General features: G+C 35.4%; 2 protein-coding genes across 2 annotated transcripts; both read left to right on the top strand.

Annotated features, from left to right (window-relative positions):
• Window positions 1-33,262: 33,262 nt before the first annotated feature.
• LOC132641307 (probable WRKY transcription factor 75) lies at window positions 33,263-35,617 on the top strand. The gene is made up of 2 exons (XM_060358246.1): window positions 33,263-33,771; window positions 35,306-35,617. Exons 1-2 carry the CDS (start codon window positions 33,410-33,412, stop codon window positions 35,481-35,483), a joined length of 540 nt encoding a protein of 179 aa, XP_060214229.1. The 5' UTR covers window positions 33,263-33,409; the 3' UTR covers window positions 35,484-35,617.
• Window positions 35,618-57,042: 21,425 nt separating this feature from the next.
• LOC132641306 (uncharacterized) lies at window positions 57,043-69,145 on the top strand. Its single transcript, XM_060358245.1, has 14 exons — window positions 57,043-57,278; window positions 59,233-59,306; window positions 59,424-59,501; window positions 64,873-64,948; window positions 65,282-65,346; window positions 66,188-66,289; window positions 66,919-67,008; window positions 67,090-67,164; window positions 67,295-67,327; window positions 67,417-67,497; window positions 67,574-67,636; window positions 68,016-68,084; window positions 68,521-68,559; window positions 68,648-69,145. The coding sequence occupies exons 1-14, from the start codon at window positions 57,236-57,238 to the stop codon at window positions 68,837-68,839; spliced, it is 1,080 nt and encodes a 359-aa protein (XP_060214228.1). The 5' UTR covers window positions 57,043-57,235; the 3' UTR covers window positions 68,840-69,145.
• The last annotated feature ends 2,944 nt before the right edge of the window (window positions 69,146-72,089 follow it).

Below are 72,089 nucleotides of genomic sequence, written 5' to 3'. Positions count from 1 at the left end.
TCTCGGATTAGCTCATTTTACTTGTCATGTTGTCTTTTGTATGGTTTTTTAAGGAAACGTGAATTAGAATTATAATTTGACTAATTTACCTTATTCATTATTTGATCTCCATTTGATATTAATCTCTTTTCACATTTATTAGAGTAAGAATAAAAATGAAAAAGTAATTAAATTCTATCTTATTTTAAAATATAAATATTTTAAGTATATTTATTTTAGTAAACATAACAAATAAATGACATGGCGGAATAGCAAATACAGCAATTAAATATTTAGATTAGATCTCAGGCTAATATAAAAAAAGAAACGAAATTGTATGTATTTGCCTACTTAACCTTTTGAAGAAAAGCAATAATATGGGGTCCATGTTTTTTGTTGTGCGATAATTTCATTTGCTCCCACTAATGGGTTGATACGCATATGACAATGAATCCACTATTATTGACTTGATGAGGATACTTTGGGAATTACATGAATATTGTTTGATTTTTTAATATATGGGGTGCACGTTTTTTTTTTTTGACATTGCTTGTTTTTTTAATATGGGGTCCACTTTTTTTTCATGAGTTTGGAGAGGGTGGGATCCATTTTTTTTCTTTTTTTTTTAATATTGCTTGGCGTTTTTAGTATGGGTCCACCTTATTTTTTTTTAAGAGTGACTGACGACGAAGCATGAGTAAACCGATGCTTCTATATAGTAGAAAAATAAAAAATATAATAAAGTATTTCTATCTACTTTTTAGAAGAGTTGGTAATATAAAGTATAAAATGTCATTTTTTTTCCCTTAAATAAAAAAGTGGGTGGGACCACAAAGGATTTTTTTGCCCTTAAATAAAAAAGTGGGACCAAAGGACGGACGACGATCTTGCTTATAAACCGGATCTTCTATATAGTAGTAAAGTAATATATATATATATATATATATATATATATATATATATATATATATATATTCAAAACACGATTAATATAACATTGTAGTTTGTGCTCCGTATCCAAAACTTTATTATATTAGTATTTGCTACGAATACAAAGTTGGCAAAAATTTATTAATACTTTTTAAAAGAGAAGATTTATTTAAAAGGAAACTATTTTCCTCTTTTTGAGATAAAACAATAGCAATATTTAAGCATCAGTTGATACTTTAAATTTTAATTCGATTAATTTAAAGGTTTAAAATATTATATTGTTAATGTATGTAGATTGGGCCTAAAAAATACCTATTATTTTTTTATCAAATTTTGATTTGGATAATTTGTTACACCCCTTATCTTCGAAGAAGCACTTATCAAATTTGAAACATAAGTACGTTGAGTTATGGTTAAGTAAAACCACTTTGGAATGTAAGGAGCAAGCATTATTAAGTATATTTAATGAGTGAAGGATGTATATAAGGTATACCGGAAGGTTTTATAAGGAAATGAATGGAAGTAATGGAGTAGTACGACTTTGGAGAACGGATGGGTGAAGTTTGTGTATGAAAATTTTGGTCCAACTTGGGGGACGAATATCTCTTATCATATGAAGTGTTTTTAAGTGAAACAAAAGCCTAAAATGAATTTCGTCGAGTCTAGTTTCCAACGCAACAAACCGCTCATTGATAGGACATCGGAGTAGAGAATTATGGACGTTACAAGTTCAGATGATAGAGTAGAAACGCGTCCTACAGTACTGCTACAGTACCGACCTGCTACAGTGACCCGACCCGAATTTGAACCATATAAAAGGGGCAAAACCCCATTTTTTTCACCAAAAACAATCAGTTTGGGAGCTCAGCACATATAGGGGTATTATGGTCATAAACAGTTGAGAGAATTGAGTGATTTTAGCTAATCAAGGCTCGGATAGCGCGTGGTTGTGATCACGGTATTAACTTGCGTTGGATTTAGCTTGTATTCAAGGTGGAATCTTGAAGATATTATCGTTTTGACAAGAAAAATGTATGAATGTTTCTCTTTTGGTATTATTTAAGGCTTATTTACGGAGATAAAGTCGTTAAATAATTGTATAGTAAGTGGGTTAGTTACGGAAGTTGGAAAACAGCATGTGGGCTGTTTTATGGTATATATTAGTGCTGGAAATGATGTTATTGATGTTGGTATTGTTGTTGTTGTTGGCTGGTTGCTGAATTGAGGTTTCGGGCTAGGCATATAAACAGGGGAGATGCTGCCCGATTTTCGGCAGAATATAAAATAGTTTGATTTGAAAACTTAGGACAAGTGTGCGATGATGGGTCTAACGTTAGTGTAAATCCTCTTAAATGTAGATTTATGAGCTCGGACGGATAAGCGTAACTAGTAGGAAGTCGAACAGGTATGTTAAGGCTCATCCCTTTCTTTCAAAGACATGATTCCTATGGTATGATTCCATAAGCATTTCCATAACCTCCTTGATTTCAAAAGCTAGAGGGTTATGACTCTTAAAGCTTCTTTTGATGTTAAAAATGAGAATGTTTTTCTTTAGGATTACGTTGGGGATGATTTTACGCTTAAAGGTCTCAAGTATGATTTCAACGATGATATGAAAATGTTAAGCTATTTCATGATTTTCTCGATTTATTTCATTGTTGTTGATCTCACCTTATAAATTGTTCCTCCAAGGTGGGATAGAACGATAGTTTTCATTTGAACTCCTATGCATGCCATGAGTATAATATATGTATATGGCTATTTTGTGACATTACAGAGAGCTCTATTATTTCAATTTGATTATGCACTGCACTCATTTTCATTCTTCATGTATATATAAGGCACAGTTAACAGGGGGTGACGCTGTAACCTTTGTTGTGTATTACAAGGCCCAGTTGACAGGGGTGATGTTGTGGCCCTTGTTGTGATGTGTATGTATATATGGCACAGTTGACAGGGGGTGACGCTATGGCCTTGTTGTGATGTATATATGGCACAGTTGACAAGGGGTGACGTTGTGGCCTTGTTATGATGTGTATATGTATATGGCACAGTTGATAGAGGGTGACGTTGTGGCCTTGTTGTGATGTATATATGGCACAGTTGACAGTGGGTGACGCTGTGGCCTTTATTGTGATATTTCTATAGATATGTGTTTCTTGGATATAGCTGCACTGATGCATTTATTTTGCCCATTCATTGACATGTCCCAAATGTCGTCCAGGATTTTATGTATATATTGATTTCATGCCTTACATACTCAGTACACTATTCGTACTGACCCCCTTTCTTCAGGGGCTGCGTTTCATGCCCGCAGGTACAGACGCTCAGCTTGGTTATCCTCCGGCTTAGGACTTCTGTCCAGCTGCTTGGAGAGCTCCATTGTTCCGGGGCTTGAGCTATTTTGGTACTGACCCTTTTGATATAGACTTTGTTATACTCTTAGAGGTCTGTAGACATATGTGGGTTGTGTATATACGATTTGGTCAGCTATATCGATGTAGTTCATCTTGGATGTTCCCGTGTATAGTGGCAGCCTTGTCGGCTTGCATATTTGTTATGTTTTGGTTAGTTGTGGCTTCTCATGAGACAGGTTCTTTTTTTATGTATGACATGATGAGTTCGTAGCATGCTTTTACAGAGTGCCATATTATTTTCAGTTTTAGTCTGATTATATCTAGCAGGTCATATACGGGTGCCCAGCTCGGGCACTAGTCATGGCCCATTGGTTTGGGTCGTGACATAATTCTAATTCAAATTATTATATTAATTTTATATGTTTAAAATGAAACAAAGTAGAAATTTGATTTTAACATGGCGGCATAGCAAATACAACAGTTCAATATCTAGATTACGTCTCAGGCTAATATAAAAAAGGCCAAACCCATCGGGACACACCTGTGGTTGACAACATCTTTCACTTAGACACCTCAACTAAACCTTGTTCCATTTAGACATCTAGGGTAGGGATCGACCGTGCCATTTGGACACTTTTCGCTGACTTGACAAATTGTGTGATTTTCACACAAAAAAAGCGCGTGAAAAGGCTAAAAAAAATAGATTTTTTTATTCTTTTTATTTCCTCCTCCTTCTTCTTCTTCTTCTTCTCCTCCTTCTTTAATCCTTTTCTCTTTCTTCTCCACTTAATATTCTTCCATTAATAAACCTTCCTCCATTATTATCTTGCTTACCAAAAAAATGAATAACACCCCCATTTTCTAAGAACATGCGGCAATTTTTATAAAAAATCAAAAATGCATTTTGAGTTTAATATTAAAGAATTTCAACCAAAAAGAATAAAATTAGCCCACCCCGTGTTCTCTTCTTCTCCGGCCACCCTTCCGGAATATTTTCAGTGGTTGACTTTGACAAAATTTCAGTGGTTGACTTTGATAAATAAATAATTATCTTAGAAGTAATACAAAATTTCAGCCTACAAAAGAAAATAGATCTGAAACTTTCTTAAAAAAAAAAAGTTCACTGAAAAAAAAAATCGACAAAAACTATTCATTTTCCGGCCAGAAGTATGTGGAATTTTTTTAGAAAGGGGAAGAAGAGGCTGGGTAGGTGGGTTGGGGGGTTTTTCACTTTTAGTTTTTGGATAATTCATTTTTAAATATTATTTCGGACCCAAAATGCCACATGTAATCAGTTAATTGGTTATTTTGTCACGTCATCGGCAAGTGTGTTACACACTCTTTACAAATTTGGCTGAGTCAGCGATAAGTGTCTAAATGGAGCAGTCGGACCCTACCTCAGGTATCTAAATGAAATAAATTTTAGTTGAGGTGTTCAAGTGAAAGAATCGGACGACCACAGGTGTCTATGGTTTGGCTACTTAACCTTTTGAAGAAAAACAATAATATGAGGTCCATGTTTTTTGCTGTATAATAATTTCATTTGCTCCCACTAATGGGTTGATACGCATGTGGCAATGAATCCATCATTATTGATTTAATGAGATACTTTGGAAATTATATGAATATTGTTTGATTTTTTAATATGAGATGCATTTATTTTTTTTGACATTGTTTGTTTTTTTAATATAAGATTCACTTTTTTTTATATATTGCTTGATTTTGTTAATATGGGGTCTACTTTTTTTTTCCGTGAGTTTGGAGATGGTGGGTTCCACTTTTTCTTCTTCTTCTTCTTCTTCTAAAAAAAATATTGGTCGGTGTTTAGTATGAGGCCCACTTTTTTTTTTTTAATGTAGGACGGACGACGAAGCATGCGTCTAAACCCATGCTTCTATATAGTTAAAATAAGATAACGCTTCTTTTTTATGTCGCAAAGAATTAGAAATTTAAATTGTGAAATTGAGTCCAAATGAAGAGCTCTCTTTTGATATTTAGCGAAACATATAATAAAACAGTCTTATCCTTAATTAATTATATTTAACTTTTGGGTAGCCATGAGGGGTTGGCTTTCATACTAGTATTCACATTTTAGAGTCTACAGAGTAGAGATTCGAATGTTTGTAATTGCAGGACTTATTTAGAAAAGTTGTAAAGGCTACTAAGAAAGTTCACAACTTCACCTAGCTTCTTGTTGCAGTCATCTATAGTGGACAGTATGATCTTGTACAAGCTTGTCAAAACATTGTTCGGAAGGTGAAGCATGACATTATCGACCTCAGAGTAGGATTTACAAACAAACTATCCTAAGGTTAGACATTTAATAGAGAAGAAATGAGTAATTAAGACTTCTATTGATAGCATTCACAAATATTTTGGGAGGAATCGACATAATAAAAAGGTGGGGTTAAAAATCTTTTTACTGTGTTTATATTTACGGTGTTTTGCCAAAAGGCAAGCCTAATGATCTTTTCTAGTGGCGACCATAATCCCCTTTTGGCTTTTTGACATCTTTTCTTATACAGATTTCCACACCCAAAAGTGTAAATTTTGGGTGATTCCACTTTTATGTGTGTCTGGTGGGAACTGAAATGCATTAAACATGTGCTTTTTAATTACGACCAAAAATGTTTTTCAAAAAAAAAAAAAAATGAAAAATAAGTGATTTTCTAGCTTATTTTATGTGTTTGGTACATAAGTTGAAAAATATCATAATAATACCTTTTGTTTATTCCAAAAATAACATATTCTAAGATTATTTACAGTTAATGGAGGATTACTAGTTAAGGGATTAATTTACATCCTAATTAATACATATCCCTTTCTCTTTCATCAAAAAACATAAGTTGTTTTATGTGTCAATAAATGGTCTCTTAACTATGAGAGTAGGTTCAAAATAGTTCCTTAACTATGCACTTAACGGTTTTGGTCCTTTAAGCTTGCCATAAGTTAACAAAAATGGTCCCTCAACTATGAGGGTTGGTTAAAAATAGTCTCTTAAGTATGCACTTAACAGTTTTGGTCTTTTAAGTTCGCCAAATGTTAACACTTTTAGTCTCCGACAAAATATTCATCGAACTCTGTTTGTTAGATTTGACGAGAACTATGAAAAAATTAGCGAGAACTCACATTTGGGTGTACACATTACTAAAGAAAAGGCCAAATACCTCAGGATAAAACCGACGGACATCAGTCGGTTATAGGAAAAACCTACAGACTTGATAATGTCAGAAAATAGTGTCTCGGAACACAAAGACCGACGGACTCTGTCGATTAAAACCGAAGTAGTCTATCAGCTAAGTAAAATAAACCAGACCTTAGAAATAAATTAGAAATAGCAGAAACTATAAAAATTATCACTACTAAAAACAAGCGAAAAAAAACGATGGACGGAAACCGATGGATAAAATCGAGGGACACTATTTTTTAATTTTTTTTAGCTTTTATTATTTTTTACGAAAACCAACGAACGTCCGTCGATTATTTTCAAGGAAAATGCGCAGAAACTATTTTTTTTTTTTTAAATAATCACTATGATGGAAGATTTTTTTTTCGGGTTTTCAGTAAAAATGAGTGTAGTGTATTTTACTTAGCCGATGGAGTTCGTCGGTTTTTGTGTTCCGAGACACTATTTTCTGACATTATCAAGTCTGTAGGTTTTTCCTATAACCGACTGATGTCCGTCGGTTTTATCCTGAGGAATATAGCCTTTTCTTTAGTAATGCGTACACCCAAATGTGAGTTCTCGCTAATTTTTTCATAGTTCTCATCAAATCTAACAAACAGAGTTCGATGAATATTTTGTCGAAGACTAAACGTGTTAACATTTGGCGAACTTAAAGGACTAAAACTGTTAAGTGCATACTTAAGGGACTATTTTTAACCAACCCTCATAGTTGAGGTACCATTTTTGTTAACTTGTGACAAACTTAAAGGACCAAAACCGTTAAGTGCATAGTTAAGAGACTATTTTGAACCTACTCTCATAGTTAAGGGACCATTTATGTCCATTTCTCTTTAGTTGTCATAGAGTGATAACTAGCTAATGTTGCTACTGGTATGCAAATATTTTTTAAGTACTGCCTAGTAAAGAAAATTCCCTTTAATTCACACCTTTAGATCTGAAGTTGTAGTATTAAATATAGTTTGAATTCATATCCTTGGCCAAAAGTTAGGCTATGCAGGAGGCCAACTTCAAATCCAAAAAATCTGAAATTTTTAATTTTGATTTGGCAAAATACATCAAATCCCACTTAAACTATACCTAAAATGTCGATATCACACCTAAATTATACGGACGACCTATTACACACCTGACATATAAAAAAGTGATATTATTTACCCCCGATGGACATTTAACCAGTCTCATGTGTGGAGGTGTTCCACACGTCAGCGACACGTCAACGACACGTTATTTACTTTTTTCTCTTACTTATTTATTTGTGGGCCCCACGTTTTTAAAAACTTTTTCCCTTTTCACTGTGCCTTCCCCGTGTTTGTTTCTTCACTTCATCTCCCATGGAGATGAAATTTTTTAAAAACTTTTTCCCTTTTCACTTCATCTCCATTAGCACAGCCCCCCCCCCCCCCCCCCCCCTTCTTTTTCATCTTCATTTCTTCCACCCCCATTCCACCACCACCACCACGCCCTCTTCTCCTCCAACGCCACCCCCAAAATCCTTCGTCTTCTTTTTCTCCATTTCACCAGAATTGAACAAACCCAGAAGTATTTTCGTCCCACTTACACTCAAATTTGTCCAAGATTAAGAAACAATACGTAACTCCAATGAAGAAATTGCACGAATTGCCCTTCAAATGAACTTTTAACAACAATGAAGATATTGCACGAACTGCCCTTCAAATGGGAAATTTTCATTGCACGCACTGCCCTTCAAATGGGAAATTTTCATTGCACGCACTGCCCTTCAAATGGGAAATTTTCTTCATTGTTTAACAACAATGAAGAAATTGCACGAACTACCCTTCAAATGGACTGAAGAAGGGTTGCACGAACTGCCCTTCAAAGAATTTCAAAAAACAAAAAACACCACGACGGGGCGGCGGCATGGTGGCGTGAAGGGAGGAGAGAGAATAAAAATAAAAAATAAAAAATCAAGGGATGAAGAGAAGGGGGAGGGGGCATGAAGATGGAGTGGGGGCTGGCGGGTTGGGTTGGGGGATGAAGAAGAAGAGGGTGGCGTGGGTTGGGGATGAAGAAGAAGAATAGGGTGGGGATAGGGTGGATGCGGATTATAAAAATATGTATTTTGTAATTAAAAAAAGAAAATAATAAATAAATTTTAATTAAAACGCGCTTATTTTTCAATTATTTTTATAATTTGTGCCACATCAGCCTGTCGGGTGGTATTAATTTCAGTTTTTAGATGTTCAGGTGTGTAATAGATCGCCCGTATAATTTAGGTGTGATATCGAGATCTTAAATATAGTTTAAGTGGGATTTGATCGTATTTTGCTTTTTGATTTTAGAGTTTCATGAAGGTCTGAAGTAGACATCTGTCGTTGCCTAACTTTAGACCTCAATAGTCTAAAGTTTTCCCTGTTAAAATTTTACTTATTAACTTATCTAATATATATAAGCGGCTAAGGGGTACGAACACTGCTCCAATTTGTATCAGCAGCTTTACAAATTGCACATAATGAATGTTTGTACCATAAGCTATATAATTTGTACATTTTATCTAACTATTTTTTTAGCCCACGTGGATATATGTCATAGTACTGAATATTCATTCTCTTCTCATGTATACACGTGTGCACTTGAATTTTAATTTTCCGACACATATTTATTTCCTCCGTGCACTTTTAATTGTTCACTTTTGACTTTTAACGTTCTTGCTGAATATTTATTTTCTTCTCATGTATACATGTATGCACTTCAATTTTAATTATCTGACACATATTTATTTCCTAGCGTGCACTTTTACTTGTTCACTTTTGACTTTTCACGTTCTTGCTGAATATTTATTTTCTTCTCATTTATATATGTATGCACTTCAATTTTAATTATCCGACACATATTTATTTCCTACCGTGCACTTTTACTTGTTCACTTTTGACTTTTCACGTTATTTAAAAATTAATAAATGAAGTACTCTCTCCGTCCCATATTTCTTTGTCACATTACTTGACTTTTCAGGTTATTTAAGAATTAATAAATGAAGTACTCTCTTCGTCCCATATTACTTGGCCACATTACTATACTCAACTTTTCACATTCTTTAAGAATTAATAAAAATAAAGTACTGCCTTCGTCCAATATTACTTGGCCACATTACTAAAAATATATGTCTATTTTTCTTTTTTCTTCTTCTTCTTCTTCTTCTTCTTCTTATATATAAACGTCCAAGGTGGACGAACACAACAACAATAAGTTGTACAAAAAACAACTGAAATTGTACTCTAAGCAAGGACTAACATGTGTACATTTCAGAAGTTGAACATTAATTCTACATCTTGTGTGTTTACTTTTTAAGTCCTCGCAGGTCCACGGTATCTTAATTATCCTTTCATTTCCTTCATTTGGCATGTACTCCCTCTGTCTCAATTTAAGTGTCTACGTTTGACTAGACATGGAGTTCAAGAAATAAAGATAGACTTTCAAATCTTGCGGTTCTAAATTAAAAATGTGTATAATATAATAAAATATCCTTTAAATCTTGTGATTATAAATTTGACATGTAGGATATTTGAATTGTCAACTTACTAAATATAAAAAGAGGCGGACATAACCAAAATAAGACAATTTAAAAAAAAAAACATTTAACAACAAACGCCCAAGTGGACGAACACAGCAACAATAAGTTGTACAAAAAGCAACTGAAATAGTATTCTAAGCCAGGACTAACATGTGTACATTTCAGAAGTTTAACATTAATACTGCCTCTTGTGTGTTTACTTTTTAAGTTCCCATGTGTCCGCAGTGTCTCAATTGTCCTGTCATTTCCTTCCTTTGGCATATACTCCCTCTGTCTCAATTTAAGTGTCTATGTTTGACTAAACACGGAGTTTAAGAAATAAAGATAGACTATCTTGTGGTCCTAAATTAAAAATATGTATAATATAATAAAATATCCTTTGAATCTTGTGATTATAAACTTGACATGTAGGATGTTTAAATTGTCAATTTACTAAATATAAAAAGAGGCGGAACATAATTAAAATAAGATAAATTTTAACAACAATTGAGAAATTAAGGGGAAAAATAAGACGAAAAGAAAAAAAAATAGAGACTCACTAAGGAGAATCGCGGTATCCTTTGCATATAAAGACTAACTAAATTGAGTAACTAAATTAATCATGTTGGGCTCCGTACATCGCACCGGCATAGTTTGCTAGTTAATATTAAAAACAGCTATATATAAAACGACATCATTACAAATGGCAATGTGGTGCTTTTTTATTGTATACTTTTCTATTATATATAAGTGTCATACGGGACTAACACAGAAATAAAAAGTTGTACCATAAGCATTACAAATTGTACACTTTAATACAACAGTGAATACTTGTACCAAAAGTTATAAAAATTGTACACTTTAATCAATTACTTCTTTATCCCACGTGGACATATGTCATAGTACTGAATATGTATTCTCTTCTCATGTATACAAGTATGCACTTCAATTTTAATTCTCTGACACATTTATTTCATTTGTGCACTTTTACTTGTTCACTTTTGACTTTTCACGTTCTTGCTGAATATTTATTCTCTTCTCATGTATAGAGGTATGCAGTTCAATTTTAATTCTCCTACACAAATTTATTTCCTCCGTGCATTTTTACTTGTTCACTTTCGACTTTTCACGTTCTTTAAGAATTAATAAATCCCACGTGGATATATGTCATAGTATTGAATATTTATTCTCTTCTCATATATACACGTATGCACTTCAATTTTAATTATCCGACACATTTATTTCCTCTGTGCACTTTTAGTTGTTCACTTTTGACTTTTCACGTTCTTTAAGAATTAATAAATCCCACTTGGATATATGTCATAGTACTGAATACTTATTCTCTTTTCATGTATAGACGTATGCACTTCAATTTTAATTCTCCGACACATATTTATTTCCTCCATGCACTTTTAACTTTTCACATTCTTGCTAAATATTTATTCTCTTCTCATATATGCATGTATGTACTTCAATTTTAATTCCCCGACACATATTTATTTCCTCCGTGCACTTTTACTTGTTCACTTTTGACTTTTCACGTTATTTAAGAATTAATAAATGAAGAACTCCCTTCGTCCCATATTACTCGGCCACATTACTATACTTGACTTTTCACGTTCTTTAAGAATTAATAAAAATGAAGTACTCCCATCGTCTCATATTACTTGGCCACATTACTAAAAATATATGTCTATTTTTCTATTCTATATTTTTCTTCTTCTTATATATAAACGCCCAAACTGGACGAACACAACAACAATAAGTTGTACAAAAAGCAATTGAAATTGTACTCTAAGCAGGGACTAACATGTGTACATTTCAGAAGTTGAACATTAATTCTACCTCTGGTGTGTTTACTTTTTAAGTCCCCACAGGTCCGCAGTGTCTTAATTGTCCTTTCATTTTCTTCATTTGGCATATACTCCCTCTGTCTCAATTTAAATGTCTACGTTTGACTAAACATGGAGTTTAAGAAATAAAGATAGACTTTCAAATCTTGTGGTTCTAAATTAAAAATGTGTATAACATAATAAAATATTCTTTGAATCTTGTGATTATAAACTTGACATGTAGGATATTTGAATTGTCAACTTACTAAATATAAAAAGAGGCGGACATAACCAAAATAAAATAAATTTTTTTAACAACAAACGCCCAAGTGGACGAACACAACAACAATAAGTTGTACAAAAAGCAACTAAAATTGTACTCTAAGCTAGGACTAGCATGTGTACATTTCAGAAGTCTAACATTAATACTACCTCTTATGTGTTTACTTTTTATGTCCCAACGTGTCCGCAGTTCTCAACTATCCTTTCATTTTCTTCATTTGGTATATACTCCCTCTGTCTCAATTTAAGTGTCTACGTTTGACTATACACGGAGTTTAAGAAATAAAGATAGACTTTCAAATCTTGTGGTTCTAAATTAAAAATGTGTATAATATAATAAAATATCATTTGAAACTTGTGATTATAAACTTGACATGTAGGATACTTGAATTGTCAACTTATTAAATACAAAAAGAGGCAGACATAACCAAAATAAGACAAATTTTAACAACAATTGAGAAATTAAGGGGAAAAATAAGACGAAAAGAAAAAAATCTGGAGACTCACTAAGAAGAATCGCGGTATCCTTTGCAAAATATACAAACCATAAAGACTAACTAAATTTAGTAACCAAATTAATCATGTTGGCCCCGTGCATCACACGGGCATAGTTTGCTAGTTTATGTCTAATCCGTGTACTTAATTATAATATAGTTGTTGGCACGGATATCATAGATAAAAAAAAAAAAAAAAAAAAAAAACTACAGTATAACATGAATGTTATCACATGTATACTCTGAACATGCTAACAAAAACGCTCGTCTAACAAAATTATTTTAAAAAAAAAATCAGCACAAATTACATATATGAGTGGTTTCAACTTATAATTATATCCAATCACCTACCACCAAAGGATGTGATAGAGCGGATGGAGCTCCTCATCCCTTAACCAAGGTCTCGGGTTCGAGCCTTGGGTATGGAAAAATCCTAGGTAGGGAGCGCTTCCTCCCAAATGGGGCCCTACGCGGCGCGAATCCGGATATAGCCGGATTCCAATAAAAATACCGAACATCGAGTGGGAAATAAAAAAAAAAATCCAATCACCTCAGTTCTATGGTGTCATTATCATACGATGTCAATAATTCTTCGATGGGCCATTATTCTATGGGCTTTAGCCACACGCAACATTTCAACGGAAATACTATGTAGCGTACAAGGTCATGAAATATGGGCTCAAACTTGTCAGATGAAGCAACCACCATGATGAAGAAAATAATTACGAATTGAAGAAATTGCACGATTTTCCCTTCAAATGGCTTGGTCTTTAATTTTTGGCCTTCAATTGGGTTGGTCTTTAATTTTTATCTTTTAGCAATCAAACTCGTGAAAATTCCATGGGCGTCCTATTTTGTTTTGCACGATACCCACTTATTAGATAACTTCAGATAAAAGTGACTGCTTCTTCTCGTTTCTTTTTGTTGAGACGCATATGTTTGAAATTTCAGCCTACTTTTACATATAGTTCAGTGATGTATGCATGACTAAAGTGCAAGCATACTTGAAAAATTAAAAGGGTGTTAACTGAGCTGTTAGATTTGTTGTTGTTTTAACGAATTGATTATTGGGTTTGTTCTTTATGATATAGGGAACTTATTTTTCAAATTTGAGCTTATTTAGAATAGATTTGGGTGTTGAATCGTGTGTTGGATTATTAAAATTCAAAGAATAATTTATTTATTTTTATTCAAACCCACATGTTTGAAATTTCTGCCAATTTTACATGTATTTCAATCATGTATGACTGAGGTGCAGACATACATTAAAATAAAATAAAAAATTGACAAGAAAGATTCAGATACACATTACTGAAAGTTTAGCCTATTTTTACATGTACTGCAGTCATGTACGACTGAAATTCATGCATACATGAAAAATTCAAACATACATGACTGAAATTTTAATCAATTTTACACGTACCTCAGTAAAGAATGTCTGAACTTTGCCTTGACAAGCCATATCAAACATCAGGCGAAAACGTCTGATGTTTGGACTTCGCAATGCCACACTTTCAAGGGAGAATGTCTGAAGTTGTCAAGCTTCAGAGGTGACTGTGGCTGAAGCAGGTAAACTTGAAAAGCGGGCACAAGTTAAATAGCGACTACAAAAGCGGGTATTTGTGCACTTCGACCATCGAACTCATGCCTAGCATGACAAAAGTGCAAATGACCCTTACCTACTCTGGTGTATGTTTTCTAATTTTTTCATATTTAGAGGAAATAACTTTTTTGGTGAGAGTACAAAAATAAGTTGTATAAATAACATTTCACTCTAAATGTCTCATCTTGACCCCCCAAACACCTTCACCACCGCAACCCCTCACCCCCCATCGGCCCTACCTCCCACTGCACTGCCCCTATCCCCCATCATTCATATGATTTTCTTTGGTTATATATAACATTTTCTTTTGGGACAATATTTTTTATTTGATTGTCAAACATCAAAAAATAAGTAAGAAAATCATTCTTTAAAAAAAAATATATATATATATAGGAGGAGGGTTGCCGAGGGTCAATCGGAAACAGCCTCCCTACCCAGGTAGGGGTAAGGCTGCGTACATCTTACCCTCCCCAGACCCCACTATTGTGGGATTACACTGGGTAGTGACCATATATATATATATATATGTTCTTCACGTCGAACACATCCTTTAGAAGCACCCAAAGTTTTTCTTCTTATGCCAAAAAAATTGTCAAGAAGTTTAATTTTTGGTGGCGTCATTAACTCTATCTAGCTTCTTTATCTATTACTGTAAATTTCTTCTACCGGTCACTTACTATAATATGAGTAAACTCAATCGACTGAAACTTGTTGGTCCAAACAAACCCTCCATGTATACTTATAAGGAGATATGCACTTGCAATGCCGTTCTTGTTTGAGAAGTATACTACTTGTTTCGATTTATATGGCGGAGTTTGACAAGATATAGGATTTAAGATTTTTTTGAAACTTGTGATCTTAAACATGATATAAAATTTGTGTAGAATAATAGCATGTTATTAATTAAGGATAAAGTGATAAAGTTTAAAGTTAAAATATTTCAAATAGAAAGAGATGCTAGTATTTTTGTTAAATGGATTACTAAAAAATAGTGGCACATAAGATGAAAAAAGAGGGAGAAATACATATTTGTCTTTGATACGTCAAAGTGCTTTTTGTTTTGATGATTTGTCAAACTGATTCAGAACCAGATAGAGACTTGGTCTGTGACCTGCTCTTTGTGCACCTTGCAAGGTAAGCAGAGACAGATTTAAAGCCGAGCTACTCACTGCACACAAGTACAGCAGTTGAGCTGGCTCATGCTTTAGGTCAAATATTGAATGAGTGGTCTCTATCCATCCCACATGCTTCCCACTATATATACAACATGTTGCAACATATTGTGTATCACTTGGAAAACCTAAAAATCACTCAAAAGGTGCAGCCGTCACAAGACACTTCAATTTTCAACAAAGCTAATCACAAACTGAAGGATCTGATTCCACACTGAAGATGTTTTATTCTCTTAGTTTGTTTTATATGCTTTAACTTGTAAACCGACTCTTCTCTTTTAAAAAACTGTTGTAAGCATTTCAAATTCTTAGTATTTGTTAGGCAATTTACCTTTCAATCTATTAAGTGGTACCCTTGGCTAGTGTTTAGTCTAAGGTGTATTAGTTGGGTTTGGCTAGAGGTAGTCAGCCTTAGGTCTTTGGCTAGAGTTAGTAAGTGGAGGTGCTTGCAATCGGAGCATCGCAAGTGTGGAGGGACTACAGGGTTAGTTCCTTGGTTGCATAAGCGTTATTGTAAGAGTGAGGGATTATGAGAGTTAATTCCTAGCTTATGATAGAGTTGTAACCTAAAGTTGCTCAGTGTAGTGGAGTTGAAATCCTATTGGGGTAGGTCGTGGTTTTTAATCCCTTGAGCAAGGAATGTTTCACGGTAACATCCTGTGTCGTTTACATACTGCATTGCATAAGGAAACTGGTACACAACCAGATCCCTCATACATTATTTGGTGAGCGCACAGCCTTCAACAATTAGTATTAGAGCAGGTGCTTTCTAAAAGGTTAACACCTAGAAAGAATCTATAAAATGGCAGCCCCACCAAATATGGAAGAAGGACAGACTTTCACTAGGCCACCCAGATTTAACGAAAAATATTATGGGTGGTGGAAGACAAGAATGCATGACTTCATTATGGCAGAGGACTCAGAACTGCGGGGCATTATTTGTGATGGTCCTCATGTTCCTGTAACAAAGATGAATCTGGCATGGCAACCACTCCAAAAACGAGGCAAGAATATAATAAGGCAGACAAGAAGGCTGTGGAGAAGAACTACAAAGCAAAGAAGATTCTTGTCTGTGGAATAGGAGCTAATGAGTACAATCAAATTTCAGCATGTACAACCGCTAAAGAGATCTGGAAAGCTCTCCAAACTGCCCATGAAGGAACAACTCAAGTAAAAAACTCCAAGATTGACAGGCTCACAAGAGAGTATGAGTTGTTCAAAATGAAAGAGGATGAATTTATCCATGACATGCACACTAGATTCACCTCTATAATTAATGAACTCTGCTCTCCAGGAGAGGTCATCACATCTATCAAGCTGGTAAGAAAGCTACTCGGAGTTTTACCTGATTCTTGGGACAACAAAGTAAATGCCATCTATGAAGCCAAAGATCTCGCTAAGTAGGCCGTTGATGAACTAATAGGAAATCTCAAGACATATGGGATAAAGATGACTTTGAAAGGGGCAGAAAAGAATGAAGTAAAGAAAGAGAGAAATCTCGTTCTTAAGGTTGCAAGAGGGGATTCAAGTGACGATGAATCTAAAATGGTCTATCTTACTCGTAGATTTCATAAGATAATCAAGAAGAATAGTGGATTCACCAAGACAGCAAGCTCTAGCCGAAACTTCAGAGGAAACGACAACTACTGTCACAAATGTGGGAAACCTGGCCACTTCATGAAGGATTGTCCTCAAAACAAGCAGGACAATTATGACAGGACAGTCAGGAGGAACCAGATCCCCGACAGAAGATTCAGAAAAAGAGAAGTTGCTGACAAGCTGGTAAAGCAAGCGCTTGCTCCATGGGGAAATTCCTCTAGTGAATCTGAAGATAAAAATGACCAAGGGGACACATCAATGATGGCCATTGAAGATGAAGCAACTGAAAATGGGTCAATAAGTGTGCTCATGACTAAGTCTGACACAGTTGATAAGGATGAGGAGAGAAACTTTCTTGGCATTAAGAAAAACTTGAAAGTTTACTCTCAAAAGAAAATGATATCTCTATCAAGCGTGTTAATTGATGCGTATCACGTTTTGGTTGCTGAGAAGAATGAGCTAAATCAAGTAATTGGTGAGATAGAGCAAAAAAGGGACGATCTGCGTATATCCTCTGGAGAAATGAAGAAATAAATCCATGAGGCAAACCAACAAAACATTTTGTTGGAAAGCTAAGTGAGAGAAGGGGTGAAAATGTATTTCAAGGGAAAAGATGAAGCAAATGAAACCTTTCTAGTGCTTGAAAAAAGGTTAAAGATAGCAAAAATAAGACTCATTTCTAAGATTGAGAAGAATGAGTTACTAGAAAAGGATTTGAATAAGGTCAAGTTTGATCTTGACAAAGCTCTCAATTGAACCTGTTCCTCTGATGTGATTGCCTCCATGTGCAGGAATAAAGGAGATGAAAAGGAAGGGATTGGTTTTAATAGAGAGAAAATGCCCTATAATCTACACAACAAGTATGTCTCCACAACTGAAAACTAGTTGTGCACTCAGTGTGGGAAACCAGGACATTACAAGGAGGGATGTAAAGCAAGGATTGAGGTTCTTCAAAGGAACAAAGACTTTGTTAAAAAGGAAGTCAGAATAGGAAGAACTGGTCGTCAGAAATAGGTCCTCAAAAGAAATAATCTCGAGAAGGGAGAAAAGAAGTGCTACCCGCATGGGATAAAAGGAGCCTGATTCATCCCTTCTATAACTACAAGGGACCTAAGCTGGTTTGGGTTCCCAAATCCAATCACTGATATCGTGTGCAGGCTGAGGAGAGAGAGAAGAAAGAAAGCTGTCAATTATATTGACAAACAAGGACAGCAAAAATCTCACGGGTTAGTCAAAGAGGTCTCTCCTCAAGGCTTTCACGGCAGGATGTAGGCCCTTGGTATCTAAAGGAAAGGACACATCTCAATGTCAGATACTGTTGTTCAGAATTTAAAGTTACTCCAGGCAGAAGTAAAATAAAGCAGAAAATGCAACTGCTGGGTTAAAATGTGGATGTGACAAGAGAAGGGGTATACACACATGGGAGGTATAGGACAACATGTGAACAAGTTTTCAGAATTGTTACTCGACACTGTCAAAATTGTCCGGAGACCGGTTTCTCTGTGACTCAGGTTAGTAGTCCTTTCAGTATTTTCATATGTTCTGAACTACATACATACATACATATATATATATATATATATATATATATATATACAAGTCGGTCAAGCGTCTCCTAATTCAAAATTCAAACCTTAAACCTTCTAATCGACGTTTCACCTCAGAACCAATTTGTCCCTCCTGTTACACCTGTCCTAAAACGCCATCTCGGATACCGTAAAAGGTTATCTGAACCAACTCAAGTACAAACATCACAAAACCCTATTCAAACCAAATCAAAATGGTCTCCAAACCATCATCCTCGGAGCACTCAATCTCCTCTAACCAAAGTACCTCTGAACCAATTCCAAAATCCCCCATACTCATCCCTCTAGAAACTAGTAGATGAAGAGTTTCGAGAAAATCTACATCTTTATATGGTTTCCTTGACCAAAGAAAACTTTTTGACCTCATGGGAAGTGATGCAAATGTATACCTGCTATCGTCAGACTTTTCATCGAGAGAATCATACGACAGAAGTGGAGGGGTTAAAATGGAAAGAGCTAACATCAACAACTCTACAGGACATCAGATCGGAAATTGTAATAGGGAAGAAAATCCTGCTGATGTCTTACCCATCTTCCACCCCAAGAAGAAAACCTGGTGCCCCGTCTGTGCTGAAGCACCAGGTGCCTCAAAAGAAAACAAGAAAAAGAAATCAAGGGGAAAGACATGAGAAGAGGAGGAGCTAGGAGGAGAGTCTGCTTCTCAAAAGAAGAGGAGGATAAGCACAAGTAAATAACCAAGTACCTCTATGAGACATGGAAATGGACTGAGAGAGGTCCATCTCCAAACACAGAAGATTCTCTTTGGAATGATGATTGATGTAAACCTGGGAGAGGAGAATGGGATGAAAGAACTGTTGGAAATGGTGGAATTTCAAGATTGGACTCATCTTCTTACTCTGCCGGCTCCGTACGTGTATGAAGTTGAAGTGATTGAACTGTTTACAAATCTACGTTATCTGGATGACGGTACTCTGATTCTAACTGTGAACGTGACATAGTTTGTTTTGACTGAATCAGTGTTATCCGAAATCTTGGGAGTAAAAGCTGAAGGGCTGAGGGATGTGACTGGAAGGGTGTCCACCTCCTTTAAAAAATGCAATCGTCACGGAAGGAATGTCAGCCTTCCCAAGAAAACTCTCTAAAAAGGAGCTTGCGCCGACCTTCCAACTGAATTTTTGAATTTGTAGACAAGGTACTCATACAGAGAGTTGGAGGGAATGACAGTGTCACTATGGTACATTTGGTACTCATGAAACCCCTATCAACCCTTGAACCAATCAATCTGCCAGCTATCATGATAAAAAATATGATCAATGCAGTGAATACGGTGGTAGATGAGCCTGGTATTCCTTATGGCTTTCTCTTGACAAAGGTGCTTAAGCATTTCAATGTAAGAACCGGAAAAGCTACGTTAGGAATAGAAGAAAATTTTCTCTCCAGAGGTACTCTGAAAAACTGTAAGTGTGTGGCTGAAGGAGCAGATTCCACCATTCCTATCCTAACTGAAACACTAAAGGCAGCCAATGCAGAAATTCAGCAGCTGAAGGCTGAGAACACTCTTCTGAAGGATCAGTTGAAAGCTACGGTGGAAGATCTTTGGAACCAACTGCTCTAGGATAAAGGTGCACACATTAATCCCCTCTCATGTCTGACTTTTCTCTTTCTGACTGGCACAAAAGTAGTTTATTTAACATATTTTTGCACTATTTGAACTACTATCTATTTTTGGGCTATTATTTTTTTTCTTGTGCGCTGTTGCTCGTGCCTCGTATTGGTTGTGGTCTATTTTCTTTTTGATGATGCCAAAAAGAGAAAGATATTTGTTGATGTTGATGTGATGTTGTGATTCTAAGAGGGAAGATATGCTAAAATCAAGGGGGAAAGATTGATAGGTGTTGTTTATAATTGAAGCACCTTTAGTGGGCAACAACCTGGTTTTCCAGTAGAGGAAATGGTATTATGCTGCTAACATATTGCAGGTACCTTGACAATAATGGCCTGCTTTGTAGGGGGAATAAGTGGGAATCTGGTTCTCAGGAGGAACATTATCTATGAGTTTGTCATCATCAAAAAGGGAGAAATTGATACGTACAAGTGGCTTTTGTTTTGATGATTGTCAAACTGATTCAGAACCAGATAGAGACCTGGTTTGTGACATGCTCTTATGCAATTTGCACGGTAAGTAAAGACAGATGTAATGCCGAGCTACGCACTGCACACAAGTACAACAGTTGAGCTGGCTCATGCTTTAGGTCAAATATTGAATGAGTGGTCTCTATTCATCCCACACGCTTCCCACTATATATACAACATATTGCAACATATTGTGTATCACTTGGAAAACCTAAAAATCACTCAAAAGGTGCAGCCGTCACAAGACACTCCAAGTGTTCAACAAAACTAATCACAAACTGAAGGATCTATTTCTACACTGAAGATGCTTTATTCTCTTAGTTTGTTTTAAGCTTTGTTTTATGTGCTTTAACATGTAAACCTACTCTTCTTTTATAAGAAGTTGTTGTAGGTATTTCAAATTCTTAGTAGTTGTTAGGCAGTTTACCTTTCAATCTATTAAGTGGTACCCTTGGCTAGTGTTTAGTCTAAGGTGTATTAGTTGGGTTTAGCTAGAGGTAGTCAACCTTAGGTCCTAGGCTAGAGTTAGTCAAGTGGAGGTTCTTGCAATCGGAGTATCGCAAGTGTGGAGGGACTATGAGGGTTAGTTCCTAGATTGCATAAGTGTTATTGTAAGGGTGAGGGATTATGAGAGTTAATTCCTAGCTTACGATAGAGTTGTAACCTAAAGTTGCTCGGTGTAGTGGAGTTGGAATCCTACTGGGGTAGCTCGTGATTTTTAATTCCTTGAGCAAGGAATTTTTCACGATAACATCCTTCGTCCTTTACATACTGCACTGCATAAGGAACTGGTACACAACCAGATCCCTTATAGATTATTTGGTGAGCACACTGCTTTCAACAGTCTTGATCATAAATAGTAACCTTGTTAGGATTGTGTTTTTCTTTTGGTTTTATAGACCTTGGTCCCTCGGTTACTGATATATAATCCTTCAATTCATTGAATACTTTTGATCCCTTTATTCAAGAATGTTAACAAATTTATCATAAGTATTAACCGTTTCACTACTTAATTAATCATTTCTTATGTTAAGTTGTATTGTTACTTCATATTTAACTGTAAGACATTTATACAAATAGTAAAATATAACATATTTTCTACATGCAGGGATCAACAATACACATTTTAATTAATTGAAGGTTAAATATGTTGGGTTGTATATGACAAGGACCAAAAGCAAGAATATATTAATAATTTAAGAACCAAAATGGTTTATCCCTTTTCTTTTTCAATTTACTATTTTTATTTTATTTCTTTGACTTTCCTCGCCCCTCCATATACAGTCAAAACTCTCTATAATTATCATTCGTTACAACAACATTTCACTATAACGACCTAATTTTCTTCGGAATTGATTTTTAATGTTATATTTTACTTCTCTATAAAAACATTCTACCTATAACAGCAGTGACATTCATTATAGCGGTACATCCTTTGTAAATTTACATCTCTATAACATCAATACTCAAATATTGTGTAATAATATTTTGTAAGAAATATATAATGTATAAAAATAAAATATTAATATTTATGTTAATCATCATTACTACTATATATATAAGCACCAACCCACAAGTTTTGTTGTCCTCACATTTGATGTGTGATCCAATAAAGCTGCTCCACGTGGAACTTGCTTTTTTCCTTTGAATTCTCATTGTTTTTGTCATCATTTTCTTAAAGACAATCCACCTGGGCCATTGTATAATTGGTGTGATTTGTTGTGAATTTTTTCTTATCTCTTAGTTTATCCGTCTCAATTTATGTAACACTCAATCTTTCAGTGTGACTCAAAAAGAATATTATATTTTTATAATTTGAAACAACTTAACTTTAAAATTTCATTTTGCCCTTAATGAAATGATTTATAGCTACACAAGTGTTTAAGGTTTGTTTTAAACCACAAAATTCAAAAGTATTCATTTATTTCTTAAACTTTGTGTCAAGTCAAACAGTGTCACACAAATTAGGACGAAGAGAATAATAGAGAAACATTTATTACAATCATCATTTTGAAAAAGTTAAAACTTTCTTGAAATTTGGTGATCGAATGACGACCTATATTAATCGTGTTGAATAAGTGCGATTCTCATGTAATGATTTTTTTTCCTAACTAATTTTCTTAATCTGCATAAGAAGATTTTGTGAACAATATTATCCATCGCCTTTGAAGAATCTACGATGTTTTACAAATACTAAAAGTAAAAGTTATTATTTGATATCATATACTGTGGAAAATTAATTACTTTTAGGTCCATTTTTATTTTATAAGATAATTTTTTCAAGAACGTAATTTTAGCCTAATAAAAAGGTGATGGAAAATTTTATATGTCGCCTTTGAAATATCTATGATTTATTATAAAAACATAAAGTAATTTTTTTTAAATGATGCCATATAGTGTTGAAAATGAAGACAATGTCATCCATTGAGATTGAGTTATCTTTAAAATCTCTTGTTTGATTAACTAATTTTTTTATTTTTTTTGAGTATAGAGAATACATGAAGAATTAAATTTTATTGAATCTTGAGGTTCAATTTAATAAATATAGGTTATTTCTTGAATTTTGTCTGAATCTAAGGTGAAAAATCACATTTAACTAGCACAAACCCTTGATGCAAGATAATGAATGAAAATTTAATAAATGTCAAAACAAAACGATTTTTATCTATGAATAAAATCACACGCTCACAAATTCACAAAAAGACAAAAATATTTTTTGATTTATGAGCTTTGCAAGTTGTAATTATCATACTTTATCATAATCAATGTTAGTATGGGATATCGAGTCATTGTGTCCCTTTGAGATTTACTAATTTTTCTACTTAAATTTCTCCCTCATAAATAAATTTTTCATTAAAAATCATCTAATTCTGTAACGAAAAAACTTTAATAATTATAAAACTTATCAATAAGATATCATTAACCTGCAAATACATTAAATTAATTATGCGGTAGAAAAATGTGTCACGTTATACGTATTTAATAAGAATTTCTATTTTTATATTTTGAGTTTGGACCCGGGCTTAGCACGGGCCTTCCGTAACTAGTTAATGTTATGAAGAGTCTCAACCTACTGCTACTTGAGGTGAGATAGAAAAGTCAATTGTTAAGCTCTTAGACAACCTTTAAGGGAACGCTATTGAATTCCCTTTTGCTGAAAGTGTGGATAAATTCTTCTTCAATTCAAGCATTATATTATCACCAAAAGACTGGAATTTATGAAACAACCGACAATTGTAGAATTCTTACGTCAACTTGAAATATTTAAATTTTTAATTAATTTTAAATGCATATATATATTCCTTAGAGTTTAATTATGTATCGGTATGATACAACTAGTTATGTATTTATTAGTGATTAATTGGCCTTTCCAAACTTTAATGAATGAGATATGAAAATCAATTGAGATTTTAAAATTAAGAAGTATTTTGTTTTCGTTTATAACATAAAAAGTACAAAAAAATATTTGTTTGCATAATTACCCTCTACAGGGATATATTTGAAAACTTTAATGACGCGGGGGTATGTTTGACCCAAATTCGTAACGGAGGATATTTTTAGCCCTTTTTCCAAAGTAGAGGGACATTTTTGACCCTTTTCCCTTGTTTATAATAGCTAAATGATCTAAACATTAAATGCTAGTATATATACATAACAACACCTCACTATAACGGTCATGAAATTTTCAGACAAACGCTGTCATTATAGAAAGATTTGAATGTATACTATCTCGTCAATTTATAAATCTCAGAAAAAGGTAAAGGTAATATTAAGAGTGGTAACATGTTGATAATGCAAAATACCTTTTCCCTTCGTATATCCTTTAACCTTTTAAATTGTTTCATTACTTCATATAAGAGTAGAAAGAAGAAAGAAAAAAGAAATTAAGATGACTTTTCTTCTTATATATGTGTGGAGTTCCAAAGATTGACTAGACCAGCAGACAGGTCATGCCTAACAGTCACTGTCGATTCGAGAATTTCAGTTCTATATATGAATCAATTTGTATCAGTATAAAACTAGAATGTGGATCATTGGACTAAAACTTCTGAAAGGACCTGGAACTTATTGGAGTTCTTGTGGAATATCGTTCACACTGTCAATCTTTTCATTCTTTTTTCTGGCTTGTTGTAATAATCGTATAACATGTTTGAAATTATTATCTGGTAAAATTTTAAAGATGTTTATACAAAAATATATAACGTTTGAGGTACAATAATAGTGTAATTGAACATCAAGCATGCATAATATTCCGCCATTTCCTTTTGTCCTCTATTTCAAGTAGGCTCACGATCACAGGGAAGAAGAAGGTTTCCAGGGTGGAACCTAATTCCTTTACCCTTCAATCCCAGGCCACTCGTTTATTTGACAAAAATTTATTCCCTAATTTTTTATAAATAAAATTTGTCCTATATAGTAATATTTTCATTAAGTAAATGAATACCTAGGAAAGAAATTCCATTGAGATAAGTTGATTGTTTTCTCCAAGATGACTTTAGGAGAATCAGTTTGTATATAAGAGAGTCAAACACTCAAAGATATCATTATCAAAACCTTACGAGATCATAAATTATTCACGAAATTCCACCCTAATGATGAAGCAGAAGTGCCCCCAAAGTTAATTATTTTTTTCCGGCTGATTATCTAAATCCTCTAAAGGTCCTACAGAGATTTCTTGTGCGCTATTTTTAGATCTCTTATTTGTGAAAACAAGTATCTCCTGTAAAAAAGTAAAAAAATTGAAAACAAATTTGTAAAAAGCTACAAAACCAATCTGTCACGATGCAAGCTTTTTCAAATATAATTCTGCATATACATGTAGACGTGTTAATCTTTCTCATCTTAACCCCGTAAGAATTTTCTTCGGCTTGTAAAATTTGACAGACCTTGTGTATCAAGATTTACGTATATATGGCGGTAGAGATGACTCAATTACTCTATACATATGTTCTGGTGGGTTAATCAAGTTTAATTTTGATTCTAGAGATTACATTACGTATTTGCTTACGACGTATAGTCTTCAGTTTCTTCGGTCTTTGTAGACATTTACCGTAGTTGGATATAGTTGAAAACAGACACAAAATGTCCAATACGTGTACTAGATTGTGTTAAAAGTAATAATAGCAAACATTATTTAATCCACCATCTGGCGTTATTTCATAAGCTTGCTATTAGTTACATCCCTAATCCAGTGATAAAAGAGGCTGCGCTTGTGACCACTTATGTTAATATACGATTAATCTCGATTACTGCTGTTAGTTTTCGAATACATCTAATTTGGAAGAATGTAATATGATAATACCGTCTTTTGTTACATTTTGGAAATTCCGTAGGACATTCACACTTACACTTGTAACAATCTGACAGGTCGTTTTGAGTTCTAGAACCTATATATCTCATAGATTCTTTTTATATTTTATGACTTACGGCTGTAGATAGCACGGATTCCGAGGGATACGGGAGCGTTTCAAAGCACTTGAACATAAACTAGAAGCTGTACAGATAAGAGCTAACCAAAGTCAAATAATTAAGAAAACGGGCTTAGCATATTCATGGTTTGAAGGTTTTTGTATACGGTAAAAATCGGGGTAAAAAGTTATGACCTTCCGACGAGAGGTCGGAGCAAAATAAGAATGTGGACTTCAAAATGTGGCATTGGTTCGAGCTCGATGATTTGGATGAAATAAAGTCCGAGGGGTCGTTTGTCCGTTAGGCCGAAGTGACGCCAATTAGCATGAATGCGAGAAATCCGTGACGGGTCAGATTTTTCGCCGCCAATTCCGTCGTCCGTTACGCTACAGCCGTTGTGGCGCCGCCAGTAGTAGTAATTAGTGTATTTTACCATATTTTGCAACGACAGGGATATATATACATCATTTTTTTAACGAGCGATATATCTTCTCTAAATCACAAAGTTGAGGGTTATATTTGCACCTTTTCTCTAAAACAAATACTGATTTCTGAAAATTTCTTGGATTACACAATAGAAGATTACGAGAACGTGAATGTCTGTTTCACAGTTGTGGTCACGCTTTAAGAAGTATATTTTTAGTTTTATGTTTGATTAAAATATGTTATTTATTACAGATCTGTGCTACATGCAAATATGATATTGAAATTATTTTCGCCTCTTACATCGTGTTCCATCAAAACTCTTATGAATTTAACTTATAGAATAAAGTTGTTTAAGGGAGGCAGAAGCTAATTAAGTGTTCCTTAATGTCCAAAATTACCTTTAATTTGAAGAAGTCTGAAGACAAGGTTAAAAGAACTAAAATTTCTGGAGCTCATAAAATTACTTTTAGATCTCTAATCCAGACGCTTGTCATAATATATATATGAAAATTTTAAGTAGATTTTTTGTTCGAAAATATTTAAGAATCAAACGTTACATGTTTTTGGAATATCATACGTAATTTTTCAATATATCTTTGTTTTTCCGGTTGACTGTTTGATCACTTCTTGTTCCTTGTCTTGCTTATTTTGATTGTTTGCCTCGGTGAGAGTAAAGCTGAAGTCACCTACCTCATCTATTCTATTTTGGACTGTAATTACCACTTCTAGAAAAGTTGAATTGATAAAAGACCATCATCAAATAAAATAAAAAAATATATCTAGAAGGATGGATTAAATGAGTCGGTCAAACTACCAAAGAAGCCACCAACCCTGATGTTAAAATATTCTTTTGGAACTTTCTGTTCAAAATAATTAACGAGCTCATGTGCACTGGAAAATTACCAGGAATGAATTCAATGTACGTGGAAAAGTTGCAACTTCTGACTGTTGTTAGTCCAAAATCGTGGACTATTTATATTCATTCATTCCACCAATATGGAGTGGGAAAGTTAGAAGTAACTAATAAAAGTTAGAAACGTGTTAGTACTTCTTTTATTTGTTTTATTTTTCCTTTGTCCAGATTTCGTTGAATGACTGAACAATTGCCCCTGTAAATCATATGTAAGCAGCTACTACTGTGTTAAATTTCCTCTTTTTCTTTTTTTGAGCTTTTTTTTCTCTCTTCCTCAATAAATCAGAAACTAAATTCTTCGTTTCAAAATAGTTGTCACTTTTTTGTATTTCTAAAATTAATTTGATTAATTTTTAGAGTTAAACAAAATAAAATTAATTTAATATTTAAAAAATTAAAATTTAAATATTCAAGTTATACCAAAAGTACTATAAATTGTTCCTTTTCATATTAAAAATATGTTGAGAAAGACAGCAGTTTAAAACAAGGTTTCATTAACATCAATTGAATGAGTATTTTGTCTTGGATAAAAGTCAAAAGTTCATTTAGACAAACGTGGTGATTGATTGACTGCAGAAAAAGAAGCATTAGAGATGGCGCCGCCATACATTTTCCAATTTTGATGACCTTTGGAACAATACAAAAGGTTCAAACTTCAAAGTAAATGACATACGATATTGTTTTTCTTAAAATCAGATTAAATAATTTTCTGATCATGTATATCGAAAACGAGTTTTCTTAAGGATTCGTCTATTACTATCTCAATTAAATTATTAAAAAGAACTCATATATATTTATTCACTTTAGCAATATTGTGTTCGGAGCAATAGTAGAGTTGTCTCCGTGTAACCTATAAATTACGAGTTTGAATTGTAAAAGCAGCCACTAATACATCTATTAGGGTAGAATGTCTATATCATACTTGGAACAAGATTGCAGACCTTCTTCGAATCTTACTAACACGGGATGCTTTATGCATCGAACTGCTTTTTCTTTTTTTTTGAAAAAAAAACATTGGGATATTGAGTTGGCACTCAGAAGGATCTTCTTGAAATTTCTTAAATCTTTTTTTTTTGTGAGTCGGCTAAACTTTATAAAACTTCAAATACTGGAATTTAAAGTAGTTTTGCTCGGTCACACGAGCTTTGACCAGGAAAGGTTGAAGGAATATAGCCGTCCACTCCTAATCGTGAAGCTGGTGGGTCACTTTTGATCAGCTAAAGAAGTCTTAAATTTTTATATTCAAGCATGCTCCCCTGCTATCATACACGTGAATAATATACACTTACTACCCTTTACGCCATTTATAATTCGCTTTTCTTGGACTATGATTCTTAAGAAATGTATTTATATTCTTCTCTGTCCTTCAACAAATATATATATATATATATATATATCTATTATATTAAGAGGAATACCTTATTCATTTCGTTATTTTTTCCATATGCATAACTTGCTTATTGTTTCAAGATTATAAATCTACTATAATAGTTAATCATATATATCTTAACTTAAAGCATAAGAGCCAAATTCATTATTGTTAATGGCCGAGTGGAATCCGTATAATTAAACTTTGTCATGTTATGTACCAATGAAAATCAAAACCGTTTCGATCATAAATATTGATAAGGAAAATACATGTGAACTAAACATGTGTTGAATTTACACTACAAAAAAATGGGTAATTTGCGGAGGTTTTAGTCTATTCTATCAACTAGTAGAGGCCAAAACCTCCGTGAATTGCAATTTTTAACCTCCGAAAATTATATATTTTTTTGAAGTGTTATCGGGACTTAGAAATTGCATCAACATACATATATAAGGTTAACGATAAATTAAAGTAAATAGGGACTGAAGGGTAAATATAAAAAGAAAGAACAACTTCTGGATGGTTTTAATTTCTAGGTAAATAAGCCTTCTACTAATTTGAAATTTCTACCATCTTCCTCTATCACACGCAGATTATGCTAAAATTAAAGAACTACTGATATCTCATATTTCAGTTATACTTTAGTGAATAAATCATTTTAAACAATCAAGTTAAATTGATATTTAACAATAGCTGCTCTTCACAAATCTAAATGACAACCTAAAATTAGAATATTAATTAATTTGTTCAACCAGTTAAAAGTATACTGTACCGATAATGTAAATATTATTTGAGATATGGTTAGTTCACGCTAAACTAAAATTCTTTTACAAATGATGAGTTTAATTTTACGTGTCGGTTACGACATGAATTAAAGCTAGAATAAGATAAACATAGTGAACAGGTAGCCACCATAGCCGCCACACTAGTCCAACTCTTAATGATAAACTAGACGGCTGCCCGTGTTGCACACGGGCCCAACACTTTAGATTATAGTGCATCTATGTGTATTTAGTTGTCTTTGAATAGTGATATATATATATATTATGTTCAAAACACGATTAATATAACATTGTAGTTTGTGCTCCGTATCTAAAATTTTATTATATTAATGTTTGCTACGAATACAAAATCGGCAAATTCATTAATATTTTTTAAAAGAGAAGACATGCTTAAAAGGAAACTATTTTTCTCTCTTTAAGATAAAACAATAGTAATATTTAAGCATCAGTTGATACTTTCAATTTTAATTCGATTAATTTAAAGGTGTAAAATACTTATTATTTTTTATCAAATTTTGATTTGGATAATTCTAATTCAAATTATTAAATTAATTTTACATGTTTAAAACAAAACAAAGTAGAAATTGATTTTCTATTTAAACGAAGAAATACTATTTTTTAATTTTTGGTAAATATTCTCGGTTTAGCTCATTTTACTTGTCATGTTGTCTTTTGCATGATTTTTTTAAGAAAATGTCGATTAGAATTAGAATTTGACTAATTTACCTTATTCATTATTTGATCTCCATTTGATATATATTTTTTTACGACATTAATCTCTTTTCACATTTATTAGAGTAAGAATAAAAATAAAAAGGTAATTAAATTCTATCTTATTTTAAAATATAAATATTTTAAGTATATTTATTTTAGTGAACATAACAAATAAATAACATGGAGGAATAGCAAATACAACAGTTTAATATCTAGATTAGATCTCAAGCTAATATAAAAAAAATGTATGGTTTGACTACTTAACTTTTTGAAGAAAAGCAATTTCATTTGCTCCCACTAATGGATTGATATGCACGTGGTAATGAATTCATCATTATTGACTTAATGAGATACTTTAGAAATTACATGAATATTGTTTGATTTTTTAATATGGAACGCACTTTTTTTTTGGACATTATTAATTTGCACTATATATATATATACTATGTTAAAAACACGATTAATATAACATTGTAGTTTGTACTCCGTATCTAAAATTTAGCATATTAGTGTTTACTACGAATACAAAGTCTGCACTTTTTTTGACATTATTTTTTTTAATATGGGGTTATTTTTTTTTTTTTATATTGTTTGATTTTGTTAATATGGGGTCCACTTTTTTTTACAGTGAGTTTGGAGATGGTGGGTTCCACACTTTTTTTTTATTGCTTGATGTTGTTTAGTATGAGGTCCACCCTTTATGGGGTGCACTTTTTTTTTTTGGACATTATTATTTTATACTATTTTTATGCATATAATATATATACATATACTATGTTCAAAACACGATTAATATAACATTGTAGATTGTGCTTCGTATCTAAAACTTTATTATATTAGTGTTTGCTACGAATACAAAGGCAGCACTTTTTTTTTAAAATTATATTTTTTTAATATGGGGTTCACTTTTTTTTTTATATATATATTGCTTGATTTTGTCAATATGGGATAATGTGTTCAAAACACAATTAATATAATATTGTAGTTTGTGCTCCATATTTAAAACTTTATTATATTAGTGTTTGCTACGAATACGCACGTGGCAATGAATCCATCATTATTGACTTAATGAGATACTTTGGAAATTACATGAATATTATTTGATTTTTTAATATGGGGTGCACTTTTTTTTTTGACATTATTAATTTGCAGTATTTTTATGCATATACATATATATTAGAATTATGGAGCCCACAATTATTTTTTTTGCACTTTTTTTTGGACATTGTTTGTTTTTTTTAATATGGAATTCACTTTTTTTTTGTATATATATATTGCTTGATTTTGTCAATATGGGATACTATGTTCAAAATACGATTAATATAATATTGTAGTTTGTGCTCCGTATTTAAAACTTTATTATATTAGTGTTTGCTACGAATACGCACGTGGCAACGAATCCATCATTATTGACTTAATGAGATACTTTTGAAATTACATGAATATTGTTTGATTTTTTAATATGGGGTGCACTTTTTTTTTTGACATTATTAATTTGCACTTTTTTTTTAATATTAGTTGTTGTTTAATATATATGGGGACCACAATTTTTTTTTTTTGACATTATTAGTTTGCACTATTTTTATGCATATATATATATATATATATATTAGAATTATGGGGCCCACAATTTTTTTTTTGCACTTTTTTTTACATTGTTTGTTTTTTTTAATATGGATTCACTTTTTTTTTATATATATATATTGCTTGATTTTGTCAATATGAGATACTATGTTCAAAACACGATTAATATAATATTTTAGTTTGTGCTCCGTATTTAAAACTTTATTATATTAGTGTTTGCTATGAATACGCACGTGGCAATGAATCCATCATTATTGACTTAATAAGATACTTTGGAAATTACATGAATATTGTTTGATTTTTTAATATGGGGTGCACTTTTTTTTTTGACATTATTAATTTGCATTATTTTTTTAATATTAATTGTTGTTTAATATATATGGGGCCCATAATTTTTTTAAATTAAATTGGAACAGATATATATATATATATATATTAGAATTATGGGGCCAAAATATTTTTTTAATATTAGTTGTTGTTTAATATATATGGGGCCCATAATTTATTTTTTTTGCACTTTTTTTTACATTGTTTGTTTTTTTAATATGGGATTCACTTTTATTTTTTTATTTTTTATATATTGCTTGATTTTGTTAATATGGAATACTATCTTCAAAACACGATTAATATAATATTATAGTTTGTGCTCCGTATTTAAAACTTTATTATAGAAGTGTTTGCTACGAATACGCACGTGTCAATGAATCCGTCATTATTGACTTAATGAGATACTTTGGAAATTACATGAATATTTTTTGATTTTTTAATATGGGGTGCACTTTTTTTTTTTTTTTTGACATTGTTAATTTGCACTATTTTTTTAATATTAATTGTTGTTTAATATATATGAGGCCCAAAATTTTTTTTTTTTTACTACTATATAGAAGCATAGGTTAAACCTAATTTTGTTTTTTTAATATTAGTTGTTTAGAAATATGGGGCCCAATTTGTTTTTTAATATTAATTGTTATTTTAATATATATGGGGCCCATAATTTTTAGATTTTGTCAATATGAGATACTATGTTCAAGACACGATTAATATAATATTGTAGTTTGTGCTCCGTATTTAAAACTTTATTATAGTAGTGTTTGCTACGAATACGCACGTGGCAATGAATCCGTCATTATTGACTTAATGAGATACTTTGGAAATTACATGAATATTTTTTAATTTTTTAATATGGGGCGCACTTTTGTTTTTGACATTGTTAATTTGCACTATTTTTTTAATATTAATTGTTGTTTAATATATATGAGGCTCACAATTTTTTTTTTACTACTATATAGAAGCATAGGTTAAATCTATTTTTTTTTTTAATATTAGTTGTTTAGAAATATGAGGCCTAATGTTTTTTTTTAAATATTAATTGTTATTTTAATATATATGGAGTTCACAATTTTTATTTTTTTTTATTTGGGACGGACGACGAGAAAGCGTGGGTTTAACCCGTGCTTCTATATAGCAGTAAATTCACCTTCAAAACCACATTTTCCATTCCTCTTTTTCTTCACACACATCTCCTCTCTACACCTTCCTAGCTAGCTCCTCCCTTAATTTCACACAAACATTTCATTTACACAACTATAATGGAGAATTATCAACCTATGTTCCTATCATCATCATCGTCTCAGTTTTCATTAAAGAATAACAACAACACTCATGCAAAAGATGAATTATTATTCCAAGGAAAGAAACGTACAAATAATGGGTTTTTGGGGCTAATGGCAAGCATGGAAACTCCAAGCTCCGACATGAACAGTGGTGTTACTAGTGGTTTTGCTAACTCTATGGAACAAAACGAAGTTAAATCGTGTAAGAAAAAGGGTGAAAAGAAGATTAAAAAACCAAGGTATGCTTTTCAAACAAGGAGTCAAGTGGATATTCTTGATGATGGTTATAGATGGAGGAAATATGGACAGAAGGCTGTCAAGAACAACAAATTCCCAAGGTCAGTTGTCATCTCAGTTCTTTGTTACTAGGTAGATTTTCTTTTTGTTTGCAAGTTTTTTTTTTTTTTGGATTTGAAAATCAATCGATTCAATTATCTGGCTATTAGTTTAGCCTTTAGCGGTATTATCCTATTTTTTTTGCCTAATTCTTCTCGTGATGATGGATCAACCTCTGATACCTTAGTTATATTTCTATCTCTTCAACAAAATAGGGGCAAGCATCCATATAACCCATAAACTTTTTTTAAGGGTTCTAATTTGAAAAAAAAAATGATAGTCTCTATTTTTGTTCTATCATTTCAACGTTTAACTTTTCTCATAATGATATCTATTCTACCTGGTATTGTCATAATATCAACTAATTTGCAAATTGATGAAAACTTGGTGAACGAATTTTCCGTCTCTAATGAAAAACGCTCTGATCTCCTATGAGAAAAAAGTTCAATTCTCACATAAAGTTTTTTATTTCGACCAAAAGTTGAAAAAGATTTTTTACTAATAAACCAGTATTAAAAATTACTCTAAAAAATTACTCTCAAGTAAATTTTTGTACGACAAAGAATCTACTTCTAATCCAGTCAAGGCTCATTTCAGTTATTATTAGGTAACTCTGGCAAAAAGAAAGTGACCCGAATCAAATAGGCATACAAATTAAAAGGAATCTTAATAACAATCACTTTAGCCTCAAAAGTGATCTATATTAGATGTCTGGATTTTACTTAATTTCTAGCAATAACTTTCGAACTACTGTGATCTTAGATCTCCAAATTCCTTAGAATCGAAGTTGAGTCAAATTTTGAGTATTATTTGGTTCAAAATAAGTGTGATCTTATTAAATGCATATATTTGTAAAGAAACTGATCGCGAGCCTAACTCAATCAAAAAAAATAACTTAAGAGGTGAGTATTGTTCAAGTCATATAAAGAGATCACCCATTTCGTAAGAACCCTATATGAGACTCTTCAATAACATTATCATATGTATATATAGTTCGACCCAAAAATAATAAAGTAAATTGAACCGACAGAACTGCTCTACATCTGCTTCTATGCGTAGAGTATCATTTAGTTTATGCTAAATAGTAAATTGTAAGTCAATACGTGCAAAGAAACGTATTTATCCTTTGATGACAAACAAGAGCCGTAAGGATCCTGAAAAACGACGAGTTTCGATAAGGATTTTGATAAAAAGTAAGGATGCTGGACGTTTTAAAGTGAAATCATGAAATTAAAAAGATCAGAAGTTGTAGGAAATGGAATAATAAATTGGAATCTAAATATCACCGCATATTTCAACCATTGGATTCTCTAATCCCTGAAATTTATCTGGCTACGGTCATTATAAAAATTTAACACCCCTGAGTACTTTCCTACTTTAAACCGCTACTATTAGTTCGGCAGGGCTAATGGCTTGGTCATGGGAAAATGTTAGGTGGAATATAATTAACTCCACATTCTACAATAATTAAATGGAATTAACTCTATTGTCTAATATCTTTTCTCTAATATTTTGGTTGTTGTGTTAATTAATCAGGAGCTACTACCGATGCACGCATCAAGGATGTAACGTGAAGAAACAAGTACAGAGGTTGTCCAAAGATGAAGGAGTAGTAGTAACTACTTATGAAGGCATGCATTCACATTCCATTGAGAAATCTACCGATAATTTTGAGCACATTTTGAGTCAGATGCAAATTTATGCTTCCTTCTAAATATTTCTTTACCTTCAATGCCTAAGGCATATATCTATAAATTAGTCACCTGTAAAATAACACTGCAGTGTGTACATGCGTTTTAAACATAGATGAAATAAAACGCTACTTCATTAGGGAGTTTAATTTTATCATTGTGTTGTAGTAGAACTAAAAATAATGCTGCTATTTTTATTTTTTTTGCAATTTGCATACTTGGGAGTTGCCGCGGGCGGCAGTCTCCTCCTCCTTTTTAACTTTATTCTTTTTTTCTTTAACAAAGTTGCTACCATCTTGAGACTTGTTTTGTGTGTCTTTTAACGCTCTTTCATATACTAAATAATTTATTTATTTTCGGTTAAGTTCACTAGTTTAAGGATTTTTTTTCCTCTCAAGTCTCAAGAACTTCGGATAAAATTGACCTCATATCTTTGTCTTTATAAGTTTTTATTGTGGCTTCTATGTCTTCCATAACTCTCACTTTCTTCCACTAATCAAATGAGGGGTTTATTTTTCATGACTTTTCACTTGTCACGATTCAATTTGTCGAAGCCGCGATAACACCTAACTCATCGAACTCGTTGGATGAACACAACAAAAATGAAACCCTCAACCATGATACTTATAAACATGGATAAGTCTAACAACATATTTAGATATCATAAAACATAAGTCTAAATTCAATACGATGCGAAAATAATCAATACAACCCCAGGAATCTGGTGTAACAAGTCATGAGCATCTAAGGGAATATCAATATAACTTTCTCAACATACAAATAATATAATATCTAAAGTAATAAGAAGTAATGAAAGATCAAAGGGGACTCCAATGCGCTCCGACTTAGTCCGGGCAGCACAACACTGTTGTTTCCAAGTTAGTACTCCTATACTGTCCCTGGACTCTAGCTACTAAGTACCACAGTTAGTATCTACACATGTAGGTGTAGTATTAGTACATCATTATGTACTCAACAAGTATCATTGACCACCCCAATTAGATAGTGCGGGTTGAATCGAAAATACTCACATAAATAAACATATAGAACAAGTATATAAAAATGACAGAAACAACACCTAGGAACAAAATAATTAGTATGCATGCACAAATACAATATTTATAAGAAATGCATGATTATGAGTCTAAAACCAAGTATGCATGATAAAGACTCCAACTTATCTCAGCACCAACACTCCCCGGGCCGTGCTAAACAATTTTGCGAGTTCACTGCCCGAGGTGCTTAGGTTACACAGTGACTCATGAGGAAAAGATCTATATCCACGCGTCATACCTAGACTTAGGCTCAACCAAACATGGACAACTCACACGTATATCTTAACTGCACGGATAACTCATGTGTCATATATAAACACTTTCAAGTGTGAAATCAAATATGTAGATCCTTTCGTCTCAATTTATATGACACTCTTTTCTTTTTAGTCAGTCTAAAAAAGAAGACGACTTACTATATATAGCAACCATTTAACTCTAAATTTTTTATTTTACCCTTAATAAAATGATTTATAGGCACAATAATTTCTTTGATTTGTTTTAGACCACAACATTCAAAAGTCTTTCTTTATTTCTTAAACTTCCACTACTATAAAAAAGGCAAAAATCGATGGACAAAACCGACGGACTGCGTCGATTTTCACTAAAAAATCGACGCAACACGTCCGTCGATTTATGTTACGTCGCTTTTCGAAAACCGACGCACTGCGTCGTTTAAAACTGACTGAAAACTGAGTGAGTCCGTTGGTTTTTTTTTAAAATAAAATAATGAAATCTAGCAACTTGAAATCGTACCCAGGTATGTTCCTTCGCATTAAAGGGCTCTACCGCTAGACCACTCATGTTCTTTGTTCAAATACTTACATTGATTTAATTTCTTAAACTTCGTTCGTGCCCTGTCAGACACTCTCGTACAAATTGGGATGAAGGGGGAATTTATAATGCATATGTATAGTGCATGACTAACAACTAATTATGAAATATATTGCTAAACATTATAGTAGCATATAATGTTAAACTAGAATGTGAGATATGCATATGCATTATAATAGCATGATAGAATGCAAGAGATAGTCACGGCACAGAGAAATAGCATGCTAAGCACATGTAGCAATGTAATCCTATACCTCGAATATAGCAAATAAAACTCCGGTATCTTCATATACGCTCGTCACCTTACATATACAGTACCCCTATATACATAAATCATAATATATGTCAAACAATTCAGTTTGGGAGTACAAGTAGTAAATTGAGAAGGATAAGGCATAGAAACTACATGTACGGTGCAGTAATTGAGATTGGGATATACATGTTGCTGTAACCCATCACCCATGGGTAGCAACACTTTGGATGTTCGTTAAGAGATTGGAGCAAAAATATCAAGGGCATGTAACTTGTAAATCAACTAGAGGACGAGGATCTTGAAGAAATCATGTCAACTGATGCTCCATAAGACCGAAGCACTACAGGAGGTTGCCAAGAAACTCCTTGTTACCGTAGAAGAACTTGCGAAATTGATGGAGAGCTTTTTAATTTACTCTTTATTTTTGATAAGTTGAAAAAGCTGTTGTAAACACTATATTGCAAATTTTGATTATAAAAATGAAACTTTCAAGTTGTATTGAAAATTTTAATGTTCAAAATATTATTTAATAAAATTTAAGGCTCTTAAGCCTTTAAAGTTTTTCTTTCTTTCAAATATTGATCTTAATAGCACTTTCTATACTTTTAAAATTTTAATTGTAGTTCACTCTGTTGAATCATTGGTTGAACTTGGCGCTGATATCACTTGTTGGGATCGAAATAACAGGGCGTCATGTGAAAGTTAATAATTGAAAACCTTGACGGCGACAAATCAGATGACAAAGAAAACTATACTAAAAAAATAAGCATAATATATTAATGTGATTTAGCCAACTGACCTACATATCAAATCAAAAACTAATATAAAAGAATGATGAAAAATAATTAGAGAATAAGTCTACCCTTAAGCAAAACTTTCTAAAAGACTACATTTTGGATACTTTTCTGTGTATTTATTGTATGAGAGAGATTCTTCAATATATAGAGGTCCAAAACCTTTTCCTCCAACAAAAGAAATAACTAAATATGGAAGAGAATTATATTTTCCTTTCAGAAAAAGTAAAGCAATTATAGTTATACTTTGACTTTCCTTCAAGAGAAAAGTAAACTCAAATATGATAAAAAAAATCAAGGCAAAATCTTAACAAATCTCCCCTTTTGGCCTGAATTTTCTTGACAAAAGTTGATCCGTCTTCTTCACATAATCTTCATCGCTGCTGCTTGCTATGGTTAAAAGTAGACATGAGTTAAAAACATTGAGCCTTGTGCGTCAAAGTGAGCACAAGTTGAAAGTGGAGCCCATGCGTTAAAAGTAAACATGGGTTGAAATTGGCTCAAGCGTTAAATGTATGCAGGGTTGAAAATTTGAGCTCATGCGTTAAAAAGTAGGAATGAGTTGAAAATTGGAGCCCAAGCATGAAAAATAAGCATGGGTTATAAAAAATGTCTTTAAAGATGTGCAGGAGCAGAATTGTTGAAAATATGATTGAAAAATTCATCTCCACATGTAGTATTTTGGACCTTTTTTTTTAGTGACAAACTTCGTTATCATCAAATTGGTTGCTCTTGATTTGAACCCATCTTGGACCTATCTTCAAATGTCACAACCCAACCGGAGGGCCATGACGGGTACCTGGTGCTAACCCACCCGGGAACCTCTTATCATACATTCACTTTTACATCTAGGTGAGCCACATAGCTAAATCATACTTTCTATCCATCATTCATACTAATCCCACTGGGCAACAATACATTTATATCACCATCGACAACTATGCCCATATCAATGTACATAAGCCGACGAGGCTAACAAAATGATATCCAAAATATAAGCTGACAAGGCTAAATACATCTAACCATATACACATGTCTACGAGCCTCTAAGGAGAGTATGTCACAACATATAGGCAGGACAGGACCCCGCCATGCCCATAAGTATGTACACAAAAGAATAGATACCAAAAGTTGTAGCTCCGAATGAAATGGAGCTCCGCTACATAGTCCCTGAGTAATAAAGCTATGGATCAAGCCTATCTCCCTGGCCACCTGCGGGCATGACGCAGTGTCCACAAATAAAAGGACGTCAGTACGAATAATGTACTGAGTATGTAAAGCATAATCAACATCATTATAGAAGCATAAGAGACAACATAAGAAATAGCATAAGATGGGAGGTAGTAGAACCGTCGTCATAAACACTTACTTGCTTTTCATAGGGACCTTCTATTTCTAATACGTGATTGTGCACATACATCCTTATCCGTATTCGTATTTATTTTCATATTCATATAAATATTTATATTCATAGCATACCCGACCATGAAGGATCGGTGTTTCACATACCCGGCCATGGCAAGGCTTGGTGATTTATACATACCTAGACCTACCAAGGCTCAGGGTTGTCCGTACCCAACTGCAGTGGTGCGCGCGCGATACATATCATACCCGGCCATATAAGCTCGGTGTTACATATAGTCATACATAAACACATATACGTACGAGCTCATAAGCATCTTTGACATCATTACTATCATTGTTTCATTGCATTTATCCTTAGAGGATCACTTATCATATAAGGAATTTCATAGAACCGTAACATAACGAGAATTATGAGCTTTAGTAGTTTCCAAGATAAAATCATTTGGAGGACATCATAGGCTCATGAAAGAATAGATATATGGCCAAGGAACCATGCCTTATTGAAAGAAGGGTTAGCCTTACATACCTTTTCGTTCAACTATTCCATCACTTGAACGTTCTCCTTCAATGCTCACGTTTTGTTACACCTCGAAAAATTTTCCGTTGGTACGCAAGAGAATGAACTAGTAATGAATATGAGTGCATGATGTCCATGAGCAAGAAACGACGTTGATGACCTTAGGCGAGATTTCGAAAGTATCCGATGTGAGACGAGGAAGTTGGCTAAGTTAAGATGAGATACAAGGTGAGCAATGCATGTGCATGGACGGGGGTGATTAAAATGAGAAGTCTAAGAAATATGGGAAGTTGCAGAATTGCAACTGCCCAGTGGTCGTATATTGCAAAATACGGACCGTAAAGTGCAATACGGTCCGTAAACTGGCAGTCGTAAACTGCCATGCATGGTTTCAACTTTCTGCCAGCCGAGGAAATGGTTAAATACGACCTGGTGGACGGACCGTAAAGTGATTTAAGGCCCGTAAACCATGGTCGTAAACCACCATGAAGGCAGCCCAGCTTCTGGTTCTGGAAATGGCTAATTACGCCCATGGAGGACGAGCCATATAGTGGAATACGGGCCGTAAACCTCCATGGACGACCACTGTTCACCCAGCACAGATTTTTCAATTCATTAAATGTGAGGATCAAGACTTGTCTTATTTCATTACAACATTACACCACTTCTCTCTAAAACTTCTCTCTACATTTATTATATGAGTTTTCAAGGATTATAAGCCATCAATAACATTAAGACAAGTGAATCAAGGATAAGGGAATCATCAAGGATCATCCAAGTCAAGAAATCCAAATGGAGAAAAACTAGGGTTTTGCTCAAAGAGGAGTATTATCAACCAAAGCTTGTTCCTACAACTTCTAAGGTAAGATTCATTATTTTTACATGATGTTTAAGGTATTGGAGAATTAAAGTACATGGATTGTAGAAAATATGGTCAACTAGGTCATGAATGATGAATAGTGACATTTTGAGAAATAGTTTGAATTGAGTTATGAATGTTGTTGTGTTGTGATATGAATGTGTTATAAATGGTATTAAGATCATGAACTAGACACTTTAGACGAATGGACGAAGTTGGGTGTTATGACCATGAATGTGGGTGAATTAGAGGCAGATTGAGGAAATCTAGATAATGTGGATAATGTGAATGACTAATGGCCATTGTTATGATATTAATGAAGGTATAAACGCTAGCATTGGAAGGGAACGTGCAAGTGTAGAATAGTTCGACGAAAAGGTATGTAAGGCTAACCCTTCTTTCCTAAGGCATGGTTCTTGGCCAAATTTCTAATTCCTCTATATGAGTATGTTGTATCCAAGTGATTGACATTCCGAGCTCATAAGCTCACGATCCTTAACATGTATTACGATTGTACTACGCCCCTCATATGACGAGTAAGCCTAAGATATGGATGTAGTAATAATGACGAAGATAGTGATGACGATAATGATAACAATGATGCCAAAGGTGCCTATGGGCTATTATACTTATATGTGCCTATGAAAGGCTATAATGACACCCCGAGCTTATAACGCCAGGTAGGATATATGTATATGAATATGTATAAAGTATGTATACGATTACGAAACGCGCGCACACCTCTGCAGATGGTACGGATAACCCTGAAGCCTTGGTAGGGTCAGGTATGAGTAACCTTGAGCCTTGGTTGGCCAAGTATGTATGAAACACCGATCCTATGAGGTCGGGTATGCTATGTAAATGTTATGTATATGAAATGACTATCTATATAATATGAATATGAATGTGATAAGACTATGTATAAGAATACGAATAAGGACATGTATACGAAATGAGCACAAGTATGGTACGAGTACTATTATGGAATACGGATGACGACGTAGGTGTACTAATACGTATGAAAAATGGAAAGTCCTACGAAAGGCAGGTAAGTACTATGACGATGATATTATTGCCTCCCCTCCTATGCTATTTCATACGTTGTTCATTATGCTTATATATCGATGTTGATCATGCTTTACATACTCAGTACATTCTTCGTACTGACGTCCTTTTGTTTGTGGACGCTGCGTCATGCCCACAGGTGCACAGGGAGACAGACTTGATCCATAGCTGCTTATTCAGAGATTGCATAGCAGAGCTCCATTTCTTTCGGAGCCGTAGCTTTTGGGTACTTATTCTTTTGTGTATATAATTATGGGCATAACGGGGTCCTGTCCCGCTCATACGATATGTCATACTCTTAGAGGCTCGTAGTCATGTGTATGTGGGTAGAGATGTTCGGCCATGTCGGCCCATGTTTTGTATATTTTCTTTTTGCTGGCCTTGTCGGCCTTGTACTTATGATTTGGCAGAGATGCCTATGATATGTTAAATGATGATGGTCGTCTAATGGGATCAATATGATTAACGATAAGAAAAACACGAATTGACTTATGGTTCACCTAGATGTTATGTTATGTACGATAAGGGGGTGCCCGGGTGGGGTAGCACCGGGTGCTCGTCGCGGCTCCCTAGCCGGGTCGTGACAAAAGTGATATCAGAGCAGTTCAGTCTTAGGATGTGTCTACGAGCCGTGTCTAGTAGAGTCTTGGTTATGGGTGTATTGCGCGCCACACTTATAAACAAGAAGCTGCGGACATTTATGAATATATGACCTTCTTTCTTCATAAGAATCGTGCAATAGAGTTATGATGTAAGAAATTCTTGTTCCTAAATCGTGTATTGTGTATTTTAGAAATGCCTAAAAAGGGAAAGGCTACAGCAGCCCAAAAGGAGCACGTGGGAGCCTCAGCCCCAGCTCCAGCTCCTCCACCAAATGCTTCGGGCCAAGATGTAAAAGAGGCCATTACTTTATTGACTCAATTGGTTGCGGCCTAGGCTCAGAGGCACAGTTCAGGGTATGGTGATAGGGCTGTTAGTGCAAGAGCCCGTGATTTCATTACTTTGAACCCTCCGGAATTCTTTGGGTCAAAACCGGAGGAGGATCCCTAGGACTTTATTGATGCTAAGGACGCTCCGGTTGATACATGTTTCAGACACCGAGTCGGTAGAGCTGGCGTCATATATATTGAGAGACGTGTCGATCCAGTGGTATACAGTGTGAATGGCTTCACGGGGGGCCAATGCACCTCCCCCGGTATGGCAAGAGTTTGTTGATGCTTTTCTCCGTCATTATATGCCCCCAGAAGTTCGGCGAGCTAGGGCCGATAAATTCTTAAATTTGAGGCAAGGCAGTATGAGTGCCCTAAAGTATAGCCTCCGCTTTAACTCCTTGGCCAGGTATGCTTCGGCCATGGTAGCAGATATGGGCGACCGGGTACACCGATTTGTAAAGGGCCTAGGGCCCCATCTGATGGACAAATGCTTGACTGCGTCCCTTCAGGACGGTATGGATATTGCACGCATTCAGGCACATGCTCAAAACTTAGAGGAAAGCCTACAGCAGCGGAGAAGTGAACGTGAACAGGATAGGGGACATAGCAAGAGGGCCAGATCTTCGGGCCCAATAAGTGAGTCCAGAGGCGGACACAGGAAACAGTTCCCTAGACATTCGAGATATTCTATGACCAATGCACCTCCACGGTTTTCAGGCCAGAGCCTTGATAGATCTACTCATCCCGGGCCTAGTCAGAGTTATTCGGGGTCCCAGTTTAGAGGTGATTCAGGCCAGTCAAGGCCACCTATACCACGATGTTCCCAGTGTGGGAAGTCGCATTGGGGTCAATGCGATTGGGTTCAGATGGTTGCTATTCATGTGGTCGACCGGGCCATATTATGCGTGATTGCCCCTCAGTGCATGGTAGAGGTAGGACCCAGCCATCAGGGTCGGTAGCCGGATCTTCGGCATCTGTACACCCTACGGGGCCAGGTTCACATGCGCCAGTCAGCCATGGTAGAGGTAGAGGCAGAGCTCCCAGTACTAGCGGTCCTCAGCACCGTATTTATGCTTTGGCTGGACGCCAAGATCTTGAGTCTTCTCCTGATGTGGTCACAGGTATATTATCGTTATTCTCTCATGATGTATATGCTTTGATTGATCTGGGCTCCACATTATCATATGTTACTCCATATGTTGCGGGTCGATTTATAATTGAGCCGGAGTCTATCAAACCTTTTGAGGTGTCTACACCCGTGGGTGACTCAGTGATAGCTAGCCGAGTATATAGGAATTGTGTGATTGTGATTTGTGATCGTCGTACCATGATTGATTTGCATGAGCTAGAAATGGTAGATTTTGACGTTATTATGGGCATGGATTGGTTGGCTTCTTGTTATGCCAATGTTGATTGCCGAATGAAGATGGTTCGTTTCCAGTTTCCGGGAGAACCAGTCTTAGAATGGAAAGGGAATGCGGCATCACCAAAAGGTAGGTTTATTTCCTATCTAAAGGCAAGGAAGATGATCACGAAAGGGTGTATTTATCACCTAGTGCGAGTTCAAGATGTAGAAGCTGAGTCGCCGACTCTTCAGTCAGTTCCAGTAGTGAATGAATTTCCGGATGTGTTCCCGGAAGAGCTTCCAGGCCTTCCTCCCGAGCGGGAGATTTATTTTGCGATTGATGTGTTGCCAGACACTAACCCATATCTATTCCCCCATATAGAATGGCACCCGCGGAACTGAAAGAGTTGAAGGAGAAATTGAAAGACTTGCTTGATAAAGGCTTCATTAGGCCTAGTTCATCCCCGTGGGGAGCACCCGTATTGTTTGTCCGGAAGAAGGATGGCTCTTTGAGAATGTGCATTGATTATCGGCAATTAAATAAGGTGACGATTAAGAACAAATATCCTCTTTCGAGGATTGATGATCTATTTGATCAATTGCAAGGTGCCAAGTGGTTTTCAAAGATCGATTTGAGGTCCGGGTATCACCAAGTAAGAGTTAGGGAGAAAGATATCCCTAAGACAACTTTCAGAACAAAATACGGTCATTTTGAGTTCCGAGTGATGTCGTTCGGGTTAACTAATGCACCGGCAGTGTTTATGGACCTAATGAACAATGTATTCAGACCTTTTCTGGATCTATTTGTAATTGTATTCATCGACGACATCTTAGTGTATTCTAGATCCGAGGACGAGCATGCAGATCATTTGCGAATTGTCCTTGGAGTTCTTCGAGCTCGAGAGTTGTTTGCAAAATTCTCCAAGTGTGAGTTTTGGTTGAACTCAGTGGCATTTCTGGGCCACATTGTTGCAGCTAACGGTATTCGAGTGGATAGCCAAAAGATTGAGGCGGTGAAGACTTGGCCAAGGCCCATGACCCCTACGGAGGTTCGTAGCTTTTTGGGCTTAGCAGGATATTACAGAAGATTTGTTGAGGGTTTCTCTTCTATTTCTGCACCGCTTACAAAGTTGACTCAGAAGTCAGCTAAGTTTCAATGGACAGGTGCTTGCGAGCGTAGTTTCCAAGAGTTGAAAGACCGATTGACTTCAGCCCCAGTCTTGACACTTCCAGAGGGATTGGAAGGATATGTTATTTATTGTGATGCTTCAGGCGTCGGGCTAGGTTGTGTATTGATGCAAAATGGTAAGGTGATTGTGTATGCTTCTAGACAATTACGGAAACATGAACAGAACTATCCAACCCACGATTTAGAATTAGCCGCAGTGGTCCATGCATTAAAGATATGGCGACATTATTTATATGGTGTCCATGTGGATGTTTATACAGATCATAAGAGCCTTCAGTATATCTTCAAGCAGAAAGAGTTGAATTTGCGACAACGACGATGGTTGGAGTTGCTAAAGGATTACGATGTTGATATCTTGTATCACCCCGGAAAGGCTAACGTTGTGGCTGACGCTCTTAGCCGCAGATCCATGGGAAGTCTAAGTGATGTACGACCAGAAAAGAAAGAGATGGCCCGTGAGCTTCAACAGTTTGCGAGCCTAGGAGTCCGAGTAGTGGACTCAGGTAGCAGCGGAGCTACTATTCAGAATTCAGCAGTTTCATCGCTAGTAGCGGAAGTAAAAGAGCGACAATATGAGGATCCCATGCTAATGCAGTACAGAGATACACTCCCTCAGAAAGAGGAGTCATCATTTGATATTTCGGAAGACGGAGTCCTCCGATGTCGAGGCAAGTTATGTGTTCCCGATGTGGTAGGTCTACGTCACCAAATATTGAGGGAAGCTCATTGTTCCCGTTACTCCGTTCACCCCGGAGCGACGAAAATGTATCATGATATTAAGTCAATATATTGGTGGAATGGGATGAAGAAAGATATAGCGAAATTCGTAGCTCAGTGTCCAAATTGCCAACAAGTGAAGATCGAGCACCAAAAGCCGGGTGGCTTATTGCAAGCTATAGAAATCCCAACTTGGAAGTGGGAAGTGATTAATATGGATTTCATTACAGGGTTACCCCGTTCTCGATGTAAGTATGATTCCATATGGGTGATTGTGGATAGACTCACAAAGTCAGCTCATTTCTTACCGGTCAGGATGACCTATGTGGCAAAAGATTATGCAAAGCTTTATCTTAAAGATATAGTGAGACTCCATGGCGTTCCGGTATCTATTATCTCCGATAGAGGGACTCAGTTTACAGCTAAGTTTTGGGAGTCCTTCCAAGAGGGTCTATGGACCCAAGTGCGCCTAAGCACGGCATTTCACCCACAGACCGATGGGCAAGCTGAACGTACTATTCAGACTCTTGAAGATATGTTACGGGCATGTATGATAGATTTTGGAGGAAATTGGGATGACCATTTGCCACTCATTGAGTTTGCTTACAATAACAGTTATCATTCTAGCATTCAAATGGCACCGTATGAAGCTCTATATGGGCGAAAGTGTAGATCTCCAATTGGGTGGTTTGAAACCGGAGAAGCTAAGTTGATAGGGCCAGACTTGGTCCAGCAAGCAATAGAGAAAGTTAAGCTCATACAAGATCGGTCGCTAGCGGCTCAAAGTCGTCAAAAGTCCTATGCGGATAATCGTCGAAGAGACTTAGAGTTCGAAGTGAAGGATTGGGTATTCTTGAAAGTGTCGCCGATGAAGGGCGTGATGAGATTTGGCAAAAAGGGGAAGCTCAGTCCCCGGTATATTGGACCATACGAAATTGTACGCAAGATAGGCAAAGTGGCCTATGAGTTAAATCTACCTCCAGACTTGGAGTCAGTTCATCCAGTATTTCATGTTTCGATGCTTCAGAAATGTGTTGGAGATCCTACTAGGATCGTCCCAGTGAATGATGTGCAAGTAACAGAGAAATTGACTTATGAAGAGATACCCATTGCCATACTAGATAGGCAAGTACAAAGACTTAGAAACAAGGAAGTGGCCTCAGTTAAGGTCTTATGGAGGAACAACAATCGAGAGGAAATGACGTGGGAAGCAGAAGAGAGTATGCGATCCAAATACCCACATTTATTTCAGCCCTTGGAAGAAGTCCAAGATGAGACGTCAAAATCATAAAGTATGCATGTTTTCCTTTTATACATTCAGGTCGTGTGTGGCCAAATTTCTAGTGCTGTTGTATTATTGCCCTGTGAGGCATTGTTATTGCGGGTTGTTGTGACAGGGTGGTAGTGCCACATTACAGAGGAAACTCTGGCGAAATTTTTATAGAATTCCTCAAGCCTTTAACATTCGAGGACGAATGTTCCTAAGGGGGGTAGAATGTTACACCTCGGAAAATTTTCCGTTGGTACGCACGAGAATGAACTAGTGATGAATATGAGTGCATGATGTCCATGAGCAAGAAACGACGTTGATGACCTTAGGCAAGATTTCGAAAGTATCCGATGTGAGACGAGGAAGTTGGCTAAGTTAAGATGAGATACAAGGTGAGCAATGCATGTGCATGGACGGGGGTGATTAAAATGAGAAGTCTAAGAAATATGGGAAGTTGCAGAATTGCAACTGCCCAGTGGTCGTATATTGCAAAATACGGACCGTAAAGTGCAATACGGTCGGTAAACTGGCAGTCGTAAACTGCCATGCAAGGTTTCAACTTTCTGCCAGCCGAGGAAATGGTTAAATACGACCTGGTGGACGGACCGTAAAGTGATTTACGGCCCGTAAACCATGGTCGTAAACCACCATGAAGGCAGCCCAGCTTCTGGTTCTGGAAATGGCTAATTACGCCCATGGAGGACGAGCCGTATAGTGGAATACGGGCCGTAAACCTCCATGGACGACCACTGTTCACCCAGCACAGATTTTTCAATTCATTAAATGTGAGGATCAAGACTTGTCTTATTTCATTACAACATTACACCACTTCTCTCTAAAACTTCTCTCTACATTTATTATATGAGTTTTCAAGGATTATAAGCCATCAATAACATTAAGACAAGTGAATCAAGGATAAGGGAATCATCAAGGATCATCCAAGTCAAGAAATCCAAATGGAGAAAAACTAGGGTTTTGCTCAAAGAGGAGTATTATCAACCAAAGCTTGTTCCTACAACTTCTAAGGTAAGATTCATTATTTTTACATGATGTTTAAGGTATTGGAGAATTAAAGTACATGGATTGTAGAAAATATGGTCAACTAGGTCATGAATGATGAATAGTGACATTTTGAGAAATAGTTTGAATTGAGTTATGAATGTTGTTGTGTTGTGATATGAATGTGTTATAAATGGTATTAAGATCATGAACTAGACACTTTAGACGAATGGATGAAGTTGGGTGTTATGACCATGAATGTGGGTGAATTAGAGGCAGATTGAGGAAATCTAGATAATGTGGATAATGTGAATGACTAATGGCCATTGTTATGATATTAATGAAGGTATAAACGCTAGAATTGGAAGGGAACGTGCAAGTGTAGAATAGTTCGACGAAAAGGTATGTAAGGCTAACCCTTCTTTCCTAAGGCATGGTTCTTGGCCAAATTTCTAATTCCTCTATATGAGTATGTTGTATCCAAGTGATTGACATTCCGAGCTCATAAGCTCACGATCCTTAACATGTATTACGATTGTACTACGCCCCTCATATGACGAGTAAGCCTAAGATATGGATGTAGTAATAATGACGAAGATAGTGATGACGATAATGATAATAATGATGCCAAAGGTGCCTACGGGCTATTATACTTATATGTGCCTATGAAAGGCTATAATGACACCCCGAGCTTATAACGCCGGGTAGGATATATGTATATGAATATGTATAAAGTATGTATACGATTACGAAACGCGCGCACACCTCTGCAGATGGTACGGATAACCCTGAAGCCTTGGTAGGGTCAGGTATGAGTAACCTTGAGCCTTGGTTGGCCAAGTATGTATGAAACACCGATCCTATGAGGTCGGGTATGCTATGTAAATGCTATGTATATGAAATGACTATGTATATAATATGAATATGAATGTGATAAGACTATGTATAAGAATACGAATAAGGACATGTATACGAAATGAGCACAAGTATGGTACGAGTACTATTATGGAATACGGATGACGACGTAGGTGTACTAATACGTATGAAAAATGGAAAGTCCTACAAAAGGCAGGTAAGTACTATGACGATGATATTATTGCCTCCCCTCCTATGCTATTTCATACGTTGTTCATTATGCTTATATATCGATGTTGATCATGCTTTACATACTCAGTACATTCTTCGTACTGACGTCCTTTTGTTTGTGGACGCTGCGTCATGCCCGCAGGTGCACAGGGAGACAGACTTGATCCATAGCTGCTTATTCAGAGATTGCATAGCAGAGCTCCATTTCTTTCGGAGCCGTAGCTTTTGGGTACTTATTCTTTTGTGTATATAATTATGGGCATAGCGGGGTCCTGTCCCGCTCATACGATATGTCATACTCTTAGAGGCTCGTAGTCATGTGTATGTGGGTAGAGATGTTCGGCCATGTCGGCCCATGTTTTGTATATTTTCTTTTTGCTGGCCTCGTCGGCCTTGTACTTATGATGTGGCATAGATGCCTATGATATGTTAAATGATGATGGTCGTCTAATGGGATCAATATGATTAACGATAAGAAAAGCACGAATTGACTTATGGTTCACCTAGATGTTATGTTATGTACGATAAGGGGGTGCCCTGGTGGGGTAGCACCGGGTGCTCGTCGCGGCCCCCTAGCCGGGTCGTGACACGTTTCTACCTTCATTAGAGTTTATACTAACATTAGACAATCGATAGCTTAGCATACTTGACTAAAGCTAGAGAAAATTGGGCAACATCTCCTTTATTTATACAACTTCCCCCATATCATATATCAACTCCCAAATATCTATAATAACATTCACAACATCATAACAATAGTCTTCATTCACCTACATTATCCATATTTCTCAATCCACTTCAAATCATCTATATTCATGGTCATGACACACTATTACATTCACTCATATGCAATGTCTATCCCATGTTTTTAACGCCATTTATAACATAATCATAATCACAACATATCAAGAATCATGACTCAATCCAAGCTACTACTAAAAAATATCATTATTCTCACATTCATGACCCATTTTCTATCTCCTTCTACAATCCAAGTCTTTCAACCTCTCAATACCTTAAACAACATGGAAATACCATAAAACTTACCTTAGATGGTGTGGACTTTGGGTGGAAACACTTTACTTGAGCAAAACCCTAGTTCCACCTCCACTTGGATTTCGTACATTGGATGAACTTTAATGAGTTTCTTACTCTTGATTCTCTTGGTTTGATGAAGTTGATCATTAATATCTCTTAAATTCTTGTGGGAGAGGTGTGAAGAATGTTCTAGAGAGTTCTTGAGAGAAGGGGAGTGAAGATGAAATGAAATGAAATGAAATGGACTTGGTCCCTTGTTAATATCTCACAATCTGACCCGCTTAGATTTCACAGACAAACATACGGTCCATATAATTTATACTGACCGTATGTTTGGCCATCCTTTAGGTCCAGTGAAGGTTGTCAATATGGGCTGAATATATGGCCTAACATGCGGCTAGTATATTTCATACGGCCAGTATGTTGGGCCGTATAATGCCCAACTTTTCTGAACTCGTTCTCGTCGACTCGTTTGATCTCCAACCCTTATGGAACCTTCTTAACACTTGTTTAACACCTCATTAACAATCTAAGGGACGTTATATATCTTCTCTAAGACATCATTAAGTCATCATTAATTTGGTACTCATAAATCCTTTCCAATACATAACGTATACCTTGCCTTTCTTGGCAAACTTTCTTCTCTTACTTCGGATGTCTTTGCAAATCTCAATTAGGGTCATCAAATGCATTTCCTTACTTATTGAAATATCGTATACTTCGTGTCTTTCGTTAGTCTATTCACCGTGCATTAACGGAAAATTTTCCGAGGTGTAACATCAAACTTGTCGAACTTGGCGCTGATACCACTTGTTGAATCATTGGGTGAACTTGGTGCTGATACCACTTGTTGAATCATTGGGTGAAATTGGCGCTGATACCACTTGTTGGGATCGAAATAATAGGGCATCATGCAGAAGCTTATACTTGGAAACCTTGATAACGATAAATCAGATGACAAGGAAAACTATACTAAAAGAAAAGCATAATATATTAATGTGGTTTAGCAACTGGCCTACATATCAAATCAAAAACTAATATAAAAGAATGATGAAAACGATTCAGAGAATAAGTCTACCCTTAAGCAAAACTCTCTAAAAGTATACATTGTGGATACTTTTCTATGTATTTATTGTATGAGAGAGATTCTTTAATATATAGAGATCCAAAACTTTTTCCTCCAACAAAAAGAATAGCCAAATATGGAAGAAAATTATATTTTTCTTTCAGAAAAAAGTAAAGCAATTATGGTTAAACTTTTACTTTCCTTCAAGAGAAAAGTATACTCAAATATGATAAGAAAATCAGGGCAAAATCTTAACACACTCTTTAAAATTTTATCTTAAATTTGATGATTTGTAAGTTACAAGTTTAATAAGTTTCAAAAATAAATTATATTTTACTAGTTTAACTTGAATTGAATTTACAAATAAAAAAGGAAATTTTACTCATTGTAGCTTCTTTTCAGACCTAATTATTAATATTAACTACCCTTTTATTTAATTATATTTAGTAGCTAATTAACTTTTCTAAATTACAAATGGTAGCTATATCAAAAATAACATACCCAAACACATATATCTTTTTTTTTTCCTAATCACTACCCATTTCTCAAAACCCTAAAAAATCTCTCCCCTTCTCTCAACCACCACCACCATGGTCGCGCCGCCCCTCTTCTCTTCTCCCTCTCCCTCTGTGCTCACCCCTCTCTCTCTATCCGCCGCCCCTCTCTCCCTTCTCCCTCTCCTTCTGTGCTCACCCCTCTCTCTCTCTCTTTTCACTCTATCCGGTGAGGCGATGGCACAGATCTGGTCATGTGTATTTGTTGGTGGCGGCGGCGATGACACTGATTTTGAGATGGCGGAGGAGAAGATGATGTGGAGGTGGAGAGATTAGGGTTTTGTTGGTTGTGGAAAGGTTAGGGTTTTTTGGTGGTAGTGGTGTGTCAGATTTGGGTTTTTGGTGGTGGTGGTGTCTCATATTAGGATTTTGGTGGTGGTGGAGAGATTAGGGTTTTTGGTGGTGGTAGTGTCTCAGATCTGGCCGTGTGTATTTGTTAAAAGCCAAATACAAATACATTTAAAAATCTACATCTCACAAATACACTGTTTTTGAATGTATTTGTCTTTGTATTTTTTTAGTGTATTTCTTAGTGTATTTTGTTAATTTTTATCTTTGTATCTGAATGTATTTGTTGAAATCCATTCAAATACACGAAAATTTGAATATATTTGGCTTCATATGTAGTTGGAATGTACACAATGTATTTGAAATACATCAAAAACAATCAGTAAAATATATATATAAAAAAAAATCACTGAAATACATAAAAAAAAAAAGACACGAAAATACATTATAGCAAAAAAAAAACAAAATCACTGAAATACATCAAAGCAAAAAAAAAAAAATCACTAAAATACATCAAAAAAATATATTAATATCTAATTTAATAGCTCCACTGTTAAAGGCTAAAATCAAGGATCCTGTTTTTTTTTTTTTACCGTGTTCTCATGTATTTGTTGGCTGTTGGCAACAAATACACGTGAAAACATACACTATTTTGCTAAAATTTAGCTACAAATGATAACATTTAAAAGGGTAGTTACAAATGGTAGGAAGCTATAATAAGATAGTCATTTGAGTAAGTTTGCCAATAAAAAACTGATACCAGCTGGACCTGGCCTCATAAGCCCAAAACTGGTCCTATAGAATATGGGTCATTTGCACCTTTGCTCCTGTTTTATGCTGAGTCTTTAATTTTGTCCCTTAAGATACATAACTTTTTTGCGTGGCATAAGCTTATATTTTCGCATCATAATATTTCACAAATTATGTCATAACCCTTAAAGAACTTATGCTCGTTAGGCATAAATTGATATTTAAGGGCAAAAATTGGGAAAAGAACACAAATAGCCATCCGGCCCAAACTATTGACAACCGGATGGCCCAAGAAGCTTAAAAGACATTTTTTAGACATTTAAAATAATTTTATTTTTAGCCATTTTTCAACTAATTTCAGCATATGTTAGAAATTGTATCATTGTTGTATTGAAACTGTGTCATTGTTGTATATAATATGTATCCCTACAGTATATGTTTAGAAAATGTATCATTGTTGTATAATTTATGTTTAATAAATGTATAATTAATATATACTTACTAATTATACACATGTTATACAGGTTTTGGGATATTTCTTGAAGGCTCAATCAACGTACACTTACTAATTATACACATATTATGTATGTTTTGGGATATTTTTGAAGGCTCAATAAGAATTTTTTTTTGTCGACCTTTAGTGGCAACTTTTTGATTTAGTCGCCTCAAGAAAGTCTGATCTTTTTGCGGTAAACCTTTAGTGGCGACTTTTTTATCATTTGGCGCGAGTAAAATCGCCATGAATTTTTTTTTTTTTTTTTTGTAGAGAATGGACTGTGGGCTAGTGCCTCAGAATAATTTGGGCCAAAAGAGTGCCAAGCAAATTCAAGTCATTCGCACAAATGTTGTTATTCGGGGGTGGGCTTCAATTTTTCCTCCCTCAAATTGCTGGTGTTTAATTTTTGTCCTTTGGCATTTAAGTGGTCGACAATACCCCTGAGATTCTGGGTTCTAATCATAGCAGAGTATTAAAAAAAAAATTACAAGGCAGAATTTTGTAGCAAATTAGGCCTATTCGAGCAAAGGATTAACTTATGTAGAATCCCAGCAGAGTAAAAAAAAAAAATCATAAGGAAAGTTATAACTTAAGGCATAATTTATATATATAAGTTATGCCTTAACTTTACCCCTTGTCCTGCATAACTTTTGCCTTAGACATAACTCGGAACTACAGAAGTTATGCCTTATAAGGCCTAACTTGGAACTACGTCAAAACTCAGAACTACATAAGGCCTAACTTTTGCGTAACATTGCCTTCCGAAATTATCTTTTTACTGAGCCGGAATTTGAACCCAAAAATTAAGGTATTTTCGACCACTTTTTTAGACGAAGGACAAAAAGTAAAGATCAACAATTTGAGGGGCAAACATTAAAGACCATCGCGTTCGAAGGACAATCCGTGCAAAAAATGAACAAATTCCTAATGACTAGTTAGTGTCCTTTTCCCAAAATTATAGGAGATTTTTACATGATAAATCACTTCTGTAAGAGTATTATCATAAATGATAGTACTTTTTGTTTATTACTAAAATGACAAATCTTTTATGAATTTAGCAAATCTTAATTCTTAAGATAACTCCCGGATAAAGAAGGACCACCAATTAAGGAATTCATTTTAAATCTTGATTAATCATACCATGTCTCTTTGATCATCGTCATCTTGTTCACTAATTTAAAAATTATTATACGACTAGTCGTATAATCCTAATCTTTTCTCTTTCATCATTATTTCTCCACTATTTAAGAAATTTGTTTACCATTAATGATCCTTTTATTCAGCTTGGTTTTAGTATATGTTATGCCATGTATATTTTTGTTATACCGTGTATATACACGGTATAACAAAAATATACATGGTATAACATATATAAATACATATGTGCAGTGGCGGAGCCATGTCAAAAAAATACACTATGTAAATACTTAAAAAAAAACCTTTTTATGTATATATACTATGTGTTGATCCCTTTTAATTTCGTCGTATATTTACTTTTTTATATTTTGACACTCGTTCCTAAAAATTCTAGTTCCGCCACTACATATGTGGTATAATAAAATATGCATGACATAACATATAAATACATACGTGGTATGATAAAATATGCATGGTATAACATATATAACCATATGGTATAATAAAGATATACATCGTATGTGTGTGTGTTTATATATATAATGATAAAAGTAAATAATAATAATAATAATAATAATAATAATAATAATAATAACAATAATAATAATAATAATAATAATAATAATAATTAGTAGATGTGCATTATATTTTATACATACCACTGATACATGTTTTGTTACATATTGTAATTATTGAAATAGAAAACATCCAAGTACCACTAATTAAAGTTATAACATGTTAAAATGAGAATATTCAAAGGACCAAAAGGAAGAATTTGCATGTATATTATATAAGAAAGAAAGACACGAAAAAAGAAAATGACAAAAGAGAATGAAATTGCTGTTGTGGGAGATAAAACTTTGACCCGAAAAACAGGATCCGACTAAAATTTAGAGATTTTATTTGGAAGTTGTTTTATGTGTTAATATTTAGTTGTCATAGAATGGTAACTAACTAATGTTGCTACTATTATTCAAATATTTTTAAATACTGCCTTGTAATGATTTTTGGGCAATTTACAGGATTGCCCTTCGCTGGGGGTGGTCTTATTTTTTTAGCTCTCAAATTGGTGGTGTTTAATTTTTGTCCTCTGCCTTTACAAATTCTGCCTTAAAATTTATATGGATAGTTTTGCAAATTCTACCTTAGACAAAATTTGCAAAGACAGAGGACAAAAATTAAAGACCACCAATTTGAGGGACAAAACGTAAAGACACCAATTTCAAGAGCAAAAATTAAAGACCACCCCAAATGAAGGACAATCCGCCAAAAAAAAAAGAAAGATGTTTATTCCCTCAATTATAGACCACATCATTTGAAGGGAAACCGTGCAAGCCCTCTACGCTCATCCCTTAAAAGGCCCGCCTAACCAGCCCGAGACCTTTTTTTTATGCGGACTGTCCTTCAAATGCGCTGGTCTTTAATTTTTATCCCTCAAATTGTTGGTCTTTAATTTTTATCCTTCGGCTAAAAATTTTAAGTTTCGGGTTACAATCCCCGCTCAGTCAAAAATTTTAAAAAATTTGTTCGAGTAGAACTTGAATTTTCAAGTCAAAATTTTGCCAGAATTTCGCAGGCAAAACTCTGCCTTTGCAAAATTCTACCTGTAGGCCTAACTTTAGCTTGAATAGGCCTAAGTTTGCTATAAAACTCCGTCTTGAAATTTTTTGACTGAACCGAGGTTCGAACCCCAAACCTCATGATATTAAGTGAAGGCTAAAAATTAAAAACCACCAATTTGAGGGACAAAAATTAAAGACCACCCCCAAATAAGGACATTCCTGCGAATTGCCCGCCCGAGACCAGCAAGGCCCAAAAAGTTCTGGACTGGCTCAGCCCCTTCTCAGCATACTTCCCACTTCCCAGTCGATAGAAGCATATTCTTCCTTACTTATCCGGGTCCTTTTCGTAAATCCAAAATTCTGCAGCTTTCTTCATATTAAATAAATAAGTATAAGTATTAAATATATCTATTTGTTTTTTATATTTATTTTTCTCCCTAAAAATAAGGTTCAGAGCAGAGTCACAAAAGTAGGGTTGATCGATCAAACTGACTCTGCCTTGTTCTCTAAGTTGTCAATTTTAATTAATCAAACTCACCCTCACTGACGCACTTAGAAACCTCAATGGTTTCGTGTGTTTGACGATCGATTCCGAGAAACAAACTCAATGGCTCTCCCTCTCGGCAAACTCACTATCATCGTTGGTGCTGGTTCGTTACTCTCCTTTACTGTGTCTATATTTATTGTTTGCATACACGTGTTAATAGTCACTATTGCTAGAATTTTAGTTACTACACTTTAGACTCTAGGTGAATAGGATGTGTAGCGCTTATTATGTTATCTATGGGGAACTCTTTTGTTGCTATCACAAAACTTGCAAATTTAGTGGTTTCCTAAACCCTGGGGGTCGTTTGGTAGAGAAAATAATAATTGTATTAGCTTTGCTATTATTTAATCCCTAGATTATTTGGTAGTATTTTCAACCTATGTATAACCACTCCCTCCGGTCCCAAAATAAGTGTCACCTTAGCAAAAATCACATCCATTCATAAATCAATAAGTACAATGTGGAGTTTAGTAAACTACCCCTATTTATTAGAAGTTTTTTTTTCCAGAATTGAGCAATATTAAAGAGGACTACTTTTTTAATTCTAAGGGCATAGTTGGAAACACTTGCCAATTTTTGTCTTGAATTTCTAAGGTGATACTTATTTTGGGACGGTTTTATTTCTAAGATGACACTTATTTCGGGACGTAGGGAGTATTGGTATTAACTTTGATACTCCCTCTGTCCTAAAATAAGTGTCGCTTTAGCAAAAATAATCTGTCCCAAAATCAATGTCGTTTTAGGAATTCAAGACAAAAAAATAGTAATTGTTTTCAACTATACCCTTATATTAAAGAGCTACTTCTTCTTAATAGTGCTCAATTCTCAACCTGCAGGGGTGGCTCGGTTGAGCAAGGCTCGGTTGAGCAAGGGGCTACCATAATGGAGGTCTCAGGTTCAAAACCCCCTGCATACGACAACAGGGGATTTGCCTTATGGGTCGAGCTCATCGCATGGGACTTGCCTAGTGCGGGTTATCTCTCTTGTGTGGTTTACGGGCTATTTGCACAGGAGTGGGGTTTACCCTGTGCGCACTCGAAGGGTGGCGGTTGCGGGTCCCCTTGTCATAAAAATGTAGTGCTCAATTCTCAATAAACATCTAATAAATAGGGATAACTTAGTAAACTATACCTTGTATTTACTGTTTTTCTTAATGGGCGTGAAATGAGCTAAGTCGACAATTATTTGGGACGAAGGGAGTATTATTTAATCCCTTGTTTGGTAGTGTTTTCAACCAATGTATAACTATTAGCTATACCCCTACTCAATACTATTCTTATACATAGTAAACCATGACATTAATAATACTAGTACTATTCCTATTCTAAATACACATTATTCAAGTTATTTAATACCACAAACCAAGCAATTAGATAAAAAATAACTAAGCATACCAACATTGCTAATCCCAGCATTACTAATATATTCTAATCACTCCTCAAAAAAAAAATTATATTCTAATCAGTACTATACTTATATAGCCTACGAAACGACCCTTAAGTGAATGCCAATTTGCAATGGAAGTACTACCGTGACTACTGTTTCATCAATTTTTACATTAATGCTGGAAAAATTTGTGACCCGGAAATATCAGCTTTAAATAAACATCTACTTCCCTTTTTGGTTCAAAAGTAGAGTTTCTTTGTCGTGTTTGAGATGTGGAAACAACGTCTTTGCGGAAATGTGAAGGGGAAGATGCGTACCATATAGGTCATGTATGGACCCTTTCCCTGGCTGGGGAGCAATAACCCTTTATTACTTTTTGGGTGTGCCTTTCATGCCTTAACAAAGTAGAAGAGTAGAAAGTTTTGGGAAACAAGGTATGATGTGAAAATAAGACAGAAGGAGAATAGCTAGAGGGGATTAAAGTGATTTTATACAACTTTTGAATTTTACACATTGGGAGATAGAACTATCAAGGGAATTTTAAGAATTGCAACTTTCTTTTATTCTGCATAATATTCATTGGTAACATTGATATGTTAAAACAATAAAGTTAATAAGGTAAAGACAAGTGCATCGGTGGTATCGAATAACTTATCTCATATTTTGTGCAGGCATTGTAGGGTCAGTACTTGCTAAGGAAGGACGATTGCCAAGTGTCTCCGATATTTTCTCAGGAGCATTTAAGGTCTGGTTGCTATTCACAGATTAGTGTTTTGAGAGCACTGGTTGCGTTGATTTTAGTTTCTCTACCATGTCAATTTGAAATGAGTTAAATCTAACACTTTGTGTCCTCTGACTGCAGATTGCTTTGAAGGGAATTAAACAGGATAATTCAACCAATTCAACTCCAAAGCCAAAAAATGATTCTTTGCTGCAGCAGGTTTTGCAGTTTCCCCTTGCTTGTTCATGTTTGGTGCATATGGTTTTACTCATCTTTGGAACTTGTGATTTTTCTTAGTTTGTTCATTATATGATTATGCTGGAGTTTAGAATATAAAAATTTTTCTTGTAAAGCTAAAGTTTTGCATGTCATCCTTGACAAGTGGACAGAGGCGTATCTAGCCTACGAGGTAGGGGTTCAATTGAACCCCAAACGTTCGATGCGGAGCTTAAATTTATGTGTAAAAAATTATTAAAATTGCAATAAATAGTACATATGAATACCTAACTTTAAAAATATAATGGGTTCAATGCTAAAAATCTTAAAATTAAACCCATAAAATTTAAATCCTGGATCCGCCTCTGCAAGTGGATATCGGTTTGGAAGTTTCTTCATGGAATAGGTAGAAGGCGTGGGTTATAGAAGATTGATTTTTGTATGTGGGGCATGCCATACATATGCAGTAATTTTTCAGTAGGTGTCCGGCCCATATGAGAGTCTGAGAGAGGAGATTAGGACGTCTTTTGGTCAGCATAGAAAGCTTTAGCATTTTCTTTTTGTTGGTTATTTTGGGGAACTAAACTTTGGAGATCTGGGAGAAAATTTTAGTTACTAACTGAAGGATGGGAAGTAGGCAAGTAGCTTGTACACATAGGAAAAGTTCTATTGAATGGTGTCTTGAGAAAGGAATGGATTAGCATATGTGGAGTATCTCGTTAAACTGCCAAACAAATATGGCAAGGAAGCTTTGATAACAGAAGCCTGCAAGCTAGCTAGGCAGGTAGGTGATCGTGGAAGGTTTTTTGTTGATACAGAGAGGCTATTAGGAAGGAAGTTGTCTCCCCAATTTAATCATAGCCTAGTGTATCATTGCTTTCTATGAGAAGACATGATTTGACCAAGTCTTGGACTATTTCTTTTTTCTTGGATTTTTCACCAGAGTATTATGGTTATTGAAGATAATGGTATTAGTATTGTGGGTACTTTGAACCAAGGGCTATTTTATTAGCATTTTAAGCTAAATATTTCTCTCAGTTCCAGTGTCTCTCTTATAACAACTCTCCCATAAGGCCATAACAAAAATACCACTTCATCCCTTTTTCTGATGCACTTATTTGATTAATGATAGACTTATTTTTTTTATAACCGTGGTGCCGGGCCAGCTTGGGCGCACCTCAACTAATTCCATGGGATACCTGTACCTCCCACCAACAACAAGTACCAACAACAGGTACCTGGTAACTCTATCCACCAATGGTTAGACAGATGGGAAGAAATCACCTAGTGTTTTTGTCTCCACTGGAATGTGAACCTGAGTAAAATGATAGACTTATCTGTGTCACAAATAGTTGTTTCTTTATAGCGATTTTACTACTACATGAGTTTTAGTTTCCAAAGTTAAAAAGGACTATGCCCCAACGCTTGATGCATATGGCTTACTTCGTCTAGATAAAATGCCCCCTGTTCCAGTTTTGCTTTTTTCTAGGACAACAGTATAGGTGTCAAGGAGAAATAGGGGAGGTGGATGATTTGTTGAGCTGATGGGAGGCATCTTTTACCCCATAGCGGAGAGTTGAACCAAGATTTCATGATGAACAGGGTTAGGAACTAATCCTTGATTTAGACGTGCAAAATTGTCCTCTGGAAAAGGAAATGCTAAATGAATTGGTCGTAAATTATGAGATTTTGAAATCATTCCCCTTGACGGCTATCATGTTGTGAAGGAACTTGTCTCTGAAATTAACTTGGACTTAACTCATTTTTATTTTATATATTGAATGCCTACATGTGTCCATTATCTTTCCTCGATTCTTCACCTATGTGGGCTGGTGGATGTTTGGCTATCTCGAGCTATTTTGTGAATAAGGATCTCTGGGCTCAAGTAAGCTCAATGTTTGCTTAGATGTTTACTTATATCTGATAAACTTGAGCTCAACTTTGAGCCCACATTTAAGGGGCTGAGCTCGCGTTAAGATTGCTTATGTTCATGACTAATTCATCTTACCCTTTTTTTTTTTTTAACAATGGTAACATTTGTATATATTAACTGGTATAGTATACCAAAATGTATAGTCCCCAAGTAGACAATTACAAAAGTAGGATCACTCTAGCTATATTTCTTTTACCAATTGTCTAGAACATCAAAAAATATACATAGATGCTATTAAGTATCTTTCTTTTAGGTTATATATTTGATGGTCATTCGGTATTAGGATTAGAGTGAGTTCTTGGGGACATAGATGGTGCGGGAACATCATCCTAAGATTCACATTTCCGAACAACAACAACAACAACATACCCAGTTGAATCCCACAATGTGGGGTCTGGGGAGGGTAAAGTGTACGCAGACCTTATCCCCACCTTGGAAGGTAGGAGGCTGTTTCCGAAAGACCCTCAGCTCAAAAGAAAACAAGGGAAAAGAGTCAGATACGGACAAGCAAATCAAAACAGTGAGAAATACCAAGAGCAACGAAGTCATGATAAAACAGAAAAGATTGGCAAGACCAACACATAGAAGCAGGATAAAATACTCCTAATACGAGAAAGGAAACCTCGCGGCCCCCTACTAGCCCTCTCCCCTCTACCCTGATACTCGACCTCCACCCCATCCTATCACCGGTCATGTCCTCGGTAAGCTGAAGTAACGGCATGTCCTGCCGAATCACCTCTCCCTAGGCCTTCTTTGGCCTACCCCTCCCTATCTTCAGGCCCACCACTGCCATCCTTTTATACCTCCTTACTGGCGCATCAGCGCATCTCCGCTGCACATGGCCGAACCACTTCAACCTCCCTTCCCGCATCTTATCCACCACAGGAGCCACACTGACTTTATCCCGAATCACTTCATTCCGAATCCTATCTCTCCTGGTATGCCTACACATCCATCTCAGCATCCGCATCTCAGCTACTTTCATCTTCTGGACATGCGCTTTCTTAACTGGCCAGCATTCCGTCCCATACAACATAGCCGGTCTAACCACCGCTTTGTAGAACTTTCCTTTTAGAATAGGCGGCACCTTCTTATCGCACAACACCCCCGATGCGAGCTTCCATTTCATCCATCCCGCTCCAATACGATGTGTGACATCGTCGTCAATCTCGCCAGTCCCTTGGATGATCGACTTCAGGTACTTGAAACTTTCTTTCTTCGGGATGATCTGAATATCCAGCTGCACGTCCTCGTTTTCTACTTGACTCCCATCACTGAACTTGCACTCTAAGTACTCTGTCTTAGTCCTGCTCAACTTGAAACCCTTCGACCCCAGAGTCTGTCGCCAAACCTCCAGTCTCGCGTTAACACCGCTCCGCGACTTGTCAATAAGCACAATGTCATCGGCAAACAACATGCACCACGGTACCTCTCCTTGAATGTGGCTTGTCAGAGCGTCCATTGCCACAGTAAACAGAAACGGGCTAAGCTCGGACCCCTGGTGCAGGCCCATCGTGACTGGAAAGTGTTCCGAGTGACCTCCAACCGTCCTCACCCCGGTCTTGGCTCCATCATACATGTCCTTAATCGCTCTAATGTATGCTACAGGAACACCTCTAGCTTCCAGACATCTCCACAACACCTTTCTTGGGACTTTGTCGTAAGCCTTCTCAAGGTCGACAAACACCATTTGCAAGTCAGTCTTGTTATCCCTATATTGCTCCACCAACCTCCTCACAAGGAAGATTCACATTTCCGAACATGTACATAATTTCATGTCAAAAGGTATGCAAGGGGGGGAGTGCATTCGTATTTGAGGTTTAGGAGGAACTCTTAAATTTGAGAGGTTGAAGAATTTCGAAATTTGGTTGCTTCACAAACAAACTTCACAGGATAGACAATATGCATGGAAATGGGAGGCAGGGGAAACAATATCTTTTCAGTTAAGTCCCGTTATGAGAAGCTTCCTATCTAGGGAGGAGTCAGTTTTTCCACGTATCTTTGTATGGATCCCTAAGGTACCAAGAAAGATGTATTTTTTCACTTGGCTAGTAGCGAGTGGGGTGAACCTTATGACAGACAACTTGAGGAAGAGAAAGATTACTTTTGTAAGTTGGTTCGTCATGTGTAAAGAATCAGGAGACGATGTAAATCACCTTCTTTTGCATTGTCGGACAGCATCTTGTTTATGGTGCGACATTTTGAGATGGTCCGGGGCACCGTGAAAGAAACATTGTTCAGCTAGACTTTTAGAAGACGGAGGAGAAGGTGCAGGGCATGGGGTGTTGCTCCTCTAGCACTTATGTGGGCCTTACAGAGAGACGAATAGGAGAGCTTTTAAAAGAGTAGTGAAGGATCTTGTACACTTCAGGAATAACCTCTTATCCCTTATATGCTTTTGGTGCACCCATGGGAGTCTTGTTTGTATAGAAGATTGTGTGTCATTCGGAGAAAACCATGCAATTTTGTAAGGTTTTCTATTTATTTTGTATACTCCTTTTATACGGGCATGCTCTTTGCCCTTCTTTTAAAGAAACTTTTCCTTGTCAAATAGAAAAAATAATGTGATGGTCATTTCCATTTTTCTGCAACAATTTGAGAAGATCTTAATTTACTGTATTCAATTTTAAGATTTGCTTAAGCTATAATTTTTTTAGAATTTCCCAATAGACCTGAAAATGTGCGCATGGACTGAAGTTCGAGTTTAAGCTCATTCTAAGCTCGTTCAGTTTATTGACATGAGTCGCGCTCAACTCTCGAGATTGATTTGAAGCTTGATTATGACTGGAGCTTGACTTATATGCACTCGACGTCAAGCTTGATTATGCTGACCTTGGAGGTTTGGGGTTTGCAGTTCATAGAATTTAACATTGCCTGGTGCTTGGAGATCATATAGCTTATATTCACTAAAACAGCCTTTTGTTGATTTCCTTCTCCTGTAAAACGTCCTTGTATATGGTTCAATATAATGCTTGTGCAGCTCAAAAGAAAAAAACATTGATGTGCAGCAAGTATTTTTTGTGCCTTGTGTAGTTGCTTTACATTATCACTCCTTTTCTATAAGCTGTCAATGTTTTTCTCTTTAACCAAAAAAAGTGGTTTAATTGATTTCTAATATCAGCATACCTGATGCTCTGAATTCAAAAGGTCTCATATAGCTTATATTCACTAAAACGGCCTTTTGTTGATTTCCTTCTCCTGTAAAACATCCTTGTATATGGTTCAATATTATGCTTGTGCAGCTCAAAAGAAAAAGAACATCGATGAGTGTACAAGTAATTACTTGTGCCTTGTGTAGTTGCTTTACATTATCACTCCTTTTCTGTAAGCTGTCAATGTTTTTCTCTGTAAAAAAAGGTGGTTAATTGATTTCTAATATCAGCATACCTGCTGCTCTGATGTTCAAAAGGTCTTATTTAGAGAGAATGATTTTCTTTACAGGTTAATAGCTTACGGCAGGAGCTGCAACTGTTGGCTTCAAATAGATCTGTTACAATTGTGACATCAAGTGGATCAGGTTTCTGTTACTACAGATTGTTAGTTGTATATGGAAGCAATTAAATATTCTTCCTGTACCAAAAAAAAATTAAAAAAAATCTTCTGCCTTCAGGTGGAAACAACAAGACCTTTACCCCAGGAGTGTCTTAGGACATATCTGTTGTCATTTTCTTAATCTACTGAGACAACCTGTGGTCTCATTGTCAGTGTTCTACATGCCTTGCAAATTAAAATCTCTTTACCTGCAGTACTTTTTTGTTTTGCTTCACTTGTAGCATTATTTCTTGCAGTGACCAATGATATTTTGTGAATCTATTTTACGCATTTAACTTGTTTTTTAAATACTATTCAGGTTCTAGCAGATATACTATAATCATTGTTGTTGTGGTGATGGGGTATGGTTATGTGTGGTGGAAGGTAACACCTTTTATTTCTTTCTGCTAGATAGAATTGTATGTCATCATAATGTTGGATGCAAAAATTATGTCTTGTAATTCACGTTCAAGTAACTAACCTTCATTTACTGATCGACAACACTGTCCTTATTTCAAGGAATGGAGTGATCGGGTACAGATTGTTTCCTTGCTCTAAGAGTTTATTGTTCCTAATATATGCCTTTTTGTCCGAGAATCGTAACAGTTAGACTATATATCCACAGGTTTACTACATCCAAAAGTGTAGTGTCCCCCTCCAAAAGTGTTACAACTTACTTTGCCTTGACTATTACGTTATATCATAACCAGTCTAAAGCTATAAAAATATCTACTGTCTGATCTATCATTTCCTGTTTACACCATAAGTAATATAAGTCTAGGCAGTTTAACTTCACTCTCTCTGCATGCTGTTTTGTTTGTCCTCAAAGCATCTTTGATTTCTCTCCTTCCAAATTGTCCACCATATACTTGCTGGGACAATCTTCCATCTCTCCTCCTTTGCTGCATTTCCATCTCTGTTCCAGCACTTCATCACCTCTTTTATATTTCCTGATTTCACCCATTTGATTTTCCTCATCTTGACAAAAATCTGCCAAAGCTGGTCTGTCCACTTTCAAACAAATCGTTGAACTAAAAGGCAATTGACATAGCCAATCATAGGTATATGATTTTAGTCGAATGTGCTCTGTGTGTGTGTGTGTTAATGAGGGGAGCTTAATAGTTAAATTATTTGCCTGCTAGTTCGGATGCCATAGGCTTGAATATTTTTCTTCCTGAGTTTCTTGCTAATGACTGCACCTTAGAATTGACTTGCATGCTTGTAGGGTTGGAAGCTTCCTGAATTAATGTTTGCGACCAGGCGGAGCTTATCTGATGCATGTGGCAGTGTGTCCAAACAGCTTGAGAGTGTATATGCATCTATTGCTGTAAGTTCTTAATTCCTGATTTACGGTTCTTATCTATACTATTCTAAAAGTACGAAGTCCCTAGTCCCTACGCAAAATGTTGATAGACTTTTTTTATCCTTTAAAAAAGATTTCACATTTGACAAAATTGTAATTTAATCATTTTTGTAATATTTTTGACTTTGAAATCAACTGCTTCCTCTGTCCCAATTTATGTGATGCAGTTTGACTGCGCACGAAATTTAAGAAAGACAAAGTACTTGAAATTTGTCATCTAAAATAAGCCATAGACATTTGTGTGACTATAAATCTCATTAAGGTAAAATGGAAATTTTAATGTTAATTTATTTCTAAATACATAAAAGTTATCATTCTTTTTAGGACAAACTAAAAATAAAAGTCACATAAATTGGGACAGAGGGAGTAAAATTTTTGTTATTAAATCTGTCCTTATTTGAATTATATACAACCCCTAACTATGTTTTCTACCCCTTGGTGGGGAGGCAGTTAGTAAGTTTACTGGAGAGATATCTGTTAAGATTATGACCATTGCTTGCTTGCCTGCTGTAATGTTGTGTTCTATGAGATCTTGACCTTTTATGTTATGTTTTAGTGTCTTTAAAATTTATTGGGTCCCTTTATGTTGCCAGGCCACAAAGCGTCATTTAACTTCACGAATTGACCGCGTGGATTCTAAAATTGACGAGTGTGTGGACAATACTGCTGCAACGAGAGACGAGGTTAGGCTAATAATGGCTTGTATATTTAGTTAAGTTGAAGCTTTGAGATTTCTTGTTGACGCAGCACCATTCAATGTATAGGTTTCTGAAATTCGAGGAAAAGTGAGAACATTTGGTGAGGATGTCCAGTCAGTACACCTTGTTGTCCAATCACTTGTGAGAAAATCTTCTTTCCATCAGCATTTCCATATGTATCTTTTTTTTTTTTTGTTATTTTTATTTCGCCTTGTTAGCAAGATTTTGATTGTCTTGTGGAAATGAAAACCGCCTTTTCCTATATGAACAGGAGACAAAAATTAGTAGAATTGAAGGGAGACAGGTATTTGAATTGGCTTGCTAATTTCATAATATTGGTTTAGCTTAAATTATGTCCATGTTATAGTCATGGTGGTATTCTGATCTGTGTAGAATGAAACAAACTTTGGCGTGGGAAAGTTGGTTTCCTTTGTTAGGAGCATTGAAACTAGTAGAGCAAAGGAGCAGATTGAGGTATGACTTGTCTTATTGTTTGATTTCTTCTTTTCCTAATTTTTTCTTCTAATAACCTTTTGTCTTCAATGTGTAGGCACCCCCATCTAGCTCGTCTAGACCTGCCCTTGAATTACCATCAGTAGCTCCCTCAGCACGGGTAAATTCTGAAACTATTTTCACATTGCTGGGTCAATAGTTTCGTTGTTTTATATTTAGAACTTATCGTGCTGCAGACCTATTTCTTTCTTCCTTCTCTTGTTTGTGTTTGTTGGGGAGTTGGAAAAGTTGAATGATTTACTTATATCTGTTGCAAGACCACGCTGGTTATGACTTGTCAAAGCATATCCTCAGTCATCTGGACCGGCACTCTGCTGACTTTTGTATAAATAGATTCGAAGTCCTCCAATTCACATTATAGAGTGATTTCTTTGCTTTTTATATTAGATTTTTCCAGTTTTTTTGAATGCCAATCTTGTGATAACTATGCACGGTCTATTAATAACCCGCGTCTTGCTTCTTAATTTTTTTTCCTGTAGACCGGGTCTTTGCCTCCAAATTTGTCAGTCGAACCACAATCTCCATCTGCTTCTAGTGTATCTCCGAAGGTTAGTTAATTGGTTAAATTTTGCAGCTATTAATTCTGCCCCATTTAAGAGTTCATTAACTTTATAGAAAAGCAGTTTTACAAGCAAAATTCTAATTTAGCTTCGATTGGATACAACATGGCACTGGGCCCTTCCCAGAGTGTAAGTACCTTCTAGAAGTATTTCAACCTTGTTCTGAACAATCTTAATACCTCAGAAGTAAAGATCTTCCAATAGTTTGTTGAGCTGGAGAATATGCTAGCTATAAATTGTTGGATGTGTTAATTTTGCTTGCACCACGATGAAAGCAAAAACGGTCTCAATATCTTTGAAACCTGCTTTCCAATTTTGGGGTTCAACAAAAAAGATTATTGAAGGTGTTTTTGTCCTACACATGAAGAAGCTCCTTATCATTTCTACTAATAAAAGGATCTAATCGTCTTTTAAACTTTTACAGCGTCCTTTGCATGGTGCTGTATCTGCTTCAGGCCTGAAGGTAGTAATGGGTTTCTTTTAAGTTCTAACCTTTTTAACCATGGCTATAGAGATCTGAAATTAGACCCTTTTTGTTTTCCTCTCTTTAGGATCTTGGAGGTATATCAGATGTAGTCGAAGTGTCAAGTGAAAGCAGTCCTCAGGTTTCCAATGCCGTTTTCACCTCAGAACAGAGGAGCAATGAGAACTCTGGTTATGGTGGTGTGTTTGGGCGTAAGTTTCCAGGCTTTGGTGCTTCTTTTCTAACAAGGAGCCGCAGTGCTATGCAGAATCCTAAGTGAGCTAGTTCATCAATCATTAAAATAATTGAACTTTTCTATGGTATATATTCGAGGTTAGTGTTGCTAGCTGCTGAGCATCTTGGCTCAGGGAGTATTTTGCCATTTTTGGATGGCCGAATTTTGTAGAGCCAATATTTACCGAGTTAAACTTAGGATACATGTGTAAGTTCAGGCTAGAAATTGTCTACATACTGTTAGATAAGCTGAAGAAAGGCAAAACAGGAAATTGGACAAGGGGTTCTTCATGTCAGGTTATTTATCGCCTGCACTTCATCAAAAAAAAAAAAATTATCTGCTGTTTCTGCATTTTCATTTGTCTGCAGCTTGTCATACCTAGGTCTTTGCTTTCTACCTGTTGGGTTGATTTGCTGTCTGTTGTACTTAGACATGGAGCAGTTAACTGTCTCAATGAGGACTAATGTGTAGTCCAGGAACATGTACCATTGTCCGTTGGGGCAATCACGTTGCAAATGATACTCAATATGCATCAGCGGAGATGATTGTATTAATGAATCGTCCAGCTTTGACAAGGTTCTTGGCTGGTAGACATGAAAGCATACGCTTATGAAGACTTAACCTTAAGCATGGGTTACTAATTGATTGGTATAAATGTAGTTGACTGGTATAAATGTTCACAGAACTCTCTTCACGTTCCATATGCAAATTACTTCTGCCTATTATCCAGAAATAAGTAGACTACTCATTTGCTTACATTGTTTCGGGCTAGGTAAGAAAGACCTTCACCTTTGAATGCTCTGGTGTTGGCACTTGGCATCTACAATAATTTGAATAAGAATATTATGTAAATCCATTCCCTTCTAGGTCTTACTTGATACGAATTGATTTGGGTGAAACACCAAATCAATACTTAAACCCGGAATTAAGGATAAACAAGAAATTGGGGATGAGAATTGAAGAAAAGGGGATGAGAATTGAAGAAAAGGGGATGAGAAATAGAGGATAAAAGCTAGACCCTAATGATAATGAATCTATGGACAAACCTAAGTATATGAAACTTAGATCCTTTCAATTGGATTCAATCAATAGAACCTAAGCTATTTGAAATCAAAACAAAAGATATTCAATTGAATCCACAAATGAACGATCTCTTCATGAAATCAATGGAAATGAGGTTCAAAACCAACAATGGAATTCACCATTAACTAAGCTAACCCTAAACAAACTATCGCTCCTTAGAGTATTCAATATATATATATAAGCTAAGTAAAGAAGACTAACAGGTAATTACAATGCTACCCTTAATGAAGTAAGGGTCTTGTTTGGCTAGTCTTCCTAGTGTAGTCTTCAATTCAAGGATTGACCTTCACTGACCAAACATGTCCCTCCTTGCATAGATGACCCTCTAATCAACCTTGTGTCACGACCCAGCTAGGGGCCGCGACGGGTACTCGGGGCTAACCACCGAGCACCGCTCGTTCTATTTCTCATCATGCTTGTTTAATGCTTTTATCACATTTATACTCAAATTGTAGGAAAAACATATTTCATATAAAAACATAAATACTTTTATATATATATATGCCTCTCGGCCATCAAAATAATATATATATACATAATAGCATCTTGTGAGACCATCTAACCCACACTGCACATCTACGAGCCTCTACTGGAGTGCTATGCATAAGGACGGGACAAGACCCCGTCATGCCCAAAAATACATATACATGACTGTACGCAATAGAATCATCATAAGCACCTCCGAACAAAGGAGTGCTTTCAATCAGCTGACAGCTACTACGGATCTGGGTTGAGCTCTCCTCCCTGTCTACCTGTGGGCATGAACACAGTGTCCAAAGAAAACGAACGTCAGTACGAACATTGTACTAAGTATGTAAGACAAGAATGAAATAAATATAATAGGAGGATCGTGAGCCATAAGAGAAAGATATAACCTGCGAGAGTGTCATAAGCAAATACATTTCGTACATATATTATATTTTACATAATCATGGTACATATGTCATCACATCACATATCTCGTCACATCACAATCCTCATCGTTATCCCGCGTCCGGGTAACCATCATATGCCGCCCACTAGTGGTGATCATGCCCGACCCTCTAGGCTCGGTGTAACATCGCAGCCCGCCTTAGCGGTGACATGCCCGACCATCTAGGTACGGTGGAATCATATGCAGCCCGCCTTAGCGGTGACATGCCCGACCATTCTGGCGCGGTGGAATTTTATCGTCACATAATCAATCATTACCCATCACTATTGCACATTTCATGAACGTATCATAATCTTATCATAGCTTGACATGTTCATACATAACATAGGCATATTATAAGCTAGCATTATTGATCATCTTGTAGACATACCATGACTTTACATCATTTCACATTTAGCATTAGTAACATACATTAGACTTTGAAGACAACCATGGCTGTGTCGGGGTGACGTAAGGTCGTAAACCCCCGATTATATTATGAACATTTACGAGTATCCTGCCTCACCTTGAAGGAAATAATGCATAAGGTGAGTGTGAGCAATAATATCATCATCAATGTTATAGGATCCTTATATCATAAACTCTCGAATCGCTATACTTTAACTCATCATCATCACTATCATGCTCGAATGTAGTTTAGTATATTCACGGACTCATAAGTTCCATCATATAGGAGGATCATGGAAAAACTTGGAAGATTCATGCCTTTGAAGGAAGGGATAAGCCTTACATACCTTTGACGTTTAACTAAGCTATCGCTTGCTTGTTCTCCTTCGATATCACGTTTCTGCCTTCAAGAGAGAATTCACACTAACGTTAGTTAATTCGACTATAAGAACGCGCTACTATTTCTAGGGAAAATTGGGCAGCATTCCCTTTGTTTATACTACTTTTCCCATATTCTATATCAACTCCCAAACGTTCATATCAACATTCACGATATCGCAATCAACAATCATCATTTATATACATTGACCACAATCCCCCATTTCTCTTCAATTTCTCCACATTTATGGTTATAGCTTACTATCGCGTTTCCTGATATATAATACTTATTTCATGGTCTAAATGTCATTTATAACGTATTCATAATCACAACACCCCAACATTCATGATTCAACCCAACTACTATTCCAACCATGACACTATTCACTCATTAATGACCCATTTCCTATGTCTTTCTACAATTCAAGTATCTTAACCTTCCACTACCTTAAACAACATGGTTTAGTCATGAAACTTACCTTAGATGATGGTTGAACAAGCCTTGAATGGAAT

The sequence above is a fragment of the Lycium barbarum genome, chromosome 5, assembly GCF_019175385.1.
Source record: "Lycium barbarum isolate Lr01 chromosome 5, ASM1917538v2, whole genome shotgun sequence".
Lineage (NCBI taxonomy): Eukaryota > Viridiplantae > Streptophyta > Magnoliopsida > Solanales > Solanaceae > Lycium > Lycium barbarum.
The sequence above is the reverse complement of the archived record's forward strand: the minus strand, read 5'-3'. Positions and strand labels throughout refer to the sequence as shown.

Coding starts and splice junctions, on each gene's coding strand:
- LOC132641307 (XM_060358246.1), top strand. CDS start 33,410: ATGGAGAATTATCAACCTATGTTCCTATCATCATCATCGTCTCAGTTT. Junction 33,772..35,305: donor AAGAACAACAAATTCCCAAG/GTCAGTTGTCAT, acceptor TTAATTAATCAG/GAGCTACTACCGATGCACGC.
- LOC132641306 (XM_060358245.1), top strand. CDS start 57,236: ATGGCTCTCCCTCTCGGCAAACTCACTATCATCGTTGGTGCTG. Junction 59,502..64,872: donor ATGATTCTTTGCTGCAGCAG/GTTTTGCAGTTT, acceptor TTTTCTTTACAG/GTTAATAGCTTACGGCAGGA. Junction 67,637..68,015: donor CAGTAGCTCCCTCAGCACGG/GTAAATTCTGAA, acceptor TTTTTCCTGTAG/ACCGGGTCTTTGCCTCCAAA.